The sequence below is a fragment of the Bos indicus genome, chromosome 6 (genome assembly GCF_029378745.1).
Source record: "Bos indicus isolate NIAB-ARS_2022 breed Sahiwal x Tharparkar chromosome 6, NIAB-ARS_B.indTharparkar_mat_pri_1.0, whole genome shotgun sequence".
NCBI classification, from domain to species: Eukaryota; Metazoa; Chordata; class Mammalia; order Artiodactyla; family Bovidae; genus Bos; species Bos indicus.
This window is the reverse complement of record NC_091765.1, coordinates 85,534,336-85,600,764: the sequence shown is the minus strand read 5'-3', so window position 1 is coordinate 85,600,764 and position 66,429 is coordinate 85,534,336. Positions and strand designations below refer to the sequence as shown.

General features: G+C 36.9%; 1 long non-coding RNA gene and 1 pseudogene across 1 annotated transcript; one reads left to right on the top strand and one right to left on the bottom strand.

The window, feature by feature from the left end:
- Positions 1-5,722: 5,722 nt before the first annotated feature.
- LOC109560053 (UDP-glucuronosyltransferase 2C1-like) lies at positions 5,723-35,243 on the top strand (annotated as a pseudogene).
- Positions 27,835-55,157, bottom strand: LOC109560540 (uncharacterized). The gene is made up of 3 exons (XR_002180939.2): positions 54,722-55,157; positions 41,154-41,273; positions 27,835-31,745 (listed from the first exon to the last, which is right to left on the bottom strand). It is a non-coding gene; the product is annotated as an uncharacterized lncRNA (long non-coding RNA).
- Positions 55,158-66,429: the final 11,272 nt, after the last annotated feature.

Here is a 66,429-nt window from a genome sequence, read left to right as displayed (position 1 = left end):
TTTAAAAAGCAGTACAGTTGGGGCTTAGAATAATATGTAGTCTATGGAGCAGAGAAACATCAGTTCTGCAATTCACGTTGTATTGCCATTGACCTTTTGTTTCTCAATTTTGTTTCCTCCCTAGGTTCTTTGCTTCTGATTCCCACTTCATTTCTATTAATGTTCTAGATTCTGGCTCTAAACTTGGCTGAGTAGACTGAGATCCTAAAATCACATTCTCACTTCCTGGCATTTATTTCCCTGAGAGATGTCCTTTTATACCCTTACATACAATTCTCTCGTATATAATATCAGCAAATCATATGACATGATGACATACAAGTACCTATTTTCACCCTTTTCATACTTTTAAAACTCAACATTCAGAAAACTAAGATCATGGCATCTGATCCCATCACTTCATGGCAAATAAATGGGGAAACAATGGAAACAGTGACAGATTTTATTTTTGGGGGCTACAAAATTACTGAAGATGGTGACTGCAGCCATGAAATTAAAAGACACTTGCTCCTTGGAAGAAAAGTTATGACCAACCTAGACAGCCAATTAAAAAGCAGAGACATTACTTTACCAGCAAAGGTCCATCTAGTCAAAGCTATGATTTTTCCAGTAGTTATGTATGAATGTGAGAGTTGGACTGTAAAGAAGGCTGAGTGCTGAAGAATTTATGCTTTTGAACTGCAGTGTTGGATAAAACTCTTGAGAGTCCTGTGGACAGGAAGGAGATCTAACCAGTCCTTCCTAGAGGAAATCAGTCCTAAACATTCATTGGAAGGACTGATGCTGAAGCTGAAACTGCAGTACTTTGGCCACCTGATGCAAAGAGGTGACTCATTTGAAATGACCCTGATACTGGGCAAGATTGAAGGTGGGAGGAGAAGGGGATGACAGAGAATCAGATGGTTGGATGGCATCACTGACTTGCTGGACATGACTTGGAGTAAGCTCTGGGAGTTGGTAATGGACAGGGAAGCCTGGCATGCTGCATTCCAGGGGGTCACAAAGAGTTGGACATGACTGAGTGGTTGAACTGAACTGGTTCTAACAGTGTTAGCTGATATATCAAAGTGCCTATGATTTGCATTTCTGTGAGGGTTAGAAATACAGTTCAATTTTTTTGTTGGGCATATATATATTTTCTTTGGAAAAATTATTCAATGTGTCTGATCAGTTTTAAATCAGATTATTTTACTATTAATTGTATGAGTTTTTTTTAATTAAATTTTATTGGAGTATAGTTGATTTACACAATGTTGTGTTAATTTCTGATGTCGTTGTTGTTTAGTTGCTCAGTCACGTCTCAGTCTTTGTGACCCACTGAACTGTAGCTTGCTAGGCTCCTCTGTCCTTGGAATTCTCCAGGCAAGAATACTGGAGTGGGTTGCCATGTCCTCCTCCAGGGGATTGTCCCAGTCCAGGAACTGAAACTTTGTCTCCTGCTTGGCAAGCGGATTCTTTACCACTGAGCCACCATTTCTGCAGTACAGCAAAGTAAATTGGGAGATTGGGTTTGACATATGAGTTCTTTGTATTTTGGGGCTATTAATGCCTTATTGGGTATGTGGCTTGCTGATATCATCTGTCAGTTGCCTTTTCTTTCTTTCTTTTCTTTTTTTTTTTTTTTGCTGTGCAGAACTTATTATTTTGATGTTGTCCCACTTGTTTACTTTTATTCTTATTGCTGTGCTTTGGGGGTCAATCCAAAAAACTGTTGCCAAGACCAATATCAAGGAACATGTTCCCTATTTATTCTTCTAGGAATGCTTTAGGTTTTTGTTTTTATGTCTAATTCTTTATCCATTTCATGCTAAGTTTGTGAGTGGCATTTGGTAGAGGTCCAGTTTCATTCTTCTGGACATGGTAATGTGGTTTTCCTACATTGTATTTCGAAAGGATTATCCATTCTCCATCTATTGTTATTGGAACTCATGTTGAATATTGGTTGCCCATATTTCTTACATTTTTTTTTAACTCTCAGCTCTTACATTTTTTTTAAACTCTCAACTCTGTTCCAGTGGTCTTTGCCCATATTTTTTGCCAGTGTCGTTTCAGTTCATGATTGCTATTTCTTTGTAACATAACTTGAAATCAGGAAGTGTAATATCTTCAGCTTTGTCTTTCTTTTGGGGATTGTTTTGGTGATTCAGGGTGTTTTATGGCTCTATAAAAATATTAGGAGTGTTTTTCCTATTTTTGTGAAAATGCCTTGAAAATTTTATATTAACTGTTTTAAATAGTAATAGCAGTGTAGTGTTAGTTGCTTGGTCATGTCCAACTCTTTGTGACCCCACAGATGACCTCCCAATGTCTCTTCCACATTGATTTCTCCCTCTTGTGGGGGGATTTATTTAAGTTGTGTATCTCCTTTTGATCCCACAATACCAGGCCCATGTTGAGAGTTTCCCATTTGTCTTCTTAAGGATAGAGTCCTGAAATGTTCAAGGTTGTGAGTATTCTCCCAGTACTACAGATATGGGTCAGATTTCTGCATTTGCTAACTCTTGCTGTCCATGGCAGTGCACAAAGGAGATGGTTCTGTGGGTCAGGGAGGAGGAGCAGAGTGGTGTGGGTGAGATAGATGAAGCACTGGGGAAGCCTGTGGCCACTCAGACTGGTCTGCAGATGAGGTGTCCAAGGAGATGGTGGGAAGTCCACATGATGGAGTCTGCAAATTTTTAGTAAGAAGAACCACAAAGTGGTTAGTGGTATTGCTTTGAGGAGTTCTAAGATTCAGCAATGATACCAGCCTCTTGTAACCCCTTAGCTTTGCAGATCACTCAGTAATCTTGGCAAGGTAAAAAAAAAAAAAAAAAAGGCATTCCTTATTGCTGGGACACCATGCACTGACTCATAAATTCATACAATTTCACTTTCCCCATATGGGAGAAATTCCATTTTACATGGATCTTTTGTGGCACTGAACCATGATAATTGGGAAGAAGTGACAGAAAAAGCAAAACTGTTCATCTTACCCTCTTCAATGCATACATTCTTGGGATTATTTGCTCCCATGGTGGGCTGAAACTTCTCCATTGGGCTTTCAGATTCCCAGAAAGTTATGCTCATCCTGAGGTAACTACCAAAATCATTGTTCTGTGGGGATGACAGTAGAGATCTCCTATTCTGTAGTCTTGCTGACGTCATTCCAGAGAAGAAATTCTTGCCATGAAAACCTCAAAAAAAGCTGATATCAATGGAGAAGGAATGTGGAACAACCTAAGATTAAAAATCAAGTCAGCATCTTGTAGGCCATTTCAGAGAGTATAGATTTTAATATCTATACAAGACATAGTTATCAAAACATTTGACTGAAGTAAGATAATTTGTGAAAGAGAATTAAAAAAAAAAATCAATGAAGTTTCTCTAGCTTCCCAGGTGACTCAGTGGTACAGAATTTGCCTGCTAAGCAGGAGATTCAGTAGACACTGGTTCATTCCTGGGTCAAGAAGATCCTCTGGGGAAGGAAATGGCAACCCATTCTAATATTCTTGCTGGAATAATCCCAAGGATAGAGGAATCTTGCGGGCTACAGTCCATGGGGTCCCAGAGAGTCCCAGACACAACTTAAACTGCAGCAAAATTTCTCTATGGAAAGTGAATTGCATGTGTGAAGAATTTGAAGCAGTGAGACCATAAGGGTTCTGTAGTAATTCCAGATTAGGTATGTAAATGACTATAATGGTGAAGTCTACAAATGTAAATAGATTGACTTATAATTTTGGAGTAGAATGTGTAGAAATAGTAAACAATTGGATAATTACACAATTATATTTTTGTTAAGAGACAATTATTCTTATGACAACGTTATCATTATATATTCCTATTGTTTAATTGCTTAAAGAAAATAGACTTTTTAAGCAAATGTCCATAAATATCACTGGATTCATTTATACAGAGTGTAGTGAATTCAAGTTGCAAAAATTCAAGCAAAAAATGGAATTTTATATTATAAAAATTATTTTAGAACAAGAAGGCAAAGATAGTACAATTAGATTTGCTGGATAGAAGGATAATATTATCAAGTTATGTTCTTCATGATTTCCTTTCTTCACTCTATTAATAAAGTGTCTCTTCTCAACCTAACATAAGTCTGATGAGAACTAGAGTTTGAATAGGCTTCACTAATAGTGAAAAGATATATTTATCTGTTTCTCTTAAAGGTAGATGTGATTTAGCAGGAAGAGTACTGAATTCAGCATCAGAACATTTGGATCTAAATCTCTCTGCCTTTACATATAAAAGTATGCGTTGTCACTCCATCTGGCAGTAAGTGATGGCCTCATTCTTATCTGAATATTTAGTAGATTTATCAGTAAGAAAAACACTACAGAGACTATCCTGTTCAAACAAACATTCAAATAAAAGCAGAGAAAAATATCCAAAATATTAAAAAAAAAAATCTCAGTTCAGTTCAGATGCTCAGTTGTGTCCAACTCTTAGTGATCCCATGGACTGCAGCATGCCAGGCTTCCCTGTCCATCACCAGCTCCCAGAGCTTGCTCAAACTCACGTCCAGCGAGTCGGTGACGCCATCCAATCATCTTATCCTTTGTCGTCCCCTTCTCGCCTCACCTTCAGTCTTTCCCAGCATCAGGGTCTTTTCCAATGAGTCAATTCTTTGCATCTGGTAGCCAAAGTATTGGAGTTTCAGCTTGAGCATCAGTCCTTTGAATGAATATTCAGGACTGATTTCCTTTAGGATGGACTGGTTGGATCTCCTTGCAGTCCAAGGGACTCTCAAGAGTTTTCTCCAACACTGCAGTTCAAAAGCATCAATTCTTCAGCACTCAGACTTCTTATAGTCCAACTCTCACATCCATACATGACTACTGGAAAAACCATAGCTTTGATTAGATGGACCTTTGTTGTCTAAAGTAATGTTGACCAAAGTATTGTCTCTGCTTTTTAATATGCTGTCTGTGTTGTCATAGCTTTTCTTCCAAGGAGCAAGTGTATTTTAATTTCATGGCAGCAGTCACCATCTTTAGTGATTTTGAAGCCCCCAAAAATAAAGTCTCTTCCTATTTCCATTATTTCCCCATCTATTCACCATTTATTTATTTATTTGCCAAACAAATTTAGTCTTCATTGAATACACATGAGATGATGATGGCTTTTCTTAACATTATTTGGAAATTATTATGAATTTATGTTTAACTTCACATGCCCTTTTTTGATACCAACTAAAGACTCATTGGAAAAGACCTTGATGCGAGAAAGATTGAGGGCAGGAGGAGAAGGGGACGATAGAGGATGAGATGGTTGTATGGCATCATCGACTCGATGGACATGGGTTTGGGTGGATTCCGGGAGTTGGTGATGGACAGAGAGCCTTGGTGTGCTGCAATTCATGGGGTCACAAAGAGTCAGACACGACTGAGCATCTGAACTGAACTGAAAATAAGTTTGGAAACTCTCACTCTGAGGGGTTTCTTTGTAACTCATTTTATTGACTTTAGTGATATTTTTCTTTCCGTCAAAGCAGTTGCATTTCCTTTTAATCTTTAATGCAAAGTACACAACTCAAATTAAAAGATGCTTACTCCTTGGAAGGAAAGTTATGACCAAGCTAGATAGCATATTGAAAAGAAGAGACATTACTTTGCCAACACAGGTCCATCTAGTCAAGGCTATGGTTCTTCCAGTGGTCATGTATGGATGTGAGAGTTGGACTGTGAAGAAAGCTGAGCACCGAAGAATTGATGCTTTTGAACTGTGGTGTTGGAGAAGACTCTTGAGAGTCCCTTGGACTGCAAGGAGATCCAACCAGTCCATTCTGAAGGAGATCAGCCCTGGGATTTCTTTGGAAGGAATGATGCTAAAGCTGAAACTCCAGTACTTTGGCCACCTCATGTGAAGAGTTGACTCATTGGAAAAGACTCTGATGCTGGGAGGGATTGGGGGCAGGAGGAGAAGGGGATGATAGAGGATGAGATGGCTGGATGGCATCACTGACTCGATGGACGTGAGTCTGAGTGAACTCAGGGAGTTGGTGATGGACAGAGAGGCCTGGTGTGCTGGGATTCATGGGGTCGCAGAGAGTCGAACATGACTGAGCAAATGAACTGAATTGAACTGAACTCAACTTAAAGTTTAGTCCAACCTTCTAGAAATTGACTGTGAATCTTTGGATTGTGAGTTTCATGCACTTGGTTTAAACCCAGATTTTGTTTGAGCACAGTTAATGTCGTGAAAACTGTAAAAGGCTTCTGTGTCCTTTTCATGTTACGTATATTGTTTTTTGACCCTGAAAAGAAGGACTACTGGGAAGGTACTTGTATGGCCCGTGGATTTTAGTCACTGGATTAATTTAAAAGTTATTCTGGATGAACTCCATTTTCATGGGCATGAGCTAACTATCCTGGTACCTTCAACAAGTTTTTTGTTTGATGATCCAAGATTCCCTTTAATGTGGAGATTCTTCAACTTCCAGTAAGCAAGGAAAATTTCATGGGATAATTCAGTGCTGGTCTCTACACACTTTCTTTTGAACTGCCAAAACTTTCATGATGGGACAGGCAAGTAAAACTGATAAAAATGATCAAAATTTTTTTTTTAGCAACAGCCAAAAGAGTATGTGATAGTGCTGTCACAAAGGAGTTACTCAGCAGGCTACAGACAGCTAAGTTTGATATCTGTATGCTGACCCTTTAAGCCTTTGTGGAGAATTAGTGGTTGAACTCATCAATATTCCATTTATATATTCTTTGCAATTTTCCTATGAAAAAGTCATTGAGAGATTGTGTGCTGGGCTTCTTATGTTTTCTTCACATATTCCTGATGTTACATCAAGACTGACAGATAGTATGACTTTTATACAGAGGCTGGAGAACTGGTTATTGTATACCATGAGTGATGTGATATCTGCACATTATTCATTTCCAGAATGGAATGAATATTACAGCAAATTTTTAGGTAAGAGAAATTTGCATGCAATAATCATTCTTATTTCATATGTATAATGTGAGTGTCTATTTGACTGTATGAAACCTTTGAAAAGTTTTCTTTTAAGTGAGATACAAGATTCTGTTGCTTAACTGTTTTGAGTGAAAATAATAACTTTTTCTTTAATTTTTCCTTTTTTTAAGCTTTTTTTTTTGTTTGTTTTGTTTCAGATCACTGTGTATTAAAAATATGTATCAAAGAAGAAATATTCTCTTTATTTCTCCATATATCCTGTTTGATGTTACTTATTTTTTCAAGTATCTGGAAAACTCAAATCTGACAGTGTAACTATTTCTGACAGTGGATTATTTCTCTCTTTTTTACTTCTTTTTTTATATACTCTGTTTTCTTTCTGATTAATCTTCTCTTTTTTCAAGCTTTCTATTTGTATCCTATCAACACTTGGTTGGCTGATTCCCGGGCTTGGAATGTGGTGAGCATGAAACTGGAAAAGAAATAGTTTCTCTACTCTTGTCTCCCAAAGGAGAAACATGGAAGATGTTTCTCTAAAGGACCATGTTTCTAGATGTTTAAACTTATCTCATGGTCATCCTGTTGTTATTGTTCTGTTCATAACTACATTAAAGTCAATTAGTGAGCTTTGACCCCAACAAAAAGATTTTCTCTATTTCAGTAAGTCTGTGGGCCCCTTTGTTTTTCATTTTTCATAACTGATTTTTTAAAAGCTGCATTTATTTAATTTATTTAATTGTGCTAAGGATGATTTTGCACAATATACTAATTATCTTAGAGGAGGCAGTACCCTACTTGCATTATTTAGATTTTTAAAAAATATAATTAACATATAATATTGTATTAGTTTCAGGTGTGGATGAAGAAATTAGCCAATAGTTAACCTAAGAAACAAGTGGAAAATTTTATTTGAGTCAATGTGATTATAACCCAGGAGAGAGTCTTTCAGAAAGCTCTGGAGAGTATTTCACCAATTAGAAGTCAAAGAACAGTTATACGTTTTTGAGATAAAGGGTTTTACATCAGAGTAATATACTGACAGTTTACAGAGGCCAATAAAGTGAGTGGTGGGTCACTGTGACCTCTTGAGAGATTAAGGAAGGAATGTTATCTCCTAAGGAGTTACTTTGCTGGTGCCAGGAGGAAATCGTAATTTTTGTTTGTTTTTGTTTTATTGTGAGTAGACATTCCTGTATCTTCTAAGGAGATCTTGATAATGTACAATGGAGATGAAAAATGTATATTAAAGGAAAGCAGGGTGTTGGCTCAAATGGCAGAGAACTTTTTATGTTAAATTTTTCTTGTCCTGATTTAAAACCATATTGTTTCATCGCAGGTATACAACATAATGATTTTATATTTGTACATATTGTGAAACGATCACTAAGGTAACTTTAGTTAACATTCATCACTACACGTAGTTAAAATTCTCTTCTCCTGTGAGACAAGAACTTTAGACTTATTCTCTTAGCATGTTTCAAATATACAATACAGTATTAACAACGATGGGCTTCCCTGTTGGCTCAGTAGTAAAGAATCTACCCGCCAGTACATTTGATGCCTAGGTCAGAAAGATCCTCTGGAAAAGGAAATGGCAACCCACTTCAGTATTCTTGCCTAGAAAATCCCATGAAGAGAGGAGACTAACAGGATACACTCCATGGGTGGCAAAAGAGTCAGACAGTACTTAGTGACTAAAAAACAACAATTATTAACTGTAGTCACCAAGCTGTACATCAGATCCCCAGAACTTGCTTATCTTTTGTCCACCTTCACCTTTGTGTCTATCTTTTATCCCTAGGATATGGCAACCACCAGTCTGTTCTCTGTGACTTTGTTTTCTTTTTTGTTTCACTTTCTTTTCAGATTTCATATTTAAATAACATCAAACAATATTTGTCTTTCTCTGAGTTACTTCACTTACCATATTTCTTTCAAGTTCCATTCTTGTTTAAGCAAGTGGCAGATTGTTCCTTTTTCTCATGACTTAATAATATTATTTTTTTAAATATATATAACCATATTTTCTTTGTCCATTCACTCACTGAAAAACAGATTGTTTCCATGTTATGGGTATTGTCAATAATGATGCAACTGACATGGGAGTGCCGTAGTAGTTTTATTTAGAAGTTTTTGAGGAACAACCATACTGTTTTCCATTGTAGCTTTACCAATTTACATTCCCACTAACAGAGCACAAGAGTTCTCTTTTCTCCACATCCCCACCAGTATTTGTTATCTGTTCTCTTTTCAATGATAGCTATCCTAATAGGTGAAAGTTGATATCTCATTGTGGTTTTGAGCTACATTTCTCTGGTAATTAGTGATGTTGAGAACATTTTTATGTAGTTGTTGATTATTTGAGTATCCTCTTTGGAAAGATGTCTATTCATGTCCTTTCTTCATTTTTTAATTGAATTATTTGTTTTTTCCATTGTTGAATTCTTTGTCTTCCTTAGACATTTTATATAGTAACAACAAATGAGATACATGGTTTGCAAATATTTTCTCTCATTTCATAGGTTGCTTTTTCATCTTGTTAATCATTTCTTTTGCTGTTCAAAAGCTTTATAATGTGAATTAGTCTGTACTTTTTAATTTTATCACTTATGATTTTGTTATTGTATTTAAAAAATCATTGCCAAGATCCATGTTAGGTTTTCCACTATATTTCCTCCTAAGAATTTTATGGTTTCAGGACTTCCATTTATATTCTTCTTAATCCATTGCAAGTTAATTTTTGTAGTGAAGTAAAATTGGTGTCTAGTTTCATTCTTTTGTATGTAAATATCCAGTTTTTTCAGCAAGAATTATTTAAGACTGTCTTCCTCCTCTGAATATTTTTGGCTGTTTTGTGAAATGTTAGTTGGCTATATATGCATGGGCTTATTTATGGGCTCTTGAGTTTGTTCCATTGATCAGTGGGTCTGCTTTTATGCCAGTATCATATCATTTTGATTGGTACAGCTCTGAAGTATTGCTTAAAATCAGAAACTATGATGCCTCCATCTTTGTTCTTCTTTATCATGATTGCTTTGACTATTTGAAGTCTTGTAGTTCCACATGAATTTTAAAAGTGTTTTCTTTGTTGCTATTTTTTAAACAGAAGTATCAATATCTCTAAAACCCTATCATTACTAAAAATTAAGCTTATTCCTAAATAATTAACAGTTTTCTTTACACTTTTGATCTCTCGTTTTATGCAGCCACTTCATTTTTCTCAAGATATCTGTTCAAAATTTCCTCTGAGAAATTATTTCTTCTACAACTCACAAACCATATGAGTGCTTCTACTGAAGTATGCTGCCCAGAAATATGCCACAGATTCACAAAAGGTATATGACCTGCTGCTGCTGCTAAATCGCTTCAGTCGTGTCTGACTCTTTGCGACCCGTGGACTGTAGCCCACCAAGCTCCTCCATCCATGGGATTCTCCAGGCAAGAATACTGGAGTGGTTTGCCATTCTGTATATCTCTAGAATCAACCCTAAAAAATGTGGACAAAACTGCTGCAAAGTGAGAGTCCAAGCTGCAAAAGGCAAAGTGAAAAAAGAAAACAAAATCTTTTGGTGACATTTTCTGAGTCATGGATCAAGCAGTGACTGATCTACAGCTGGACTGAAGCTATTTGTTTACTTCTGGTTCCAGCAACTTTGTACTCAGTTTTGAAAACTCTTTTATAGTAAGGAATAGTGATAGGATATAACTCTGTCTCTGATTTATTCCTAACTCTTGGCACACTAGAATATTCTTTTGGGGAGTATATCGATAATCTAAGAAAGAATAATAAAGGCTTGGTAAATAGAAGAAAAACATTTCTTTGACTCTCATAAATTTTAAAATGCTATTACATATAGATTGCTATTCAGGATCCATTGAGGATCTTCATTATAAAGTATATTTCAAGTATGTTTTTCAGATTGTAAAAGGATAACATAAATTATACAATTATAAACTGAATCACGTCATAGATATGTTCAACTAATTGACAAGGAAATGAGTAAAGTGGTATCTGTTTCAAAACGTATATTGAGGAAATATTTATAAACATTTTGGGAGGAAAAGAACTGTTAGGTTAGACACAAAAATGGTCAATGTCTAAAAGGGTAGCAGAATCATAATTTAATGGATGATTTTTTCAGAAATACATAACTCAAGTTTTTAACTTCACAGTATCAGAACACAGAAGTCCACAACAAATCAATAATAAATAACACAACAAAGCATAGGCTCACTCTCCTATGCTTTTCTTAAAGGATATAAATAATTCTTTAATCATTAAAAATTCAGAATGCCCCAGCATTATATCAAATGTAGCATTGCTTTTGGAAATTTGGAAATGCTTTTCCAAATTTGAGATATTGTCTCACAATCTTCTTATTCAGATAAACTGCTTTTTTATTTCTCCTACAATATCAGATTCATTTCAGTAAGATGCATTAAGTGTGTGCATGCATTCTAAGTTGCTTCAGTCGTGTCTGACTCTGTGGGACCATAAGGAATGCAGCCTGCTAGGCTGCTCTGTCCATGGCATTCACCAGGCAAGAATACTGGAGTGGGTTTCCAGTGCTTTCCTCCAGGGGATCTTCCTGACCCAGGGATTGAACCCGCGTCTCTAAACATCTAATCTGTATTGGAAGGTGGGTTCTTTACCACTCTAGATTACTAAATCAGGAGTGGAGAATTAACAGGAAAAAGATGTCATCTGATAATATGAAGGTTAGTGAAACAATCATATGATCCTGCAATTCTACTCCTAGGTTTAAAATCAAGAAAAATGATGACACATGTATACAGAAAACATATACATGAATGCTCATATCAGCATTATTCATAGTAGACAAACGTGAAAACAGCCCAAAAGTTCACCAACCAATGAATGAATAAACAAAATGAAGTATATCTCAACAAAAATCTTTCAGCAACAAAAAGTAATGAAATACCAATACATACTACCATGCAGGTGAACCTTGAAAAACACTAAGTGAAAGAAGGCAATGAAAGAGACATAATAATGTATGAATTCATTTATATTAAGGGAAATAAAATTATTTTGGAATAGGCAAACAAATAAAAAAATAGGTTAGGTTTAGAAATGGAGAATGATGGCCAATGGATACAGGATTTCTTTTGCGAGTAATAAATTTGCTTTTGAATTTAATAGTGGTGTATATGCATGCACATGTGTGCTCAGTCATGTCCCACTCTTTGTGACCCCATGGACTGTAGTCCACCAGGCTCCTCTGTCTATGGAATTTTCCAGTCAAAAATACTGGAGTGGGTTGCCATTTCCTACTCCAGGGGATCTTCCTGATTCAGGGATGGAACCCATATCTCTTGAGTCTCTTGCATTGGTAGCCAGATTCTTTTATCACTGAGCCAGTGGTGATGTTTTCATAATGTTACAAATGTACTAAAAACTACTCAATTATTTATTTAAAAAGAAGAATTGTATGGCATATAAAATACATCTCAGTAAAACTGTCATTAAAATAAAGCATGAGACAGAAACTTCACACAAAGTGAATAAGATTATACCCCTGGTTAACACCAGAAAGGCTCCAGTATGGGGTTTTTCTTGGATCTAAAGCTGGATTTTTAATACCTGTGTCATTAACAGAGTGAGCCTCTAAATTACTGAGATTTGTTTGTGATCTTTTACATAAAAAGGTTGTTCTGGTCAGATAAAAAATCCTTATATTTTTTGATCAAAACTTCATCACACTTAGAACATCAAGAAAATATTCAAAAACCCGTGTGGTGAGAAAACAGATAGATACGGGTTCCTCCTATCAGTGATACGGAGCACATATTTCAAAAGGACACCAAACTCTGGGTAAGGTTCTTGCTGCTGCTGCTGCTGCTGCTAAGTTGCTTCAGTCGTGTCTGACTCTGTGCGACCCCATAGATGGCAGCCCACCAGGCTCCCCCATCCCTGGGATTCTCCAGGCAAGAACACTGGAGTGGGTTGCCATTTCCTTCTCCAATGCATGAAAGTGAAAAGTGAAAGTGAAGCTTCTCAGTTGTGCCGACTCTTAGCAACTCCATGGACTGCAGCCTAGTAGGCTCCTCTGTCCATGGGATTTTCCAGGCAAGAGTACTTGAGTGGGTTGCCATTGCCTTCTCTGGGGTAAGGTCCTTATGCCACAGTAATTAAATATAATTCAGAAATGAAGCTCTATTTCCAAACTAAGGCTGATAACTCAATGCAGAGTCACTAATTTGAGTTCTTATTCTGTTCATGTTCACTTGGTCTCCACTTCAGTTCAAAAGTTACCCTTTGGTAATGTTTATCAGCTAAATATGTCAAAATGGCAAATATTACACCATCAAATTATTATGCAGTGCTCTATCTTCACCAAAGAGAACAAAGTCTTGTGAGACAGGAGTTATAATTTTGTATAGAAAAGGTCATTACTTTCAAATTTTTATTAATGGATTTTCATTCCTGATAGGATGTATTTAGTTATGGAGGAACAGTACAAAACACCAGAAGAAAAGATGGATAAATTACAAATGCTGTTTTTAAAAGATATCAGCCACTTTTGCAGCAGTGAGGATGAGATAAATTGGAATTCCAGAAGAGGAGGAGACTACCATAGTAGGTTGAGGACCTCTGGATGAATTTTTGTTCATTGCTAGGAGCACATGCTGAGTCTGAGCATGCAGCTGGGCTTAGGCTTAGCTCAAACAGAAAGACTCTGTTGGGAAAGAGAAAGAAACAGGCTTTTGGCTTTATTCCATACCTAAATCCATGTTTAGTTATCATAATTTCAGTATTGTGTATTCTTTAGGGGGGAAGGTTTATTGATTTCTCATGGGTTGCATAGAACTAATATTGGTTCTTTAAATATTTTTCTTAGAAAATTCTTTGGCAAAACATGCCCCACTTAACATATGAGATTGCTTTTCCTCTCTTTCACTTTGTCCAGGAAAACCTACCACATTATGTAAGATTATGGGAAAAGCTGAAATGTGGTTGATTTGAACTTACCAGGATTGTGAATTTCCATATCCTTACTTACCTAATGTTGAATTTGTTGCAGGACTGCATTGGAAGCCTGCAAATCCCCTGCCTAAGGTAAATTAAATGTGCTTCTTTATACTTCTCTGAGTATTTACCTCCTGGAATGATTTCAAGTCTATCGTTTTCAGTATTTGACTCTCAAACTGAAAAACTAGACACAAGAATTAATGGGAATTATCCACCTTAGACTATTAATATTATGCTACCATTAACTATTTGCCATGTTATCATGGTAACCCTTACTGATGCTTATCAAATATACCAGATATATGCCAAGAATAATGGTCCTAGCCTCTGAGTCTAGTGGAATTGTCCAATACTCTCTGGGCAATGACAGTGAACGGAAGTTGCATGAATCACTTCCAGGTCCAGCACTCAATTGTCAGGAGCACTTACCCCAGAGTTCTCCTTTCCTCTGTGATTTCATAGGGGTGTGTTCCAGAGTGGCTACTCTGTCGACCTGACTCCTGATTAAAAAATATAGCAACAGGTGCAGCTCAATAGATGGACATATGACATGAGAAAGAAACAATGGTTATTTTAGGCTACCGAGATTTTGAAGTTGAAAGTTATTTTGCATATCTTAGTCTAAAAATGGACATAATAGGGATAGTATAATAATTATAGGAAAGAGCAAATAGAGATGGAATGATTCACTCAAAATCCTGGCAGAAATTCAGGAATGATGACTTGTTGGGTTTGAACAGAGAGAAATTAGCCTCGAGAGGTGATTAGAGGATAGGTTATAAAAAAATCAAATGAGCAATACTAAGTATTCTTTACTTAAAATCTAAGGTCAGTGAAGGATCAATGTACAATTTTTAAGCAGCAACATGATACAACTTACTCTTGCATAAATATGGCCTACTGAATTATTCAGAATGGAGCAAGATTTAAATCAAGGGGATGAGCTGAGAATCAGTTCAGTTCAGTTCACTCAGTAGTGTCTGACTCTTTGCGATCCCATGGACTGCAGCTTGCCAGGCTTCCCTGTCCATCATCAACTCCCAGAGTTTACTCAAAACTCCATAGTGTTGGTGGTTCATATGGTAAAGAATCTGCCTGCAATGCAGGAGACCTGGGTTTGATCCCTGTCATCCCCTTCTCCTCCTGCCTTCAATCCCTCCCAGCATCAGGGTCTTTTCCAATGAGTCAGTTCTTCACATCCGGTGGCCAAAGTATTGGAGTTTCAGCTTCAACATCAGTCCTTCCAGTGAACACCCAGGACTGATCTCCTTTAGGATGGACTGGTTGGATCTCTTTGCAGTCCAAGGGACTCTCAAGAGTCTTCTCCAACACCACAGTTCAAAAGCATCAATTCTTTGGCGCTCAGCTTTCTTTACAGTCTAACTTTCACATCCATACATGACTACTGGAAAAACCATAGCTTTGACTAGATGGACCTTTGTTGGCAAAGTAACATCTCTACATTTGTGCCTTAATCCCTATGCAGTTCTCTTTGGTAAATTAGCCTGGAATATTTGGTTAAATTCAACTGTTACAACTCTTTATTCCCTTGAGCCAAAATCTTACCAATAGTCAGGCGGCTATGTTACATTAATGCTCCTTCATGCTCAGAGTCTCAGTGGTGTCTGACTCTTTACGACCCCATGAACTATACCCCACCAGTTTCCTCTGTCCATGGGATTCTCCAGGCAAGAATGCTGGAGTGGGTTGCATTCCCTTCAACTGAACCAGAGTCACCTGCTTGGGACGCAAATTCTGTATCACTGAGCCACCAGGGAAGCTATTAATGAGATCTCTGTAAACAGTAAAAGGAAAAAGAAAAAAAGAAAGAAAGAAACTAAGTCTCAGGATCTTTTCTTCTTAACCTTTGGGTCCATCTATTGAAGAAGTAGTGGGACAGCCACACTTACCCAAGTACGTGTGTTCTTAAAGCACTACAACAATCTTTTAGGGAAGGTGACCCAACTAGGGATCCACAGCAAAACTCATCTCTTCCTGGTAAGAAAGACATATGAAAAGGTTGGAGAGAGGACTTAAAAATATCCCTCCCATGACAACATCATGTGTGTTAGTTGCTCAGTTGTGCCCAGCTCTTTGCCACTCCATGGACTGTAGCCCACCAGGCTTCTCTGTCCATGGGATTCTCCAGGCAAGAATATTGGAGTGGGTAGCCATCCCCTTCTCCAGGGAATCTTCCCAAACCAGGGATCAAACCCAGGTCTCCTGCATTGCAGGCAGATTCTTTTTTTTTTTTTTGCAGGCAGATTCTTTACTATATGAACCACCAGGAAAGCCATCATAAAAAATGTCAATTTGATTTTGGATGCCAAAGCATAAGTTTGTGGAATTAGAGAATTTGTTTCTCTTTGCTTTTCATGGTTCTCAGACCAATAGGATGTATTAATCATATTCTCAAGTCATTCTACTCCATAATTAAGCCCATGGCAGACATCTCTTTTGATTTACATTTCTTGTATTTGTTATCTTCTCTTCTTCCATTACCCTACAACCAGTGAGCACCCAGTCAAATGTAGTTAATATTTATATTATTGCAATTTATATAGATAACTATGGATCCTCAAACTATCTGTAGAAATTTTTTGAATTTTTAAATTATATAAATGATAGTGAAGTGAAAGTCCCTCAGTCGTGTCCTACTCTTTGTGACTCCATGGACTATCCAGTCCATGGAATTCCCCAGGTGTGAATACTGGAGTGGGTAGCCTTTCCCTTCTTCAGGGGATCTTCCCAACCCAGGGATTGAACCCATGTCTCCCACACTGCAGGCAGATTTTTTACCAGCTGAGCCACAAGGTAGCTATAATTCACATTTTTCTCAATCTTATTAGTCTATGGAATTTTTTTCATATGTATCCAAGTTTCTATTTGTAAATCTATTTCATTATTTCTGACTGTTGCAGAGATACTTGGTATATATGTTTACCATATTTTATTTATTCCCCACAAAGGACAATTAGGTGTCCCCCATCTCTATGATACAGCAAGGAATATTGGGAGGAAAAATTGCAAACCTATGCATATATCTGAGATTTATATCCAATAGTGAAATGGTAGTATCATGGGTCACAGGTATACTTAATTTTGTTGTGCATTTAACTTCACTGGATATCTATAAAATTTTATTTTTTCATCAGGATTACTTAGGGGACTACATCTTCCAGATCTTGTCTAAACCTTGACTATTATTCTATTTTCTAATACAGGTCAGTTCCATAGAGGTAAAGTGATATTACATTGCTGAATTTACAGATTATGTCAATCCATCTATAAATATAGTGTAATGGTTAATTTTATATGTCAACTTGCCTGGGCCAGGTCCCCAGGTATTTAGCCAAACATGACTTTGGAAGTTTCCGTGAGGGTATTTTTGGATGACATTAACATTTAAATATGCGGACCTTGAGTAACAGATTGCCCTACATTATATGGCCTGAGGCTCGTCCAATTAGTTGAAGACCTGAATGGAATGAAAGACTGAACTCCCCCAAGCAAAAAAGAATTCTGCCAGTAGGCAGCCTTCAGACCCGAACTGCAGCAGTGGCTCTTCTCTGAGTCTCCTGCTGTGATGGGCTGTTCTGCAGATTAAACTTGCTAGCCTCCACAGTCATGTGAGTCAACCCTTTGAAATAAATCTCTTCCCTGTCTTTCCATTTCAAGTTTTACACATTTTTTTTTCCATCTCTTAATTGACTGAATTAGTTTTGTCAGCAGTTCAACAAAGGATAGAAAGATTTCTTTTTACTTCAGCATGACTAGATATGCTATTTCTATTTTGAATGTAAAGTCATATATTTCTGTTATATTATTGTTATCCTCAGAGTATTTCTACGTCACAGGTATTTCTACATCTCTACATCTGGCCAGGAAGTTTATATGACTACCTCATTTCTAAATGTATTCTTGGAAGCTTATACAAAGAAAATACAGCTAAAAGAAAACTGCTAATTAAAACAAACAAACAGAGCAAGATGAATGTACCAAAATAATGTCATTTTGCTGACTGTTTCAGCAGAAAAATGAATGAAAATGGTATTCGCATCCAAGGCTAAATATGAAGTAAAGCACCAGAACTATTTAACTTAAAGCAAGAATCAAACACTCTTCATTTGGAGCATTGAGGAGAGGGTGCTGGAAGAGAATAGAGAATATTAAATATAATAATTGTCTTTACAATTAACAAGCTTAGTGAGAAATTTGGCTCAGTCAGCTAGAGCTGTATAAACTTAGGAAATTACTTACTTTACTGAAATAAATTCAGTTCAGTTCAGTTCAGTCACTCAGTCGTGTCCGACTCTTTGTGACTCCATGAATTGCAGCACACCAGGCCTCCCTGTCCATCATCAACTCCCTGAGTTCACTCAGACTCACGTCCATCGAGTCAGTGATGACATCCAGCCATCTCATCCTCTGTCGTCCCCTTCTCCTCCTGCCCCCAATCCCTTCCAGCATCAGAGTCTTTTCCAATGAGTCAACTCTTCGCATGAGGTGGCCAAAGTACTGGACTTTCAGCTTTAGCATCATTCCTTCCAAAGAAATCCCGGGGCTGATCTCCTTCAGAATGGACTGGTTGGATCTCCTTGCAGTCCAAGGGACTCTCAAGAGTCTTCTCCAACACCACAGTTCAAAAGCATCAATTCTTCGGCGCTCAGCCTTCTTCACAGTCCAACTCTCACATCCATACATGACCACTAGAAAAACCATAGCCTTGATTAGACGGACCTTTGTTGGCAAAGTAATGTCTCTGCTTTTGAATATGCTATCTAGGTTGGTCATAACTCTCCTTCCAAGGAGTAAGCGTCTTTTAATTTCATTGCTGCAGTCACCATCTGCAGTGAAATTACTTGTCTATAAATATATACATTTCTCTTAGATTTAAATGATACATGTAAAGAGCTCAACACATGGCAGAAAACACATAATCAGTAATCGGTAAACACACACACACACACACATATAAATAGGAGAAGGAACCTCCAATTTAAATCATTTTTAATTTGTTTAATAGCCAATGATTTCAGGTCAAACTTTATATGCTGAAATGGTTAACATATGAAGAGACAGAATTGTTCTAATAATTCAGAAACATTAAGAAAAGTGTGCAACTATCTTATTCTTGTACCTGTAAACTTTCATATTACAAAGACTCTTCTCCTCACAGGAGTCATGATGTTTACTCTGAAATCAATGGTCAAAAACCTCTCAGAAGAAAAGTTTAATATAGTTGCATCAGTCTTTGCCCAGATTCCACAGAAGGTCAGATAATTTTATTTTTTGAGGGGCAGCTATTTTAAAATTCATGAAGATCTCCTTAAATTGTACTTAAAAGTGTAGGAAATTTTATTGGTATTATTAATATCAATTTAAGTGAACTGTAGAGAAAAAAATATTAAGGATATTTGATTCTTTTCTTGCTTTAAGCCTGGCATCACTTACAGGAAAATACATTGCAAAATTTTCTTTAAATAATCAGGTAAAAATTATAATTCATTGCTATTGAAGAAACAGTCAGCTTTGTGCCTGGGTGTAAGGCTTCCATGTAATCTAGCCTTGTTTTTTGGTGTTTATTGTTTGTTGTGTTTTGTTCTGAATTTTTGGCATATACACAAGTTACAACTACCATGATGTCTCCATAAGGGAATAGATATTCAAAAATACAGCATTGATTCACAGGATACCTTGGATTCTATTTCCTTATAGTTAATGAATTTGCATCAGGCTATGGTTTAGCCTGAAACTGACAACTTGGATTCCTGGAGTACTTCTAAATAGTGACTCTTCATTTTAAGCAGTGAAAATCTTTAATAATACAGTGTAAGATTTAAGTTCACTTTCTGATGTTTCCCCAAATTATAATTTTTTAGTGATACCTTTCTAAATTATAACTGAATCATGTCATTTTTAAACTACCATGAATACTCCCCCACTACTTTTAGTTAAAATAGAGAATAAAATATAATTTTAAGTTATAAATGCTCACAATAATTATTGTATTCATAACCAAATTACTCTCAAAAAATGTTTTGTGGGAACAGTACCCATTTAAATATTTAATCTAAATACCATCTTCATAAAAACACTGAATTTTCAACTGCATTAAAATACAACGCTTAAGGGTGAAATCAGGACACACTAGAAAGCACCAAGACCTGTCTCTCTACCTAAACAAAATTGTTCTAGCAAAAACTGTCTGAAGTAACTGTATTGGAACTCTGGAATCTAACTGAGCACTTACAACTCACAGTGGAAAGACTGAGTAGAAACTATGGCTAATTTTAGTCAATTTCAGCCCTTAAGAATAGCAGCAGCTTCAAAGTCTTTATCACTCTGTACCATGACAACCCACATACCTGTATTTCTGATGGAATTTGGTGAAACCATGCTGGGCAATAAAGACCTTATCCTCAAAGTACTGTGGTTCTGCATTCTGATTGCCGATTACTGCCCATGATCATTGAGGTGTAGGTATAGAAGTTGGCCACATTTGTTTCAACCAGATGGACAGGGAGGCCTGGCATGCTGCGGTTCATGGGGTCGCAAAGAGTCGGACAAGACTGAGGGGTGGAACTGAATTGAATTGATCGCTATACGAAGCAACTTCCATGGGTTTAAAAGGATAGGTCTCTTGTTTTTCCTTTTTCCTTTTTCCTCTGTTTGGGAACCAGGCATTAACTAATCAGGCTATTAAAAAAAAAAACTCATAGTGAATTTTAGAAAGTTATGTGCATGTCCCAGGGAAAAACAGTGGCTCATAAAAATATCCAAGAAGACCCAAATCTTTACCCTCAGCCTGATTTCTGGCAAAGAGAAACACTTCAACAACAGCCATAACAAAAATCAAACTGTTAACAAAGCAGCAAGTATGATTTCTGAAGTTAGAATACTACAAAAATCAAATGTACAGTGATCAACAAATATGAACTATACAAAGGTAGATGAAAGTATGGTCAAGTCAAAGAAACTAAATAAACTTAGAGAAGCCATTCCTGAGGGAGCCTGGATTTTGGAATTACTAGAAAAAAATTCCTTTAAAACCACTGCCTTAAAGATGCACAAAGAACTAAAGGAAGACAATGGTAAAGAGAAGAAAATGATGTAGGAAGAAAATGAAATATGGATAATGAGAAAGGAATTATTTTTAAAAGAAACCAAAAAAGAATTCTGGATATAAAAATTGCAGTAACTGAAATGAAAAGTTCACCACAGGAGTTTAAAATCAGACATGAGCAGGCAAAAGCATCAACAAACTTAAAGAAAGAGTATTTGAAATTATCAACTTCAAGGAACAGAAAGAAAAATAAATGAAGAAAAATGAATAAAGGTTAAGAAACTTGTGAAACACCATCTTGTAAATGTGCATACACATTGTGTGGGTCCCAGAAGGGAGAAATGGGCAGAAAGAATACTTAAAGAAATAATAGTTTAACATATCCCTAATTTAATAAAACACATAAATCTACAAATCCAAGTATCTTAGTGAATTTCAAGTAGGATAAATTCAAAGAGACCTACACCAAGACTCACTGTACTCATGTCTTTGAAAAACTAAAGATAATGAGTGGCTAACGAAAGAAATAAGGTAAGAAATTAATCACTTAAAAGATATCTTCAATGAAGTGATCTGCAAATTTCTCATCAGAAACCTTGGAGGCCAAAGGCAGTGGACTGATAAATTAAAAGTGATGAAAGACAAAATTGTTAACTGAGAATTTTATATCAGGCAAAATGTCCTTCAAAAATGAATAGAAAATAAGACATTTCCAGGTAAACACAAGTTGAAGGATATCATTAACACTAGACCTTCCTGTAAAAAAAAATGCAAAAGGTAATCCTTGTTGAAAGGAAATGCTTCTAAACAGTAAAACCATGTAAAGAAATAAAGATCTGCAATAAGGCAAAATTACAGTAAAGGAAATTATAAAAGCTATAAAAATTATAAAAATCAATTACTGCAATTTTTTGCTTGTAAATCCACTAAAAAGTTTCTCAATGATTAAAATAAAAAATAATAAAAACTTATTATTGATCTATGTAATTATTAACATAATGTATAAATATTAATTTGTGTCATCAATACAGAGAGAGTTGGATGGATCTGTAAAGGAGCACATTTTTTATGCTTTTGAAGCTAACAATCAATAGGTCAAAGAATAAGTCATACAAGTAATTTGAAAATATTTGTTTAAATGAATGAAACATGAGAGACCAAAGCAAGAGATGCAGAGAAAGCAGAGGTTACAGATAAATTAATAATAGCTGTCCTGTGTGAGGTGGTATGTCTTTGTTCTTTGATTTGCATTTCCCTAATGAGTAATGGGGCTTCCCTTGTGGCTCAGCTGGTAAAGTGCCTACATTGAAAAAGAAGAATGATCTAAAATCAATTACCAAATCTTATACTTTAAAGAACTATGAAAAGAAGACAAACCAAACCAAAAGCTAGCAGAAGGAGAAAAATGATGAAGATTAGAGCAGAGATAAAATTTAAAAAAGAAAACAGAAAATCAATAAAACCAAAATCGAGTTCTTCAAAAAGGTTAGCAAAATTATCAAAGCTTTAACTAGATTAGTTAAAAGGAAAACAAAAAATTGTATGCAAATAATTTAAATCAGAAATGAACTTAATGGCTTACAGAGATAAAAATTATAAGAGGATATGATTGGAGGTACGGCCAAGATGGAACAGTAGGAAGACCCTCAGCTCAGCTTTTCCCTTAGGCAAAACAAAATAGCTCCTATTTGCAGAGCAACTATTGATGAGGACAAATAGAATAACAGCAATAAAGATTTTCTACACCTAAATAAAAAAGAACCTCAGTGAGACAGATAGGAGGGATGGAGAAGTGGTACAATCAAGACTCATAGTCCCAACTGAGTCAATTAGCAGAGATGGCCCCCTAGATGTGAAAAGTTTGAGACCAATATTGGGTTCCCAAGCCCAGGGATCCTGCACTGGGAAGTCAAGTTCCAGAGCACTGGATTTGAAGGCCAGTGACTTTCAGAAGAATCAGGACTCATGGTAGTCAACACACAAACACAGAAAGTCCCATGCAACCTAAAATGGGGCTCCCCTAGAGCATATGGCTTTCATTATTAGAGCAATTCAAAGCAATTTACATATTCAATGCATCTTACAGGTTTAATGCAATACCTATCAAAACTCTAACAGCCTTTTTGTAGAAATGAAAAATCCAGTCCTCAACTCCATATGTGACAGCAAGAATTACGAGACAAAAAAATTTGAAAAACAACAAAACAAAAGGACTTATATTTTCAAATACTGTAATTAGAAATATGCTATAAAACCTATAGGAAATTAACACTGTGGTGCTGGAGGAAAGGCAGACATACTACCCAATGGAATAAAGAAAAAGTAGAAATTTATCCTCACATATATGGTCAGTTGATTTTCAACAAGGACGAAATACTATTCACTAAGAGAAGGAACAGTCTCTTCTCAACAAATAGTGCTGGCAAAGTCTTGATATCTGTGTGCAAACTACTAAAGATAGATCCTTTTCTTACAGCATATACAAACATTAACTCAAAATGAATCAGAGACTTAAACTTTAGAAGTAAAACTACAATACTTGTATAAGAAAATTTTGTTCATAGGTATGACACCAAAAGCACATCAATAAAAGTTAAAAATAAATTGGACTACATCAAATGCAGAACTTCTTTACATCAAAAGATAGTACCAAGAAAATAAAATACAATGTACAGATTGGGAGAAAATCTTTGCAAATAGTACCACTGATAAGAAATTAAGATACATGATACATAAGAATATCTATAACTCAACAACAGCAACAAAAACACAATTGAAAAATGGGAGAGTAATTAAAAGATATCTTTCCAAAGAAGATTATTGAATGGTCAAAAATTACATGAAAGGATGCTCAGCATCATTAATCATTACCAGCGGGATTCTTTACCAGCTGAACCACAAGGGAAGCCCCATTAATCATTAGAGAAATACAAATCAAAGAACAAAGACATATCACCTCACACAGAACAGCTGTTAAAGAAAGAAAAAAAGAAAAGACAAATGTTGATGGAGAAAGAAGACTTCTTCCATTGCTGATAGGAGAGAAAAGTTATGCATCTCCTCTGAAAAACATTTTTGTGGTTCCTCTGAAGGTTATGACCAGTGTATTCTCTTGGCAAAACTCGATGGAGAAGGATAAGAGGCTTATGGAAGCTTGATGATGGGAGAGACTGACTAAGAGGGAAGGAAAGTCTTGTTCTAATGGGAGGGGCCGTACTCAGTAAATCTTTAATCCAATTTTCTGTTGAAAGGTGGGGCTGTATTTTCCCATTATCTGACCTAAGGCCAAACTATGGTGGAGATAATGAAGATAATGGTGATGCCTTCAAAAGGTCCCATGCAAGCACTGTTACACTCAGTTCCCCCAACCCTGGACTATAAAGAAAGCTGAGCACTGAAGAATTGATGCTTTTGAACTGTGCTGCTGGAGAAGACTATTGAGAATCCCTTGGACTGCAAGGAGATCCAACCAGTCCATCCTAAAGGAAATCAGCCCTGAATTTTCATTGGAAGGACTGATGCTGAAGCTGAAATTCCAGTTCTTTGGCCACCTGATGTGAAGAGCTGACTTGTTCGAAAAGACCCTGATGCTGAGAAAGATTGAAGGTGGAAGGAGAAGTGGACGATAGAGGATGAGATGGTTGGATGGCATCACCGCCTCAATGGACATGAGTTTGAGTAATCTCCGGGAGTTGGTGATGGACAGGGAGGTCTGGCGTGCTGCAGTCCATTGGGTCACAAAGAGTTGGACACGACTGAGCAACAGAACTGAACTGAACTGAAAGTTAAAGATGGAGCAATCATATAGCCCAGGAATTCTAATCCTAGTTATGTAGACAAAGGGATTGAAATCAGGAACTAAAACAAATACTTCCACACCAATGGTCACAGCAACATTATACACAATAGCAAAATGAATGGATAAAAAAATGTGATAAACACACAAAATGCAATATTATTCAGGCTTAAAAAGAAAGAAAATTCTGGCATGTTACAACATGTATGAACCATGGAAACATAAAGCTAAGTGACATAATGCCTAGAGAGAAATAGACAAATACAGTATGATTCCACTTAAATGTCTAGAGTAGTCAAATTCATAAAAACAGAGTGGAATATACATTACTGGGGCTAGAGAATGGAGGGAATAGGGAGTTTCTGCCTAAAAATACAGTTTATGTAGGAAAGATGAAAATATTTGGGGTATAGAGAGCAATGATTTTTTCACAATACTGTGGATGGAGTTATGCCACCAAATTCTATACTTGCAATACTTCAAAGTGATAAATATCATTATATATATTTTACTATAATAAAAGAGGCAATTCATTATTCTATGTTACTGCCAAGTATGCTTATAACAAAGTCAAAGAAACACCAATTTCTTAGTATCTCTTCCCTTTGCCTCTGAAAACTTTGTTTCAAAAATCTCCTTTGCCAGAATGGTCTAGTAACACCAATATGAAATTGTTTCTGGTACAGATTATTTTTTCTCTTCATCTCCTAAATGAGAATCATCCTGAAGATGATAGCCTATTGACTGGGATTATTGCAAGCATTTGAAAATATGGTTGCAGTGTCAATGGTTTAAAACATTAATTACTTAATCACTCACAACCTCAGTTTTCCTGTGTATTTCCAGGAGGTACTGAGCCAGATTAATTGCAAGTCAATTGCCTCCTTCTGACGAGATGTGATTTTAAAATCTTCAAATATATAAAGGCATTTATCTGAGCTTCCCTGGTGACTCAAATGGTAAAAAATCTGCCTGCAATGTGGGAGACCTGGATTTGATTCCTAGGTTAGGAAGATCCCTTGTAGAAGGGAATGACTACTCACTCCAGTATTCTTGCCTGGAGAATCCCATGGACAGAAAAGAGCCTGGCAGGCTGCAGTCCAGGGGTTCACAAAGAGTTGGACAGGACTGAGTGACTATTTTTTTTTTTTTTTAATCTTAATAGGTTCTGTGGAGATACACAGGGAAGAAATCAGAAACATTAGGAGCCAATACCTAGCTGTATGAATGGATTCAATAGAATGATCGTGGTAAGACCAGAGAAGCAAAATTAAGTGGAACTGAATAAGGGATAACCTGAAGGATTACTCAGTAACAAATAAATTCAACAAATTTGTATTCAAAATAAGTTAAAAACAAAACAAACAAACAAACAAAAAATCCCTTGATTTACTCTTTACATTTCTTCTGGAGCTTGTTAAAGAAAAAATTATGCATGACACTTGATAAGATTATAAGGCACACTTTATTCAAGACCATCATGATAAATATAGTTACTACTGCAATGGACTTTTACAGTAATACAGAGAGATTGGGCTAAACTCTGAATGCAAAGAGGAAACCTGGGAAATTTATAACTGAACTGCTGAGTGCAGGGTGGGGGCTGGGGGAGGAGATAGTAAATGGAAAGTTACTAAGAGGAAACATCAGGGGCATAGAAGAACCCTGACAAACTGACTTAATTGGATTCTAGCTAAAGGTAGGCTAGGTTCATCAGACATCATATGAGGGATGATAAAGTATGAGGCAACAGCTACATAGTGTGATCAGATATCAAAGTTGGAAGAGTCTAGCTAAACTTACTTAATAGGGTGCTTGGTAAAATTGGGCAATGCAGAAATAAACAAATAAACCCTCTAATCAGGTCCTAGTTGAGAAAGATTTTAGAGGAGCTTAACTAGACTTTGGTCAAGGATAGAATCTTTGTGAAGCTATAATGTAAATATGAAGTCTGTAATTTTCCTTTTTATGACACAATCTCTCCTTCAGAATCAGAGTCAGGGAAAGTACCTTTAGATCAGGCTCTCATTAACTTTTGCATAAAATATTTCAGCACCCTCCTGACTCTCTGCATGTATTTTCTCCACCTTTCTTCTCTTCCCCTAACTACAATTATTTGAAAAAAAAAATCTGATAAACCATTTCACCAGCTATAATATTAAGTGGCTCCATACTACTTAAAATAAAGGGCAGAGTTCCATTTTTTAAAACAGAAATCTCACAGTCTTGCCCGGGTCTATTTTTCTAGCCTGTAATGCCAGCATTCTCACATTGAAACCCTGAACATATCACCTCCATTCCCCATCCACAGTTGTTTTTTTTTTTCTTATATCCCTCAGTCTTGTTTATTGAAGTCATTTCACCCCAACAACTTGTCCAATGTAAGTACTCTACATCATTTAACTCTGCACAAACCTTTCAGAGCTTTTTGGAATGACTTAATTGCTGGAATAACTAATTTCTGCTTTCTTAGAGCCTATAGAAATTTATATATGACCTCATGGCACAGAATTATACAGATGTTACCTAATTGAATTAATGATTTATAAACATGTCACAATTTTCTGTTTGTGAAACTCTTACAACTTAGAATAATGCTTTTTTTTTTTTTTAGGTCATCCCCAAACCAGAGCTTTTATTACTTACTGTGAAATTAATGGTATCTCTGAAGCTATTCACCACGGGGTCCCTATGGTGGGAATTCCCAAGTTTGGTGATCAACATGATAATATTGCTTGTGTAAAAGTCAGAGGGGCAGTTGTTGAATTAGACTTGCACAGAACGATGAGTTCTGATCTGCTTAATGCTTTGAAAGCATTTAACAACCCTTTGTGAGTATAGAATATATACTCTTCTGAGAAGCATCAGTATTTTATTATTATTATTTTTTTAAATTTTATTTTATTTTTAAACTTTACATAATTGTATTAGTTTTGCCAAACATCAAAATGAATCCATCACAGGTATACATGTGCTCCCCCTCCTGAACCCTCCTCCCTCCTCCCTCCCCATACCATCCCTCCAGGTCGTCCCAGTGCACCAGCCCCAAGCATCCAGTATCGTGCATTGAACCTGGACTGGCATCTCGTTTCATACATGATATTTTACATGTTTCAATGCCATTCTCCCAAATCTTCCCACCCTCTCCCTCTCCCACAGAGTCCATAAGCCTGTTCCATACATCAGCGTCACTTTTGCTGTCTCGTACACAGGGTTATTGTTATCATCTTTCTAAATTCCATATATATGCGTTAGTATACTATATTGGTGTTTTTCTTTCTGGCTTACTTCACTCTGTATAATAGGCTCCAGTTTCATCCACCTTATTAGAACTGCTTCAAATGTATTCTTTTTAATGGCTGAGTAATACTCCATTGTGTATATGTACCACAGCTTTCTTATCCATTCATCTGCTGATGGACATCTAGGTTGCTTCCATGTCCTGGCTATTATAAACAGTGCTGCGATGAACATTGGGGTACACGTGTCTCTTTCCCTTCTGGTTTCTTCAGTGTGTATGCCCAGCAGTGGGATTGCTGGATCATAAGGCAGTTCTATTTCCAGTTTTTTAAGGAATCTCCACACTGTTCTCCATAGTGGCTGTACTAGTTTGCATCAGTATTTTAAAATGAGTAAGTCGTTTCATTCAACTAAATCAATTACTTTTTTCTAGGATGTGGCTAACATAAAATATGATTGTCTTATACATCTCAGATTCTGTAAATGTGTTCGATTCACCTGGGCAATAGATTACTGGGCAATAAACTCCAACCGAAAAACAAATACTAAATATATTTAAAGAAACTAAGCTATTACTAAATATTCTTATTTCAATTAATAGTATTTATTGTTTGTTTCTTTAACATTGCAGATATTATCACTATAAAGAATTTAGGTGATATGACAGAAGCAGAGAACTAAAAATGAAAATTCACTTAACCCTCCTCATGTAGCTATAACCAACTACTAGAAGAAATAAGACCTCTATTATTTCCTTGTGCTAATTTATAAATAGGAAAATAAAAATAATTTTATAAAAATGTGATGGTGCTACTTTTTAAAGTATTTCAAGAGAAAGTCAATGAAGTAAAATTGAGAGATCCAAATGGAGGCATAGATGAACCAGCCTCCCTGTCCCCTGGTAAAGATAAACAATTAGACACTGTTCGTAAACAAAAATATCTCTGTGAGAGCTCTAAAGTCTATGTAAGAAATTTGAGCAACATGGTGAAACAAGCAAACAAACAGAAAGACCTTAGAATAATCACAGGGGAACAATGAATACAGCTTTATTATGCCTGCATGATCCTCTCCAAGGCCATGATTGTTCACCTCCAAAAGATAACTTCCCAGCTAGAAAGAGTTCCTTATGGGAAAGGAGGAGGAAGTTGAGTGACTAGCTTCTAAAGCCATTTGGGATACAGAAATAGAAAAGAAACAAACAAAGTTGTTACAAACCCACAAAAGATCTCAAATAGCCAAAGAAGTCCTAAGAAAGAAGAATGAAGCTGAAGGCATCTCACTTCCTATTTCAAATTATTCTACAAAGCTATAGTGATTCCAAAAGTATGGTACTAGCATAAAAACAGACACATCTACCAATGGAGAGGAACGAGAGCACTGAAATAAACCCTCACATCAGTTCAGTTCAGTTCAGTCGCTCAGTCGTGTCCGACTCTTTGCGACCCCATGAATCCCAGCACGCCAGGCCTCCCTGTCCATCACCAATTCCCGGAGTTCACTCAGACTCACGTCCATCGAGGCAGTGATGCCATCCAGCCATCTCATCCTCTGTTGTCTCCTTATCCTCCTGCCCCCAATCCCTTCCAGCATCAGAGTCTTTTCCAATGAGTCAACTCTTCGCATGAGATGGCCAAAGTACTGGACTTTCAGCTTTAGCATAATTCCTTCCAAAGAAATCCCAGGGCTGATCTCCTTCAGAATGGACTGACTGGATCTCCTTGCAGTCCAAGGGACTCTCAAGAGTCTTCTCCAACACCACAGTTCAAAAGCATCAATTCTTTGGCACTCAGCCTTCTTCACAGTCCAACTCTCACATCCATACATGACCACAGGAAAAACCATAGCCTTGACTAGACGGACCTTTGTTGGCAAAGTAATGTCTCTGCTTTCTAATATGCTGTCTATGTTGGTCATAACTTTTCTTCCAAGAAACAAGCATCTTTCAATTTCATGGCTGCAGTCACCTTCTGCAGTGATTTTGGAGCCCCTAAAAATAACACCTGTCACTGTTTCCATTGTTTCCCCAATTATTTGCCATCAAGTGATGGGACTGGATGCCATGATCTTAGTTTTCTGAATGTTGAGCTTTAAGCCAACTTTTTTCTCTCCTCTTTCACTTTCATCAAGAGGCTTTTGAGTTCTTCTTCACTTTCTGCCATAAGGGCAGTGTCATCTGTGTATCTGAGGTTATTGATATTTCTCCCAGAAATCTTGATTCCAGCTTGTGCTTCATCCAGTACAGCATTTCTCATGATGTATATAAGTTAAATAAGCAGGGTGACAATATACAGCCTTGATGTACTCCTTTCCCGATTTGGAACTGGTCTGTTGTTCCATGCCCAGTTCTAACTGTTGCTCCCTGACCTGTATACAGATTTCTCAGTAGGCAGGTCAGGTGGGCTGGTATCCTCATTTCTTGAAGAATTTTCCACAGTTTGTGGTGACCCACACAGTCAAAGGCTTTGGCATAGTCAATAAAGCAGAAGTGAATGTGTTTCTGGAACTCTCTTGCTTTTCTGATGATCCAATGGATGTTGACAATTTGATCTCTGGTTCCTCTGCCTTTTCTAAATCCAGTTTGAACATCTGGAAGTTCACAGTTCACATACTGTTGAAATCTAGTTTGGAGAATTTCAAGCATTACTTTGCTAGCGTGTGAGATGAGTGCAATTTTGTGGTAGTTTGAGCATTCTTTGACATTGCCTTTCTTTGGGATTGGAATGAAAACTGATCTTCTCCAGTCCTATGGCCACAGCTGATTTTTTCAAATTTGCTGGCATATTGAGTGCAGTACTTTCACAGCATCATCTTTCAGAATTTGAAATAGCTCCACTGGAATTCCATCACCTCCACTAGCTTTTGTTTGTAGTGATGCTTTCTAAGGCCCACTTGACAACATTCCAGGATGTCTGGCTCTAGATGAGTGATCACATCATCATGGTTATCTGGGTCCTGAAGATCTTTTTTGATTAGTCTTCGGTGTATTCTTGCCACCTCTTCTTAATATCTTGTTTCTGTTAGGTCCGTACCATTTCTGTCCTTTATTGAGCCCATCTTTGCATGAAAATTTCTCTTAGTATCTCTAATTTTCTTGAAGAGATCTCCAGTCTTCCCCATTCTATTGTTTTCCTCTGTTTCTTTGCATTGATCCCTGAGGAAGGCTTTCTTATCTCTCCTTGCTATTCTTTGGAATTCTGCATTCACATGGGTATATCTTTCCTTTTGTCCTTTGCCTTTTGCTTCTCTTCTTTTCATAGCTATTTGTAAGGACTCCTCAGACAACCAATTTGCCTTTTTGCCTCCCGCCCCACCATGGGGATGGTCTTGATCACTGCCTCCTGTACAGTGTCACAAACCTCCATCCATAGTTCTTCAGGTACTCTGTCTATCAGATCTAATCCCTTGAATCTATTTGTTACTTCCACTGTACAATCGCAAGGGATTTGGTTTAGATCATACCTAAATGGTCTAGTGGTTTTCACTACTTTCTTCAATTTAAGTCTGAATTTGGCAATAAGGAGTTCATGATCTGAGCCACAGTCAGCTCCCAATCTTGTTTTTGATGATGTTTAGAGCTTCTCCATCTTTGGCTGCAAAGGATATGATCAATCTGTTTTCAGTATTGACAATCTGGTGATGTCCATGTGTAGAGTCTTTTCTTGTGTTGTTGCATCAGGAAATGCAGATCAAGTTTCTAATAAGGCATGGCCTCACACCTGTTAGAATGGCTGGCATCAAAAGACAAAATAGAACAAGTGTTGGTAAGAATGTGAGGAAAGGGGACCTCTAGTTCACTCTTGATTGGAACACAGTAGACTATGGAAAACAGTATGGATTCGCCTCAAAAATTAAAAATAGAACTACTGCTTAAAAACAGAACTACTATACTATCCAGGAAGCCTACTTCTGCCTATATGTCTAAGCCAGCCAGCCAGGATGCATGCTTATTCATGTCTGACTCTTTACAATCCCATGGACTGTAGCCCACCAGGCTTCTCGTCCATGGAATTTTCCATGCTAGAATACTGGAATGGGTTGCCATTTCCTACTCCAGAGGCTCTTACCGACCCAGAGATTGAACCCACATCTCTTGCATCTCCTGCACTGGAAGATGGATTCTTTACCCCTGCACCACCTGGGAAGCCTATTTTTATCTAAAGGAAACAAAAAAGATATGAAAGGGATATTCACACCCCCGTGTTCATCAACATTGTTCACAATAGCCAGGATATGAAAACAACCTAAATATCTGTCAGTGAATAAAAGGATAGAGGATATGTGGTTTATGTACATAAAAGGATATTATTAGCAACAAAAAAAATAGGAAGTCTCGCCATTTGTGATCACATGGCATCATGCTAAATGAAATAAATCAAAGAAGAAAAAATATTGCAAGATATCACTATATTTGTGTATAAAAAGTCTAACACAGAGAAACACTAGTGTGGTGGTTCCTAGAATCTAGGAGTTGGACAGGTGAAGAGATATTAGATGAAATTACAAATTTTCAATAAATTGAAACTTGCTTCAATGAATAACTTGTGGGGCACTTTGTACAACAAAGAAGTTTAGCTGTGATCATAAGTGAGTAAATAAATTAGGAATTTAACTATGAATAATTATATTTATTATGTTATTCTTTTTCAAAAAATCAAATAAATTCTGTGGGGAAAAACATTAAAATTAAAAGAATTTACAGGCATTGGAAGAATATTTTTTGAATATCAGATAAATTATTACTAAAAATTTAGTATAAATCTATGAACAAATTTTGACAATAGGGATTAGAATAATTATCTTGCAAATGCTTCCAAAGTTTGGTCAGTATAGAAGGGCTTTTTACTTGAGGTCAATTCTCAACTTCCAGTTTGTATTTCTTAAACACCACATATTAATTTCTACAAGCTATATTATCAATACAACATTATCAATGTTTACAACATGCACATCTTGTCCATGACCACATATTTAATATTGATTAGCATTAGTTTAGTATTTATATGGTTATAATGATGAAATTTGTGTTTTATTTATTTATTAATTTGTATCTTTCTATTCTTGAAAGATTCTGTTTTTATTACTTTTTAATCTGACAAATATTTTGCTTCTTTGTCTTGGAACTTTTGTTGCTGTTGTTTCCTTGTTTTCCTGAGATATATCAAAGTTACTTATTCCTTAAATTCTTGTGAATTAAGAAAGGCCTGTCTGTATGTATATTTTTTTAATCAAAGGGCAACAGTTCAGTTCAGTTCAGTTGCTCAGTTGTCTCTGACTCTTTGAGACCCCATGGGCTGCAGCACACCAGGCTTCCCTATCCATCACCAACACCTGGAGGTTGCTCAAATTCATGTCCATCAAGTTGGTGATGCCATCCAACCATCTCATCCTCTGTTGTCACCTTCTTCACCTGCCTTCAATCTTTCCCAGCATCAGGGTCTTTTCCAGTGGGTCTGTTCTTCACATCAGGTGGCCAAAGTATTAGAGTTTCAGCTTCAGCATCAGTCCTTCCAATGAATATTCAGGACTGATTTCCTTTAGGATGGACTGGTTTGATCTCCTTGAAGTTCAAGGGACTCTCAAGAGTATTCTTCAACAACACAGTTCAAAAACACAGTTCAAAGGGCAACAGAACTCTGTATAATTTTTCTTTTGGTTCAAAAGTCTCATTCTCAGAACTTTCTACATGCTGTTCCACTATATTTTATACTTTAATATTCTATAATCTCCATCAGTAGTGACTGCACTTCAGTGTGGGAGAATAGCTTCCCTTCTTCATCTCCTTCACAGATCCAAGGAAATAGTTTGTCTAAGTCAGCCATTAAAAAAACCTAAAGCTAAACTTCTGGTCTTCGGTTTCTTGACAGAAGTTGAACCGGTTAGTGTTCTCACCATTGTTCCATCTCATCATTGTACTTGTAGCTCTTGGTTACTTGAAGCCAAGATTCCAGCATCTACCTCACTCTCAGGCCCTACTTCTTGCCCATAGGGTGTTTTTTAGTATCTGGCATTCAGGGCCACAAAGATCACAGACTGAAACCATTTCCTGATACTGTTAAAGATTTGCTTCTTCTTAACACTAACACTCCATATGGAACCTAGAGAAGGATGGAGTGGCAGGGGGAAAGATTTCTTTCTCATAGACCTGCCCTTGATGTGGCTTCCTGCTACTATCATGTTCCCAATATCACAGTCAGCAAACAAGATCAAAGTTCTGTATTTTCAAACTACATATTCTACATTCCTGTTTCTGAACTATCAAAATTCTATTTCTGTTTAAAAATTATTATTTTCTCCCTTACCTCCAATCATTACTAAGACTATGAAACATCCAACAAATTCTAGTTGATGGACCACCACATCTAAAATACCTCCTGAGGAAAGAAACTCTCAAATGCATTCTGCATTCTGGGCTTCCCAGGTGGCACAGTGGTAAAAGAATCTGACTGCTAATGCAAAAGATGCAGGAGGCAGGGGTTTGAACTCTGGGTCCAGAAGATTCACTGGAGAAGGAAATGGCAACCCACTCCAGTATTCTTGCCTGGCAAACTCCATGGACAGAAGAATCTGGTGGGTTACAGTCCATGGGGTTGCAAAGAGTCAGACATGCCTAAGCACACAATCCTTGATGATTTTTTTATGACATAATGTATTAAGAACTATGTAATGTACTTTTAATAATATATAACAATTTTAGATATGTCTACCTAAATATATAATATATTTAGATATATCTAGATATATATTTGGATATATTGTGTTCTTAAGAAATTTTTCAAGTGACTACATATTCATTCCTTAGCTATAAAGAAAACACTATGACGTTATCAGGAATTCACCACAATCAGCCTATGAAGCCCTTGGAATGAGCAGTCTTCTGGATTAAGTTTATCAGGCATCACAAAGGAGCCAAACACCTTCGGCCAGCGGTCCATGACCTCACCCGGTACCAGCACCATTGTTTGGATGCGATTGGCTTCCTGTTAGCATGTGTGGCAACTATTATATTTCTGGTCACTAAATGTTGCCTGTTTTGCTGCTGGAAGTTTGGTAAAACTGCAAAGTAGAAACAGAGTAGTCTTTTTTTTTTTTTTTTTAACAATTGAGTGGGAAACCCTGACAGGGCTCATCTGAATTAATTCAGCCACTGTTTTGAATAGATCCCTTTCTTACTCTCCCGGGTTCTTATTCATTCCTTAACTTATCATGTCAAAGATCAAAGGCTTCACTCAAATATGTGACACATGATTTACAATTAAGATTTAAAATAATAAATTTACAAAGAGAGGATAAACAAATGCATGGAAGTTGTAATCATTAAAGACACTGTTTTACTTCATTCATTTACTTCATTGATTGTTTTCAGTTCAATGATTTGAGAGGCCTTTTGAGGCTTTGGGAACATAGTGATTAACTCTATTTTCAGTACTAATCATATTGCATATTTCCTAAATATCTCACATGATTTTGGGTCCAGTGGGTAATCATTATTTCTTATTCTCTAAAGGAACTACATTAGGAGTTGTGCAGAGCACTCTAGTCAGAGCTTCCCTTTTAATCAAGAATATCAGGAAACTGTTAGGGTTTCTGGGTTTGTTTAGTGGCTCAGTCATGTCTAACTCTTTGTGACCACATGGACTATAGCCTGCCAAGTTCATGGAATTCTCCAGGCAAGATTACTGGAGTGGATTGCCATTCCCTACTCAAGGGTCATCTCTACCCAGAGATCAAACCTGGGTCTCCTGCATTGCAGACATATTCTTTACCATCTGAGCCACCGATGCCATAAAGCATATTTTTTACTGTCAATTTCTTTTAATATGACACATCAAACTTTGTCCTTCTTGTATTACAAAACACTAATTTTTGTCTTTGATTTAAAATTTGCCTTTCATTTAGATATTAATGGAGAAGCTCTATACAGTCAGCAGAAACAAGACAAGGAGCTGACTGTGGCTCAGGTCATGAACTCCTTATTGCCAAATTTAGACTGAAATTGAAGAAAGTAGGGAAAACCACTAGACCATTCAGGTATAACCTAAATCAAATCCCTTATGATTATACAGTGGAAGTGAGAAATAGATTTAAGGGCCTAGATCTGATAGACAGAGTGCCTGAAGAACTATGGAATGAAGTTCATGACATTGTACAAGAGACAGGGATCAAGACCATTCCCATGGAAAAGAAATGCAAAAAACCAAAATGGCTGTCTGGGGAGGCCTTACAAATAGCTGTGGAAAGAAGAGAAGCGAAAAGCAAAGGAGAAAAGGAAAGATATAAGCATCTGAATGCAGAGTTCCAAAGAATAGCAAGGAGAGATAAGAAAGCCTTCTTCAGTGATCAATGCAAAGAAATAGAGGAAAACAACACAATGGGAAAGACTAGGGATCTCTTCAAGAAAATTAGAGATACCAAGCAAACATTTCATGCAAAGATGGGCTCGATAAAGGACAGAAATGGTATGGACCTAACAGAAGCAGAAGATATTAAGAAGAAATGGCAAGAATACACAGAAGAACTGTACAAAAAAGATCTTCATGACCCAGATAATCACGATGGTGTGATCATTGACCTAGAGCCGGACATCCTGGAATATGAAGTCAAGTGGGCCTTGGAAAGCATCACTACGAACAAAACTAGTGGAGGTGATAGAATTCCAGTTGAGCTCTTTCAAATCCTAAAAGAGGATGCTGTGAAAATGCTGCACTCAATATGCCAGCACATTTGGAAAACTCAGCGGTGGCCACAGGACTGGAAAAGGTCAGTTTTCATTCCAATCCCAAAGAAAGGCAATGCCAAAGAATGCTCAAACTACCACACAATTGCACTCATCTCCCACGCTAGTAAAGTAATGCTCAAAATTCTCCAAGCCAGGCTTCAGCAATATGTGAACTGTGAACTTCCTGATGTTCAAGCTGGTTTTAGAAAAGGCAGAGGAACCAGAGATCAAATTGCCAACATCTGCTGGATCATGGAAAAAGCAAGAGAGTTCCAGAAAAACATCTATTTTTGATTTATTGACTATGCCAAAGCCTTTGACTGTGTGGATCACAATAAACTGTGGAAAAGTCTGAAAGAGGTGGGAATACCAGACCACCTGACCTACCTCTTGAGAAATCTGAATGCAGGTCAGGAAGCAACAGTTAGAACTGGACATGGAACAACAGACTGGTTCCAAATAGGAAAAGGAGTATGTCAAGGCTGTATATTGTCACCCTGCTTATTTAAATTTTATGCAGAGTACATCATGAGAAATGCTGGACTGGAAGAAACACAAGCTGGAATCAAGATTGCTGGGAGAAATATCAATAACCTCAGATATGCAGATGACACCACCCTATGGAAGAAAGTGAAGAGGAACTCAAAAGCCTCTTGATGAAAGTGAAAGTGAAGAGTGAAAAAGTTGGCTTAAAGCTCAACATTCAGAAAATGAAGATCATGGCATCCGGTCCCATCACTTCATGGGAAATAGATGGGTAAATAGTGGAAACAGTGTCAGACTTTATTTTTCTGGGCTCCAAAATCACTGCAGATGGTGATCGCAGCCATGAAATTAAAAGACGCTTACTCCTTGGAAGGAAAGTTATGACCAAGCTAGATAGCATATTCAAAAGCAGAGACATTACTTTGCCAACAAAGGTCTGTCTAGTCAAGGCTATGGTTTTTCCTGTGGTCATGTATGGATGTGAGAGTTGGACTGTGAAGAAGACTGAGCGCCGAAGAATTGATGCTTTTGAACTGTGGTGTTGGAGAAGACTCTTGAGAGTCCCTTGGACTGCAAGGAGATCCAACCAGTCCATTCTGAAGGAGATCAGCCCTGGGATTTCTTTGGAAGGAATGATGCTAAAGCTGAAACTCCAGTACTTTGGCCACATCATGTGAAGAGTTGACTCATTGGAAAAGACTCTGACGCTGGGAGGGATTGGGGGCAGGAGGAGAAGGGGATGATAGAGGATGAGATGGCTGGATGGCATCACTTACTTGATGGACGTGAGTCTGAGTGAACTCCGGGAGTTGATGATGGACAGGGAGGCCTGGCGTGTTGTAATTCATGGGGTCGCAAAGAGACGGACACAACTGAGCGACTGAACTGAACTAAACTGAATGATAGTACTTAATCTGTATTGCAAAACTTCATGTTTTCTGAGAACTAGTTGACTCTTTTATGTTAGCATGGTTGATGCCATGATGAAGCAAAAGTAAATGACTGGAATTTAATAACTACTCTTTTAAAATAGCTTAATTTAAAAAGTCTGCTCTACATTAATTTTGCTTACAATAAACACATTCAGAAATAAGCAAATGTCTTAGAGCCACACTGCAGATTCTTTGAAGGAAAATGCGTTTCTTTGAAATACTATTTGCCAAGGGAATAATTTCTCTGTCTAATCAGAAATTCCATCTAATCAGAAATGATTTTACATTTCTTCCTTTTCTTTAATCCCATCACTTTCCCTGGTCTTCTCATAAACTGCACTGTGATCCTTATACCAGGCACAAGTACTAGGCTTCTTATTAACTAGTGTCATCCTGACATATGCAGTAAACATGAAGAGACATGTTAAATTTTAATAAAAGTATATATCTTAAAAAAAAGAAAAGCATCTAAGTCTTTCGTCTCTTACCATACAAGGTCAATTTTAGGGAGTCTGACAATGATTTTGTTTTGAAATTCCACCAAATTCTCCATTAAAAAATTTATCTTTCTTTCATTTCCAAAAAGACTATCTTCAGTATGCTAGCCAATAGTTTGCTAATGAGGTAAAAAATTATTCAATGTAGTATATATTAACAAAGTGTTAGTCGCTTAGTCGTGTCCAGCTCTTTGCAACCCCATGGACTGTGGCCTGCCAAACCCCTCTGTCCATGAGGTCTCCAGGCAAGAATACTGGAGTGGATTGCCATTCCCTTCTCCAATATTAACCAAAGTCAGTAATAATTTACTATGAACTTTGATGTTTATAACTTAGGCAAGATAAACCTAAAATTACTTTCATAGAGCAAATATAAATCTATCAAAAATATAATTATTTTAGAAAAAATATAAAACTATCTTAGGACAAATGTAAGTCATTTGGGCATTTGTTTTTTTTTTGTTTTTTGCTTTTTAGCAGGAGTAGTGGCACAAGTAAGTACAAGGTAAATATACATTTTTTCCTTAGATGAGACGTTAATTATAAAAAAAAATCTAGCAGAAAAAAATTAATTTTGTGAAATTTGAAATAGTTAAGTAGTTATTATACTTTAAGATATAAAATGTAAAAAATGAAAGCACTAATGCCTTTTGTCTTAAAATCTGATTCATGTAATCAAAGTGATAACTTACCATACTGTTAAATGATTTATTCTGGCAATAAGATAATGTCTTTTGATGTCATAATCTTTGCTATTCAGTCGGTAAGTCATGTCTAACTCTGCGACCCCATGGACTGCAGCATGCCAGGCTTCCCTGTCCTTCATTATTTCCAAGAGTTTGCTCAAGTTCATGTCCACTGAGTCAGTGACGCTATCTAAATAACATCCTTTCTGCCCTCTTTGCCTTTTGCCTTCAATCTTTCCCAGCATCAGGGTCTTTTCTAATGAGTCAGTTCTTCACATCAGATGGCCAGAGTATTGGAGTTTCAGCTTCAGCATCAGTCCTTCCAATGAATACTCAGAACTGATTTCCTTTAGGATGGACTGGTTGGGTCTCCTTGCAGTCCAAGGGACTCTCAAGTGTCTTCTCCAACACCACAGTTCAAAAGCATCAATTCTTCGGTGCTCAGCTCTCTTTATAGTCCAATTCTCACATCCATCTATCCACAACTACTGGAAAAACCATAGCTTTGTCTATACAGACCGTTGATGGCAAACTAATCTATACATAATCTGATAATAATTTTAGGTATGCAAAGGCTAAACCTTTGTAACATGTTATATTTTTCCACTTGAAGTTTTAATAAGAAGAACTTTTTTCTGGAGTTTGATGACCTCTGGCTTTCCTAGTCAGTTTAAAACAGTATGTATAAAAATATCTTATTTTTAAAACTATGAATACTTATAATTTATATGTGGCTATGTTAGGAAATCCTGCTCAGTTTTTTTTTTTTCCTGTATCATGACTTATTTGAAAATAATAATAGGTACAAGTATTTTTATACATGTGTACATGCACATATGTGGACGAGGAAATGGCAACCCACTCCAATATTCTTGCCTGGAGAATCCCGTGGACAGAGGAGCCTGGGGTGCTACAGTCCATGGGGTCGCAAAGAGTCGGACATGACTGAGCGACTTCACTCACTCACGTGCACATATGTATGAACACAAAGTCAAGTTCTATATATTATAAATAAAAAGTGATTCGTATGGTTTCATGATTTTATTTTTAAACTTGCTTCCTTTTTATGTGAAGGAAATATTTTTTTCTGTAATGTTCTACCTACTTTACTAAAAATAATGATTTCACCTGCAGATTCAGATCTACCATACTCCTTAAATTTATGGTAATATTAACTGTGGTATTTTGAATAGCAATACAGTTGGGACTTAGAAGAGTCTGCTGCCTATGGAGTAGAAAATCATCAGTTCTGCAATGCACTTTGAATATCTACTGACTTTTTGCTTCTCAATTTCATTTCCTCCACAGTTCTTTGATTCTGAATCTCATCCCAATTTTGCCATGGTTCTAGATTCTGGCTGTAAATGTGGCCAGAGATGTGGAGATCTTAATGTTTCACTCTCAGTTCCTCCATAATTATTCTCAGAGATGATCTTTTTATATCCTCATATATGTAATCCCCTCATATATGATGTCAGCAGTCAGTATGACACCATGCAATGCAGGCATCTACCTTTCATACTTTAAAGCAATTGTCAGTTGGTAAATTATGATTCTTCCATGGAGGGAATCTTACTCACATCTTAGATCTTTTGCCTGATTAACATACTTCATTTTAGATCTTGTCTATTTTCCAGGACTCCTAGACATAAAATCTCATCATGTAGGTAGTGTTAGGGATGATCTTCAAACTCATGGAGAGTTTGGAACACACACTAGATCTTCCTTCCTTTACTAATATAAAGCTGCTATCTTATCAATAATTATTAGTAACTGCGGGAGGATTCACTGTCTAGGTGTCATAATGGTACCATACTACCTGTGTGAGAGATAGAAGAAATCACTTCCATTACTATTACTCCTTGTCCATTCCTTTGTCAATTGTGTCTAGCTTCCATTTCAGTCTTCACAAAACAAAATGCCATTTCTCTGGAGAATCCTAAAATAGAAATATTAATTCACACTTTATTTTTACATAATTACAAAGACAATGCTGTTCCACAATTTTTACTCTTAAATACTTAGAAATTCATATATGGGAGAATAGTATCTGCCAACGTTTATTACAAAGAAATGGCTCCATTACTCGATTATGCTCATTTCAGAATCATGAATGCAAACTTGATCATGGATACACCCATCATTTCTGTGTCCATACCATAATTTTATATGAAATGATACTCATTTTTTTTTCTTCTTACTGGAAAATATGATGCAATCTGACCTGCTGTTCCATGTTCTTCCTATGAGTATTTCTTAGGACATCCCTCTCTAATTAGTCACTTTGTGTTGAAGCAATCTTTTTCCACAAATCAGAAATTGATTCCAATTGCAATTCCAAATAAGATCTCATTATTGGAGTAAATTACACAGAATATATTTACCAATGTGTAAATAATCCAGAATGAAGTATTTAGATGTCTTCTGCTGATAAGTGCTCAGTTGTGTCCAACTCTTTGCAACCCTATGGACTGTAGCATGCCAGGCTCCTCTGTCCATGGGATTTTTCCAGGCAAGAATACTGGGGTGCATTGACATTTCCCTCTCCAAGGGATTTTTCCCAACCCAGGGTTCAAACCCAGGTCTCTTATATCTGATGCATTACCAGGTAGATTCTCTACCACTAGTGCCACCTGGGAATTAAAATTATTTTGAACTGGCATTAATCTCTGGAGACACCAAGCACCACTATAGCACAAAAGGATAAGTGGGAGTTAATACAGGTCAAGTGTTAAGCTGATTTACTTTTAGTTCTTACAATGAATCTACCAGGGTCATGAAATTATCTTAGGTTGGTAAGAATAAGTGAGGAAATTCATAATTTTGACAGTTTCTTATCAGGTACATTCTAGCTTTTCCCATCAACTCACATTGTGTAGTGTATATTCCAGAAAAATAAAATAGAAAAAGAAAATTTGTAACTGTATGAATATTATTCACTGTATACAGATTTTTCCAGAGGATATGAAAATAAAGCTTCAGGATTATGGAGTTCAAGATGTTCAAAACATTCAAGTAGTTTTAAAATTTAAGTAAACATACAAAAAAAAAAAAAAAAACAAAGATAAAAAGCCAGGTATGTGCAAGGGTTACCTATCTACTAAGATAACCTTACCTCTGCAGTCACTCAACCATCAATTATTCATTAGATGAATACATTTTTCATGTATTACAAACTCAAAGTAACTGATACATTTCTAGGCCAATATTTTTGTATAATTGATTAATTATATGATGAATATTACATTCTAAATGGTCATTTTCTCTTTTTCCATCTTCATATTATTAGGTTTGTATCTCTTTTATGATATTTTTGACATATTTACTCCAATTTATGGCTTTTTAATGTGTTATTTCTTTACTAATTGATGAACCTCACCCTCCAGGAAAGACTCAGGTGAAAGGGCTTCATACACAAAATGTGTCCAGTTCAGAATCCACTTTGTTGCTCATGGAGAATGAAGAAATGCCTGCTGGTTTATGTGAAGAGTTGAATAAGAAATAGTTTTCCAAAGATTATAATGATCTTTCACATTAAATATGGACATGCCACATAAATAATTTGCATTGTTCACATGTGTCTCAATCTGGTCTCTAGTAGCACTCAGCCAGCTGCCAGAGAAATAAGCAGGCTATACATTTGCTGTTGTTCAGACACTCAGTCATGTCTGACTCTTTGAGACCTCATGGACCACAGCACACCACCCTTCCCTGTCCTTTACTATCTCTTTAAGTTTGCTCAAACTCATGTCCATTGATTCCATGGTGCCATCCAACCATCTCATCCTCTGTCCTCCCCTTCGGCCCCTACCCTCAATCTTTCCCAGCATCAGGGTCTTTTTCAATGAGTTGGCTTTTTGCATCAGGTGGCCAAAATATTGGAGTTTCAGCTTCAGCTTCAGTCCTTTCAATAAACATTTAGGACTGGTTTTCTTTAGGATGGACTGGTTGATTTCCTTGCAGTCCAAGGGACTCTCAAGAGTTTTATCCAACACTACAGCATCAATTCTTCAGTGCTCAGCTTTCTTAATGGTCCAACTTTCACATCCATACATGACTACTGGAAAAACCATAATTTTTACTAGATGGACATTTATTGGCAAAGTAATGTCTCTGCTTTTTAACACACTGTCTAGGTTTGTCCCAGCTTTTCTTCTAAGGAGCAAGCATTTTTTAATTTCATGGCTGCAGTCATCATTTGCAGTGATTCTGGAGCCCAAGAAAAGAAAATCTGCCACTGTTTCCAATGTTTCCCCATCTATTTGCCATGCAGTGATGGGACTGGATGCCATAATCTTAGTGTTTTAGATGTTGATTTCCAGGTCAGCTTTTTCACTCTCCTCTTTCACTTTCATCAAGAGGCTCCTTAGTTTCTTTTCACTTTGCGCCATAAAGGTGGTGTCATCTGCATATCTGAGGTTACTCATATTTCTCATACAAACTTGATTTCAGCTTGTGTTCATCCAGCCTGTTCATCACGTTCATCCAACATGATATGTCCTCTGCATATAAGTTAAAGTAAGCAGGGTGGCAATATATAGCCTTGGCATACTCCTTTCTCAATTTTGAACCAACTCATTGTTCCATGTCTAGCTCTAACTGTTGCTTCTTGACTTGCATAAAGGTTTCTCAGGAGGCAAGTAAGGTGGTCTGGTATGTCCATCTCTTTAAGAATTTTCCAGTTTGTTCTAATCCACAGTCAAAGGCTCTAGTGTAGCAATGAAGTAGAAGTAGATGTTTTTCTGGAATTCTCTTGTGTTTTTTCTATGACCCAACAGATGTTAGCAATTTGATCTCTGGTTCCTCTGCTTTTTTTAAATCTAGTTTGTATGTCTAAAATTTCTTGGTTCACATACAGTTGAAACCTGCCTTAAAGATTTCAAGTATTATTTTGCTACTGTGTGAGATGAGTGCAACTGTGTGGTAGTTTTGAACATTCTTTGGTATTGCCCTTCTTTGGGATTGGGATGAAAACTGACCTGTTCCAGTCCTGTGGCCACTACTGAGCTTTCAAGATTTGCTGGCATATTTACTGAAGCACTTTAGAAGAGTCATCTCTTAGGATTTGAAATAGCTCAGCTGAAATTCCGTCACTTCCACTACCTTTATTCCTGGTAGTGCTCCCTAAGGCCCACTTGTCTTTGCATTCTAGGATGTCTGGCTTTAAGTGAACATACCATTGTGGTTATCTGGGTCTTTAGGCCTTTTTTTTTACTACAGCTCTTCTGTGTATTCTTGCCATGTCTTCTTAGTATCTGCTGCTTCTATTAGGTCTATATCATTTCTGTCCTCAATTGTGCCTATCTTTGCATGAAATGTTCCCTTGGTATCTCTTATTTTCTTGAAGACATCTCTAGTCTTTCCCATTCTATTGTTTTTCTCTGTTTCTTTGCATTGTTCACTTAAGAAAGCTTTCTTATTTTTCCTTGCTCTTCTTTGGAACTCTCTATTCAGATGGGTATATCTTTCCTTTTCTCCTTTGCCTTTTGCTTCTTTTCTCAGCTATTTTACAGCCTCCTGAGACAACCATTTCACTTTCTTGCATTTCTTTTTCTTAGGGATGGTTTTGATCACCACCTCTTGTACAATGTTAAGAATATCCATCCATAACTTTTCAGGCACTCTGTCTATCAGACAAGCACGCACGCACACACACACACACACACACACACACACACACACACGTATGTATATCCATATAACCTTTATTTAATTTTCACTGGTTTTCCTCTTGGCATAAGATATTTCTAACTCTTAGGCAGCTAGAATATTCCTTGAAAGCATATTTTGTTCTGAGGGGCTAAACTCTGAAAAATCGCTTTATCACAGGAGGATGGAAGCCTTAACATAACTCCTTCCTATTGGAATAAACTGGAAGAATTCCATCTATGGACCATACCTGCTTCAGGACCCAGATACAGTTACTCTCTATTCCCTTTCTTTCTATTTTTAGCAAATTTTCTGCAACAACAACAAAAAAAATCATTTTTGTGGTGACAAAGCAGTGATTAAAGTGTGGAAGTGAATTGCATTGGTTTGAATCTTGAATCTGATACTTATCTTGCTGTCTGCTTTTTTATTTTCCCTTCCTCAGATTTTCATTGTTAAATGAAATGCATAGCAATAGTATCTTATATGACTATCTAGAGGGATAATATATTGATTCTTAGATGCATTCCTAGTATATATCAGTAAATGTTTCCATATATTGTTACTGTTTTTCTTGTTAGTCATATTAGAATACAGAGTGTACTCAAAATTTCACTTGCAAGCTTTGGAGTTACATCTGTTTTTACTTTTCAAATGATTATGGACTAACAGACAAGAGGAAGGATAAATAAAGATGTATAGTTCATGGATTCTGATTCACAAAAATGTAGTAACGTTACACTGTAGCGATAACAAAAGAGGTAATTTTCCTTTTCTGTAAAAAATGGGTTGCCATACCCTCCTCTAGGGAATCTTCCTGAACCAGGGATCAACCAAATGTTTCTTATGTTGCCTGCATTGGCAGGTGGGTTCTTTATGGCTAGCACGATCTGGGAAGCCCAAATATTCAATATGTATTAACTTAAAATTTATCTTCTTTTTTTTTTTGCAATTCACACTACATTTTATTGTAATTATAAATTCAGATAAAATATGACTATTTTCATATAATGTGATTTATTTTTATCTTTTCATATTAATTTCCACGTGTATAGTTTGCTAGAGTTGCTATAAAAAAATATCACAGACTGGATGGCTTAAACAATGGAAATTAATTTTCTTACAGTTCTGGAGGCTAGAAGTCCAATATTAAGGTGTTAGATCATTTGATTTCTTCTGAGGCCTCTCTCTGTGGCTTGCAGATGGCCACCTCCTTGCTATATCCTCATATAGGCCTTTCTCTGTGTGCATACATCTATGGTTTCTCTTTTTTGTGTTCAAATTCCCTCTTCTTTTCTAATATAAATTTATTTATTTTAATTGGAGACTAATTACTTTACAATATTGTAAAATTGATGAATGGTTTTGCCATTCATCAATATGAATCCACCATGGATGTACACGTGTTCCCCATCCTGAACCCCCCTCCAACCTCCCTCCCCATACCATCCTTCTGGGTCATCCCAGGGCACCAGCCCCGAACATCCTGTGTCATGCATCAAACCTGGACTGGTGATTCGTTTCACATATGATATTATACATGTTTCAATGCCATTCTTCCAAATCACCCACCCTCGCCCTCTTCTACAGAGTCCAAAAGACTGTACTATACATCTGTGTCTCTTTTGCTGTCTCGCATACAGGGTTATCGTTACCATCTTTCTAAATTCCATATATATGTGTTAGTATACTATATTGGTGTTTTTCTTTCTGACTTACTTCACTCTGTATAATAAGCTCCAGTTTCATCCACCTCATTTGAACTGATTCAAATGCATTCTTTTTAATGGCTGAGTAATACTCCATTGTGTATATGTACCATAGCTTTCTTATCTATTCGTCTGCTGATGGACATCTAGGTTGCTTCCATGACCTGGCTATTATAAACAGTGCTGCAATGAACATTGGGGTACATGTGTCTCTTTAAATTCTGGTTTCCTCAGTGTGTATGCCCAGCAGTGGGATTGCTGGGTCATATGCCAGTTCTATTTCCAGTTTTTTAAGGAATCTCCACACTGTTCTCCATAGTGGCTGTACTAGTTTGCATCCCCACCAACAGTGCAAGAGGGTTCCCTTTTCTCCACACCCCCTCCAGCATTTATTGCTTGTAGACTTTTGGATCGCAGCCATTCTGACAGGCGTGAAATGGTACCTCATTGTGGTTTTGATTTGCATTTCTCTGATAATGAGTGATGTTGAGCATCTTTTCATGTGTTTGTTAGCCATTTGGATGTCTTCTTTGGAGAAACGTCTGTTTAGTTCTTTGGCCCACTTTTTGATTGGGTCATTTATTTTTCTGGAATATAGCTGCAGGAGTTGCTTGTATAGTTTTGAGATTAATTCTTTGTCATTTGAATCATTTGCTATTATTTTCTACCATTCTGAAGGCTGTCTTTTCACCTTGCTTATAGTTTCCTTTGCTGTGCAGAAGCTTTTAAGTTTAATTAAGTCCCATTTGTTTATTTTTACTTTTATTTCCAATATTCTTAGAGGTGAGTCATAGAGGATCCTGCTGTGATTTATGTTGGAAAGTGTTTTGTCTATGTTCTCCTATAGGAGTTTTATAGTTTCTGGTGTTACGTTTAGATCTTTAATTCATTTTGAGTTTATTTTTGTGTATGGTGTTAGAAAGTGTTCTAGTTTCATTCTTTTACAAGTGGTTGACCAGTTCTTCCAGCACCACTTGTTAAAGAGATTGTCTTTAATCCATTGTATATTCTTGCCTCCTTTGTCAAAGATAAGGTGTCCATAGGTGTGTGGATTCATCTCTGGGCTTTCTATTTTGTTCCATTTATCTATATTTCTGTCTTTGTGCAAGTACCATACTGTCTTGATGACTGTGGCTTTGTAGTAGAGCCTGAAGTCAGGCAGGTTGATTCCTCCAGTTCCATTCTTCTTTCTCAAGATTGCTTTGGCTATTCGAGGTTTTTTGTATTTCCATACAAACTGTGAAATTATTTGTTCTAGCTCTGTGAAAAATACCATTGGTAGTTTGATAGGGATTGCACTGAATCTATAGATTGCTTTGGGAAAATTTATCTTCATTTTTTAACACCAGCTTTCAGTTAGTTCAGTTCAGTTGCTAAGTTGTGCTCAACTCTGCAACTCCATGGACTGCAGCATACAAGCCTTCCCTGTCCATCACCAATTCCCAAAGCCTGCTCAAACTCATGTCCATTGAGTCCGTGATGCCATCCAACCTCATCCTCTGTCATCCCCTTCTCCTCCTGCTTTCAATGTTTCCCAGCATCAGCTTTAGATTATTAAAAATTTAAAAAAATATAAAAGGATATTAGAGAAATGTACTTTTACATAAAACTACCAAGTGAAACATATTTTGTTTAAAAAGTAAGAAAATATTCTTCTTATGGTGTTCATTTACTGTAAAATTTGTGCAAAAGTTTAAAAATACCACTTTTAAAACCACGTATGGGGACTATGTTATTATCACCAATATATTTTCAAGACGTTTTCTTTCCAAAGTCATTATGAAACAAAAGGGGGAAAATATATACATCATAGCTATGATATTATTAGTAATCCATGTCTCCTGCATTGCAGACAGATTCTTGACTATCTGGAACACTAGTGAAGCCCTTAACAGTATCAGTTCAGTCAGTGAGTTGTGTCTGACATAGCAACCTCACAGACTGCAGCACGCCAAGCTTATCTATCACCAGGTTGTCAATCACCAACTCCTAGAGTTTGCTCAAATTCATGTCCATTGAGTCGGTGATGCCATCCAACCATTTCAACCTCTGTTGTCCCCTTCTCCTCCTACTTTCAATATTTCCCAGCACCAGGGGCTTTTCCAGTGAGTCAGTCCTTCACATCAGGTATCCAATGTATTGGAGTTTCAGCATCAGCATCAGTCCTTCCGATGAATAATCAAGACTGATTTCCTTTAGGATGGACTGGTTGGATCTCCTTGCAGTCCAAGGGACTCTCTAGAGTCTTCTACAACACCACAGTTCAAAAACATCAGTTCTTCAATGCTCAGCTTTCTCTATGGTCCAACTCTCACATCCACATATGACTACTGGAAAAACCATATCTTTGACTAGAAGAATCTTTGTTGGCAAACCAACGTCTCTGCTTTTTAACATGCTGTCTAAGCTGGTCATAGTTTTTCTTCCAAGGAGCAAGCATCTTTTAATTTCATGGCTGCAGTCACCATCTGCAGTGATTTTGGAACTCAAGAAGAGAAAATCTGTCACTGTTTCCATTGTTTCCCTATCTATTTGCCATGAAGTGATGGGTCCGGAGGCCATGATCTTCATTCTTTGAATGTTGAGTCTTAAGCCAATTTTTTTCACTCTCTTTTTTCACTTTCATCGAGGGACTTTTTAATTCTTCTTCACTTTCTATCATTAGGTTGGTGTCATCTATGTAATTGAGGTTATTGATATTTCTCCTGGCATTCTTGATTCCAGCATGTGCTTCATCCAGCCTTGCATTTCACATGAAATACTCTGCATAGAAGTTAAATAAACAGGGTGACAATATACAGCCCTGACCTACTCTTTTCCCAATTTGGAAGCAGCCCATTGTTCCATGCCCAGTTCTAACTGTTGCTTGTTGACCTGCATACAAATTTTTCAGGAGGCAGGTCAAGTGGTCTGGAATTCCCATCTCTTTAAGAATTTTCCACAGTTTATTGTGATCCACAAAATCAAAGGCTTTGGTGTAGTCAAGCACTAATAGTAGTAATGAAATTAATTAATTAAACAGTAATAGTTATTACTTTACAGTAATCAGATCAGATCAGTTGCTCAGTTGTGTCCGACTCTTTGCGACCCCATGAATTGCAGCACGCCAGGCCTCCATGTCCATCACCAACTCCCAGAGTTCACTCAGACTCACGTCCATCGAGTCAGTGATGACATCCAGCCATCTCATCCTCTGTCATCCCCTTCTCCTCCTGTCCCCAATCCCTCCCAACATCAGAGTCTTTTCCAATGAGTCAACTCTTTGTATGAGGTGGCCAAAGTACTGGAGTTTCAGCTTTAGCATCAGTCCTTCCAAAGAAATCCCAGGGCTGATCTCCTTCAGAATGGACTGATTGGATCTCCTTGCAGTCCAAGGGACTCTCAAGAGTCTTCTCCAACACCACAGTTCAAAAGCATCAACTCTTCAGTGCTCAGCCTTCTTCACAGTCTAACTCTCACATCCATACATGACCACTGGAAAAACCATAGCCTTGACTAGACGAACCTTTGTCGGCAAAGTAAGGTCTCTGCTTTTGAACATGCTACCTAGGTTGGTCATAACTTTCCTTCCAAGGAGTAAGCGTCTTTTAATTTCATGGCTGCAGTCACCATCTGTAGTGATTTTGGAGCCCAGAAAAATAAAGTCTGACACTGTTTCCACTGTTTGCCCATCTATTTCCCATGAAGTGGTGGGACCGGATGCCATGATCTTCGTTTTCTGAATGTTGAGCTTTAAGCCAACTTTTTCACTCTCCACTTTCACTTTCATGAAGATGCTTTTTAGTTCCTCTTCACTTTCTTCCATAAGGGTGGTGTCATCTGCATATCTGAGGTTATTGATATTTCTCCCGGCAATCTTGATTCCAGCTTATGTTTCTTCCAGTCCAGCGTTTCTCATGATGTACTCTGCATAGAAGTTAAATAAGCAGGGTGACAATATACAGCCTTGACAAACTACTATTCCTATTTGGAACCAGTCTGTTGTTCCACGTCCAGTTCTAACTGTGGCTTCCTGACCTGCATACAAATTTCTCAAGAGGCAGATCAGGTGGTCTGGTATTCCCATCTCTTTCAGAATTCTCCACAGTTTATTGTGATCCACACATCAAAGGCTTTGGCATAGTCAATAAAGCAGAAATAGATGTTTTTCTGGAACTCTCTTGCTTTTTCTATGATCCATCAGATGTTGGTAATTTGATCTCTGGTTCCTCTGCCTTTTCTAAAACCAGCTTGAACATCTGGAAGTTCACGGTTCTCATATTGCTGAAGCCTGGCTTGGAGAATTTTGAGCATTACTTTACTAGCATGTGAGATGAGTGCAATTGTGCGGTAGTTTGAGCATTCTTTGGCATTGCCTTTCTTTGGGATTGGAATGAAAACTGACCTTTTCCAGTCCTGTGGCCAGTGATGAGTTTTCCAAATGTGCTGGCATATTGAGTGCAGCACTTTCACAGCATCGTCTTTTAGGATTTGGAATAGCTCAACTGGAATTCCATCACCTCCACTAGCTTTGTTCGTAGTGATGCTTTCTAAGGCCCACTTGACTTCACATTCCAGGATGTCTGGCTTTAGGTTAGTGATCACACCATCGTGACTATCTGGGTTGTGAAGATCTTTTTTGTACAGTTCTTCTGTGTATTCTTGCCATCTCTCTTAATATCTTCTGCTTCTGTTAGGTCCATACCATTTCTGTCCTTTATCGAGCTCATCTTTGCATGAAATGTTCCTTTGGTATCTCTGGTTTTCTTGAAGAGATCCCTAGTCTTTCCCATTTTGTTGTTTTCCCCTATTTCTTTGCATCGATCACTGAAGAAGGCTTTCTTATCTCTTCTTGCTATTCTTTGAAACTCTGCATTCAGATGTTTGTATCTTTCCTTTTCTCCTTTGCTTTTCGCTTCTCTTCTTTTCACAGCTATTTGTAAGGCCTCCCCAGACAGCCATTTTGCTTTTTTACATTTCTTTTCCATGGGAATGGTCTTGATCCCTGTCTCCTGTACAATGTCATGAACCTCTGTCCATAGTTCATCAGGCACTCTATCTATCAGATCTAGGCCCTTAAATCTGTTTCTCACTTCCACTGTATAATCATAAGGGATTTGATTTAGGTCATACCTGAATGGTCTAGTGGTTTTCCCTACTTTCTTCAATTTCAGTCTGAATTTGGCAATAAGGAGTTCATGGTCTGAGCCACAGTCAGCTCCTGGTCTTGTTTTTGCTGACTGTTTAGAGCTTCTCCATCTTTGGCTGCAAAGAATATAATCAATCTGATTTCGGTGTTGACCATCTGGTGATGTCTATGTATAGAGTCTTCTCTTGTGTTGTTTGAAGAGGGTGTTTGTTATGACCAGTGCATTTTCTTGCAAAACTCTATTAGTCTTTGCCCTGCTTCATTCCGTATTCCAAGGCCAAATTTGCCTGTTACTCCAGGTGTTTCTTGACTTCCTACTTTTGCATTCCAGTCCCCTATAATGAAAAGGACATCTTTTTTGGGTGTTAGTTCTAAAAGGTCTTGTAGGTCTTCATAGAACCGTTCAACTTCAGCTTCTTCAGCGTTACTAGTTGGGGCATAGACTTGGATTACTGTGATATTGAATGGTTTGCCTTGGAAACGAACAGAGATCATTCTGTCGTTTTTGAAATTGCATCCAAGTACTGCATTTCGGACTCTTTTGTTGACCATGACGGCCACTCCATTTCTTCTGAGGGATTCCTGCCTGCAGATATAATGGTCATCTGAGTTGAATTCACCCATTCCAGTCCATATCAGTTTGCTGATTCCTAGAATGTCAACATTCACTCTTGCCATCTCTTTTTTGACCACTTCCAATTTGCCTTGATTCATAGTAATAGTATTAATAAAATAAAATCATGAAGTGATTTGGAAAAAAATGTTTCTGGCTTCATAAAATTTAGCATTTGTATAGGAATATCGCAACATGTCTCTTCAAGTCAATTGCTTAAAAAAAAAAAAAAAAAAAGCCTTTGTTGGAATGTAGTTGATTTAAGAATTCTGTGTTAGCTTCAGATGTACAGCAAAGCGAATCAGTTAGCACATATACATATTTTCACTCTTTTTTAGATTCTTTTCCATATAATCAATTATAAGAGTATAAGAATATTGAATAGACTTCCCTTTGCTATACAGTATGTCCTTATTAGTTATTTATTTTATATATAATGATGTGTATATGTCAATCTCAATCTTCCAATTTATCCTTCCTCGCCCTACTGCTTGATAACTATAAGTTTGCTTTGTACATCTATAACGTCTGTTATTCTATTTCTGTTGTGTAAATAACTCGTTTATATTCTATTTTTAGACCCCACAAATAAGCAATGTCATATGAAATCCATCTTTCTCTGTCTGGCTTTACTTAGTATGACAATCTCTAGGTCTATATCTATGCTACTCAAGTTACTTTCTGATTTTACAATATTCTAAATAAGACAAAAACAAGCACCACCTAAAGAACTAAGAATGTACCCCACATTCTTAGTAAGTATTATCTACATAGTTGTAATTGGGTAAATAAGAAAATTCTAAGTGTTTACTTTTTATCACTAATTGGATTAAAATATTAGCACAGAAAATTTGGGAAGTTTTAAATGTAATGAGTATTTGAGATGGATTTTTTTCATGGTGACTTACTAAAAATAAATCAACTTAGAAAGAATTTAAAACATTTGAGGAGTTCACACACTGAAAGAAAGTTGTAAGTGTGCAGATGAGTGTTCATAGGGTTCGTGGTTTCCTACTTTAACTTTGTTCTTAATGTATGCATGCATGCTACTTCACTTCAGTAAGGTCTGACTCTTTTTGACCCCATGGATTGCAGCATGCTAGGCTTCCCTGTCCTTCACCATCTCCCAGAATTTGCTCAAACTCATGTTCATTGAGTCAGTGATGACCATATTAATGAGTTTATTTAAATATGACACCCTTTGCCCTATCCTCATATTGTATAACTGATTTCACAGTAAGATGTTACATGTGTTATAACTGCTGTGAGGAACCATCATCATCACCTCACTGAGTTTCCCAGACAGCACCTGCCCCACAGTGGGAGCAGTGCCCCAGGGCTTTCTGCAGCAGGGATCTGGTCACCTTTCATGTAGTTCACTTCAAATTTATCAGAGCTCCTGGTGAAGCTGTGTTTGCCTGAAACTATTTCAGAATTATTCTATCCAGTAGTCCCAGATTCTTGCCAATTAAAAATAATTTTATTGCTTCCTAGAGTAGAATAAGCCCACATTGCTCAATTTACTCCCCTACAAAAAATAGTTTTTCAGTGATTGTTTCAGAATTATTGTGTCTTGTAGTCCTTCACATTTTCTAATGTAACATTTTTGTTACATTATAATAATTACACTATCATAATTCAACATACTATAATATTAATTAAATAACATACTAATTCAACAACTATAACAATTCAACATTGCTCAGTGTACTCTATTACCAAAATAATAATAATAATAAAGAGGAAAATTTTTTCTGATTATCTAGTCAAAACCATGTTCTTACCTTTTAAATTTCTTTTTTGTTTTAAATATATTATTCTTTTCTCCCTGTAAAATAATAACCCTGCTCTTCCATCATAAAATGTATACTTTCTGATCCTACTTATTGTCATGAAACTATCTTGAGGACTTTTTTTTTAACAGAAAAAGTAAAAGAGGAATTTTCTCAAATTTTAACCTTGCAGACTACACAATATAGCATATTTTTCAAAGCATAATTTCACCCTGATGATATCAATCTCAGTATTAACTTTACTGAACTTTCCTATGACTCACATAGTACATCCAGATATTGTATGTATTTCCAGTTACCTGTAGCAGCCTTTAAAGTTACTTATCTTCAGTATTTTGTCTCATCATTTTGCTATTCAAACCTAGTTCATCTCTACTCTGGAAGACACGTCCTTATCATATTATGATAATGCATCCTTTCTTTAAAAATTTTGGACATACAGGGGAAAGAGAGGGTAAGATGAATTGAGAGAGTAGCAAGGAAAGATATGCTTACCATGTGTAAAATAGGCTTCCCAGGTGGCAGTAGTAAAGAATCCACCTGCCAGTGCAGGAGATGCAGGAGACGTGGGTTCAATCCCTGGGTTGGGAAGACCCACTGAAGTAGGAAGTGGCAATTTGCCGGTGTCCAGCCACAGCAGGATCCAGGGGTATCCTCAGGATGATGGCATCAGCGATAAGGAAAGTAAAAAAAGGGGAGAGAAAGAGGCTTGATCTTCCTTGGTTTACACAGAAAGCCAATAAAGCTCCTGGCATGGAACTTGCTCTGTTCACGGAGGCTGCAGGCGCCTTCTCAGTGGGGTGAGGACGCAGGACGCCCCCTACCTGGTGAAGACACAGGGCGCCTTCCCAATTGGGTCTTAGAAGCCCAGGAAAAAAAGTGAATTCAGAGAGCCCCTGTGCCCCAAGGAGTCATCCTGAAAGAAGAACAGAGAGAGAAAAAGAGAAAAGCAAAAAAAGAATGACACGGGGAGACCAAGCTTTGGTGAGCAAGGCCCATAACTTTATTTTCAAAAGGAACTTTTATACCTTGACTTGTACATAGAGGGAAATGAAAGATGCAAAGTCATACAAAGTCAGCCCAAACATTACATCTGTTTTGTCTTTATCAAAACCAGGATTTTTTCTGCATACCTTTCCCAAAAAGAATGTTGTGTATATTATCTTCTGGCCTTGGAGGCCTGTGGACATTTTATGACCCTTTTTTGATAAAGGCTACTCAACCAGAAAACTTATTTTCCCTTGAAGTGTTTTTTCTTTATATTTCTAATCTATGTCAGCCTCAGAAAGTGATAAACAGAGTTACATTCTCACGGAGCAAAGGTGCAGTGAGTTACAACAAAGAAAGAACCAATTAGCTCAAAGGTCTGATGTGGTTAATTTCAAGTCTACTACTTGTTTTTATTACATTCCAACTATATTAACTACTGCACTCCCAGGTGCACAATGGATAAGGGATATGGGAACTTGGCAGCAAGCATTGGCTCAACAATGAAATCTTACACCAGCACTACTCTAATAGTTTTTAACTCTTCGAAAGGCTCTATATTTTTAGAATGTTTTAGGCTTCCCATGTCTCTCACGGTTGGGAGGCTGTGAACAATCACATGCGTAGCTGCAAGAGTCTGGATAAACCTGTCAGGCAAGCTAGAAAGCCATCAGAGGGGTTTGAATTGAAACACTCCTATCATGCCCAGGAGACTTATTAACTAAAGCCGTAAGTTGACTTTTTCCAGAGAAAGGTGGTCGGGGATAGCCCCCTGTTAATGTCAGAAGAGTTGGTGAAAGGCACAAAATAGTAAGACAGACAGATTCTGGTTTGGGGGTACATGCTCGAGCAGATTCAGGGAATCCCTTGAGGCCTGATCTGCCTTTGCCTGTCAGGTTCTCTCTGCATGACCTTTGTCATGGGTGGGATCTCCCGTGGTGGCTCCTGGCAGCAATTCACTCTAGTATTCTTTCCTGGAAAATCCTATGAACAGAGGAGCCTGGTGGGCTATATAGTCCATGGGGTTGCAAGAAGTTGAACACAACTGAGTGACTGAGCACCAAGTACATGTATAAAATAGATAGCTAGTGGGAATTTTCTGTATAACACAGGGAGCTCAGCCTAGTGCTCTGTGAGGACCTAGAGGGGTGGGATGAGGGGGGAGAAAGGTTCAAGGGAGAGGAAATATATGCATACTTATGGCTGATTCACACTGGTTGTATGGCAGAAATAAACACAACATTATAAAACAATTATCTTCTGATAAAAAATTATTCATACACCACAGAAAGGTTTAAAAAAAATCACTGATATAGATTGGTTATTCTCATTCACTGACATCTTTATGAAAATAATTTGAGCTCATGGCAACAAAACATGCAAAGTATGAAAAATTATAAAAATAAAATAAGATATACTCTCCATCTAGGGATCTTCTCAGTTTAAAATTCATATACTTTTTTTTTTGAAGGATGATATATGTTTAACATAAAACATTATTTAAGTGGTACAACGGATTGATTTGATACATTTAAATATTGTAGTTGCTCTTGCTGCTTTAGTCTCTCAGTCGTGTCTGACTGTTTGTGACCCCATGGCCTGTCTATGGAATTCTATAGGCAAGAATACTGGAATGGGTTGCCATGCCCTTCTCCAAAGGATCTTCCCAACCCAGGGATCAAACCCAGGTGTCCTGCATTGCAGGCAGATTCTTTACCATCTAAGCCACCAGGGAAGCCCTTCCATTTTAATGATAGTTTTCACCTCTATTCTGTCACATAATTATTATTTCTTTTTTTGTGGATGGAATAATCAAGATTTAGTTTGATAGCACCCTTGATAATTATAATACAATATTGTTGTCTATACTCACTATTTTATTATACCTTAGCTCTCTATGATTTCTTCACAATGACATGCAAGTTTGTATCCTTAGAAGCCTCATTTATTCTCCCAGTCCTCAGATTCTGGTCACCACCATATTACTTCTTATTTTTGCAAGTCTGACTTTTTTAGGTTCCACATACAAACAATATCATACAGTATTTGTGTTTCTCTCTCTTTTCACAAAGATAAACAAAAATGGCAATCCATAGCTAGACTAACAAAGGAAAGAAGAGGACTTATATAAATAAAATCAGAAATGAAAGAGGAGACATTACAACTGATACAATAGAAATACATAGTGTCATAAGAAACTACTGTATAGAATTATATGCCAACAAATTACACACCAAGAAGAAAAGGAAAAATTCCAAGAAACACACAATCTAACACACAAACTGAATCAGGAGGAATAGAAAATCTGAACAGTCATAATGAGTAAAGAGACTGACTCAGTAATCAAAAATTTGCCAACACAGAAAACCTTAGGATCAGATGCCTTCACTAATGAGTTTTATGAAATATTTAAAAATAATTAATGCAAGTCCTTCATAATTCCAAAAAAGTTAAAGAGGAGAGAGGGAACACTTCCAAACTCAATTTACAAGACCAATATTACTTTGACACAAAATAGATAATGACACTTTAAAGTAAAGAAAGCTATAAGCCAGTATTCAGAATAAATATAGATGCAAAAATTCTCATCCAAATATCAAGAAGCCAAATTCCAGAACACACTAAAAGAATTATATACAATGACCAAGTGGAATTTATCCTTGAGATGCAACATACCCAAATCAATAAATGCAGTGCATTGGTTTACCTGGCAGCTAAGACAGTAAAGAATCCACCTGCAATGTAGGAGACCCAGATTCAGTCTCTGGAATGGGAAGATCCCCTGGAGAATAGAATGGCTACCCACTCCAGTGTTCTTGCCTGGAGAATTCCATGGTCAGAGGAGCCTGGTGGACTGCTATCCATGTAATAACAAAGAGTCAGACATGACTGAGAAAATATCACTTCTCCATTTAGGTAGTTAGGCTTTTGATAGAATGAAATACAAAATAACATGATCAAATCAATAGTTGTAGAATAACATTTGACAACATGTTACATCCTTTCCTGATAAAAATCCTGTACATATTGCATATAGAAGGAACATACTCCAGCATAATAAAGATTATATATGACAAATCCAAAGTTAACATGCTCAATAGTAAAAATTTGAAAGTTTTTTTTTCTCTAAGAACAAGAAAAAGACAAGGATGTTCACTCTCACATTCATTTCAACATAGTACTAGATGTCCTAGATAGACCAACAAGGCAAGACAAAGAAAAGACTTTCAAATCAGAAACAAAGAAATAAAATTGTCATTTTTTGCAGATGACACGATTTTTTGTGCAACCTTGAATATTTATTCAAAGGACTGATGCTGAAGCTGAAACTCCAATACTTTGGCCACCTGATCTGAAGAGTTGACTCGTTGGAAAAGACCCTGATGCTGGGAAAGATTGAAGGCAAAGGAGAAGAGAGTGGCAGAGGATGAAATAATTATATAGTAGCAGAGACATTACTTTGCCAACAAAGGTTCATCTAGTCAAGGCTATGGTTTTTCCTGTGGTCATGTATGGATGTGAGAGTTGGACTGTGAAGAAGACTGAGCACCAAAGAATTGATGCTTTTGAACTGTGGTGTTGGAGAAGACTCTTGAGAGTCCCTTGGACTGCAAGGAGATCCAACCAGCCCATTCTGAAGGAGATCAGCCCTGGGATTTCTGTGGAAGGAATGATGCTAAAGCTGAAAGTCCAATACTTTGGCCACCTCATGTGAAGAGTCGACTCATTGGAAAAGACTCTGATGCTGGGAGGGATTGGGGGCAGGAGGAAAAAGGGACGACAGAGGATGAGATGGCTGGATGGCATCACTGACTCGATGGACGTGAGCCTGAGTGAACTCTGGGAGTTGGTGATGGACAGGGAGTCCTGGCATGCTGCGATTCATGCAGTCGCAAAGAGTCAGACACAACTGAGTGACTGATCTGATCTGATCACCTACTCAATGGGCATGAATTTGAACAAACTCCAAGAAATAGTGGAAGATAGAGGATCCTGGTGCGCTGCAATTCACGAGGTCACAAAGAGTCAGACACAACTTAGTGACTGAGCAACCACAACAAAATCCCAGAGATTCAACCCCAAACCTGATGAAGTAAAGTAAATTCGATAAGATATAAAATCGACATGCTTCCCAGGTGGCTCAGTGGTAAAGAATCTGCCTGCCAATGCAGAAGATTCAGGAGATGCATCTTGGGTCAGGAAGATCCCCTGGAGTAGGAAATGGCAACCCACTCCAGTATTCTTGCCTGGAAAATCCTATGGACAGAGGATCCTCGTGGTATACAGTCTGTGGGATTGCAAAGAGTTAGACACAACTGAGTGACTGAGAACCAGGCATGTATGTATGCCATGCCAAAATCAACATACAGAAATGAGTTGAATTTCACTATACTAATAATAAAACATCTGAAAAAAATTTCATTTATAATTGCATAAAAAGTAAGAAAATAATAGATATAAATTTAACCAATGAAGTGAAACATTGGCATATTACAACTGCAAAACTTTGTTGAAGGAAATAGAAGAAAACACAAATGAATGGGAAAATATCCTGTTTTCACAGATCATAAGAATTAATATTGCTAAAATATCCACACTAACAAAAGCAAAAGCATTACACCTCCCAATTTCAAATTATACTTCCAAAGTTGTGATATTTAAAACAATATGGTATTGGCCTAAATATGAATAAATAGAATAGCAGAAGACTATGCAGGGTCCAGAATTAAAACTTTGCATTAATAGTCAACTAATAACTGACAATGAAGGCAAGAACAACCAATGGGGAAATATTCATCTGTTTTTTTCTCTTCTAAGAAAAATAGATAAACAAAAGCAAAAATAGTGGAGAGCCATATTTTACACCTTTCACAAAAATTAATTCAAAATGTATCAAAGACTTAAACATAAGATAGATACCATAACACTCTTTAAAAAAAAAAAAAAAGGTAGGGAAAAAGCTACTTGATGTTTGTCTTGAAAACAATTTTCTTGAATATAACGCCAAAATCACAACAAGGGAAACATCAACAGTAAGACTACATCAAACTTTAGAGCTTCTGCACAGCAAAAGAAGCCTTCAACAAGATGAAAACACAACCAACAGAATGGGAGACGTTTGCAAATCACATATTGAATGGGAAGTTGATATAAAAATACTGACATATTTTGTCAAATGTCTTAATTCTTTAAAAAGTACTGAAATTTTCTGAGAACCTAATAATTAATGGAAAAGTTAATGGTTTGAAACAGTGGTTTCTTTACATAATTAAATCTTCACAACCATTGACTTGGATTCAGATCTTGTTTTGCAATGTAATAACAATAGCTACTACTATTAATAGTTACAAATTATTATGATTATGCTACTATCCATTTTTCCTTGTCATTCTCTCTTTTCTCCAAACCTCTCCTACTAACACCATCACTTTCCTGAAATGAGAATGATGAAAATTTTCAAAATATAGAATTAGATAGCACAGAAATTTTGCTAATCTTATTTCAGCCTTTGGAGAGTGTGAAAATTACCATAGATAACCCTAACAATTTGCAATCCATTGAGGTATTTAATTTTACTCTTGAAAAAGATGTCAGCTTCATTTTTCCACAAATAAGGAGGAGATAAAATGATCTTTTAGAGAACACAAGATATTTTGCTAAAGATTGTTTGCTTCCTATCTGTGTCTTCAGTTCAGTTCAGTTCAGTCTCTCAGCCGTGCCTGACTCTTTGAGACCCTGTGAATCACAGCATGCCAGGCCTCCCTGTCATCATCATGAACATCTGGAAGTTCACGGTTCACATATTGCTGAAGCCTGACTTGGAGAATTTTGAGCATTACTTTGCTAGCATGTGAGATGCGTGCAGTCATGCTGTAGTTTGAACATTCTTTGACATTGCCTTTCTTTGGGATTGGAATGAAAATTGGCCTTTTCCAGTTCTGTGGCCTCTGCTTTAGACAATATAGCAAAAGCATAGAGAAATAGTAAAGAAACATCACTTCGTTCTCCACAGGTAGCTATAACCAACTCTCAGTAAAAAAGCATTATTTCAGATATTTACTTATGCTAATTTAAAAAAAGAAAAAAAAAAGTAAAAATGGAATCATTTTACTTGTTAATTAAAAACATCCTATTTTGGTATATTTTAATTGAAAAATTAGAGAAAATTGGTGAAGAAAGGAGAGTGAGAGAGTGAGATCCAAATGGATACATAGAAGACCCAGCCTCCCTGTCACCTGACAGAGATCAACAATTAGTCACTATCCATAAATAAAAACATCTCCAGGACAGCTCTAAAGTCCACTAAAGGAATTTTAGCAACACTGTGGAACAAGAATAACAACAACAAAAGAGCTTCAGAGTAACCACTTAGGAACAGAATGAAGACAGCTTCATTTTACTCGCATGATTGCCCTTCCAAGTCATCATTACTCAGCACCAACAGAGAGCTTCGCAGCTATAAAGAGTTTCTCATTAAGAAAGGAAAAGTGAGTTGAGTGACCAGCTTCTAAAATCTCTGGAGGCACAGAGATAGAAGAACCAATCCCAAATTGTAGCTACTAAGAGAGTTAACTAAGGCAGGTTGATAAGGAGTCCAAGCCTAAGACCCCTTTAAGGAGGACGTGAACGTTCTTTCTATTTCACATTCTTTTGCTTTAGACACATTGACCTCATAGGCAGCAGTATCTCTTCTTCAAGGACATGCTTTTTTTGAGCTCAGAATGTACATTATGGGAGAAGGTCTGGGTTAAACTTCCACAGCCTTGAGTTTTGGGTTAACACGTTCCTTCTGGCTAAACTTGTGCTGATACCATCCTAGAATGTATGTTATGGGAAAGAGTCTGGGCAAAATTTTCACAGCCTTGAGGTATTTTTTACTATTTTCAGTAGCTAGCAGAAAAGTATATAATGCCTTGCTTAAACTAGCAAGTTAGGTAAACTTTCTACCACCTTCTGATGTCTATGTCAGAGCTTTTTTTTTTTTTTTTCTTGGTCACTATCACTTTAACAACACAAAACTCTAAGTGTCTGAGACTGTCTTTGGTCCCAGACTTAAATCTTTTCCTTCACAGACCATGAACCCAGCAGAACACCATAAGCTTTCATCAATCATTACTATAAAACAATAGTTCTTTTAAAAGTATTGTCAGTTCAGTTCAGCCACTCAGTCATGTCCGACTTTGTGACCCCATGGACTGCAGGCACCCCAGGCCTCTCTATCCATCATGAACTTCTGGAGATTGCTCAAACTCATGTCCATCAAGTCGGTGATGCCATCCAACCATCTTATCCTCTTCATCCTCTTCTCTTCCTGCCTTCAATCTTGCCCAGCATCAGGGTCTTTTTGAATGAGTCAATTCTTCGCAACAGGTAGCCAGAGTATTGGAGTTTCAGCTTCAGCATCAGTCCTTTCAATGAATATTCAGGACTGATTTCCTTGAGGATGCCATCCAAGGGACTCTCAAAAGTCTTCTCCAACACCACAGTTCAAAAGCATCAATTCTTTGGTGCTCCAGCTTTCTTTATAGTCCAACTTTCACATCCATACATGACCACTGGAAAAACTATAGCCTTGACTAGATGGACCTTTGTTGACAAAGTAATGTCTCTGTTTTTTAATATGCTGTCTAGGTTGGTCATAACTTTCTTTCCAAGGAGCAAGCATCTTTTAATTTCATGGCTGCAATCACCATCTGCAGTGATTTTGGAGCCCAGAAAAATAAAGTCAGACACTGTTTCCCCATTTATTTGCCATAAAGTGATGGGACTGGATGCCATGATCTTAGTTTTCTGAATGTTGTTTTAAGCCAATTTTTTTCTTTCACTTTCATCAAGAAGCTCTTTAGTTCTTCTTTGCTTTCTGCCATAAGGGTGGTGTCATCTGCATATCTGAGGCTATTGATATTTCTCCTGGCAATCTTGATTCCAACTTGTGCTTCATGACAAAACATGGTCCACTGGAGAAGGCAATGACAAAGCACTTCAATATTCTTGCCTTGAGAACCCCATGAGCAGTATGAAAAGGCAAAAAATATGGTACTGGCACAAAAATAGACACATAGACCAATGGACATGTTTGAAATCCACTGAAACTAACTTTTACATACAAAATAATCTCTCATATATAAGGATAAATAATATTTGACAAAACAGCCAAGAGCACTCAATAAGAAAAAGGTAGTCCCTTCAAAAAACGGTGCTGGGAAACCTAAAAAAAATTATACAGGGGAGAATGACCCCTATTTTACATCACTTATAAAAATTAACTAGAAATGTATCTAAAACATAAACATAAGACCTGAAACCATACAACTTCTAGAAGAAAGCATAGGAGGAAAAACTTCTTTAGAAGGGTCTTGCTAACAACTTTTTGAATGTGACACCAACAATACAAGGAATAAATGCAAAAATCAATAAGTGGGCTACCTCAAACTTGAAAGCTTCTGCATAGCGAAATAAATGGTCTACAAAATGAAAGGAAACCTACAAAACAGGAGAAAATATTTTCAATTTAAATACCTGATAAAGTTAATACACAAAATATGTTTTTAAATAACATATAACTTGAGTAAAATAAAGTTAAATGAGTGGAGTTACCAAAAATATTTTTTTCCAAAGGACACTTACAAATAGCCAACAGATATATGTAAGGGGGCTTGACAACATTAAGGATCAGGAAATGCAAATCAAAATCACATGAGATATCACCTCAGACCTGTTAGAATGGCCATCTTCAAAACAAAAGGTATAACAGGAGTTGGTGAGCACGTGAAGAAAGGGAGTTGGTGGGAATGTAAATTTCTATCACCAGTGTAGAAAACAGTAGGGAAGTTACTTCAAAACTTTAAAATAGAACTACTACATATTCAGCAATCCCACATTGGGGTATACATCTGAAGGAAATGAAAAAAAGAGTATGGAAGATACATCTTGCACATGTTCACTATAGTATTATTCACAACAGCAAAGATAGGAAAACATCCTAAGTGTCTATCAATGAATGAAAGAATAAAGAGGATATGGTATGTGTATGTAAAGGAATTCAGCAAAGAGAAAGAATGAAATTTTTCCATTTGCATCAACATGGCATTGTGCTAAGTGAAATAAGTCAACCAGAAAAAAGGGTTTATGTCTCATAGACCTGCCCCTCAATGCTGCCTCCTGTCACTATCATGTTCCCAATACAACACTCTACAAAAGATAAATTCAATATACTCAATCTACATATTCTGCATTTCTATTTCTAAACTATAAAATACTATTTCCAAGTATAAATTGCTTTCTCCCAGGCCTCCAGTCATTACTGAGATTATGAAACATCCAACAGATTCTAGCTGATAGACTACCATATCTAAAATATCTCAAGAGGAAACAAACTTTTAAATGCATTCTGCTCTTAGTGATATATTTGTGACATGAGATATTGATAATTTTGCAATATAATTTTATAATATATAACAGTACTAGGTATATCGCATCCTTAACAAATTGTTCAAGTTGGTATTTATATATTCAATTTTAGTTATAAAGAAAATGCTATGAAGTTATCAAGAATGTACCATGATCAGCCCTTGAAGTCCCTGGACTGAATAGTTTTCTGGAATGAGTTTGCATGCACCACAAAGGAGCCAAACATGTTTGGACAGCCATCCATAGCCTCACCTGGTACCAGTACCACTCTCTGGATGGGACTGGCTTTCTGCTATCATGTGTAGCAACTATTGTATTCCTGGTCACTAACTGTTTACTGTTCTGTTTCCAGAAGTTTGGTAAGACTGCAAAGAAAAAGAGAGAGTAGTCTTTTTTTTTTTTTTTTTTTAAAGGCTGGACTTTTAAAAGATAGGGTCCATCTGGGTAAATCCAGCTGCTGATTTGAAAAAAATTTCTCTCCTGTTCTTCTGGGTTCTTGTCCATTCCTCAATAAATCAAGTCAAAGATCAAAGACTCACTCCAAAAATGTGCCACATGATTCAGAATTAAGGTTTAAAGTAATCTATTCTTTAAAAAGAGAAGATAAATATGCACATGGAAATTGTTACCAATAAAGACATAAGGCTTTACTTTCTTCATTGCTTTAAGTTCAATCAGTTGAGATACTGCTTGAGGCCTTAGGAATATAATGATTAATCCTATTTCCATAGTGATGAGGTTGAATATTCCCTAAATACCTAACATAATTTTGCATTCAATATGTAATAGCTATTTCATATTCTTTAAAGGAAGTAGACAAGAAGTAATGCAGAATAAACTCTAGCCAGAGCTTCTTTGCCAGTCAGGAATATCAGAATTCTGTTAGGGTTTCTATTCTGTTGTAAAGCACATTTTAAACCATCAATTTCCTTTCACGTCACACATTAGACTTTGTCCCCCTTAGAACACTATTTTTTTTGTCTTTCATTTGAAGATTATCCTCCATTTGAATATTAGTGATGAAAGAAGACTCTTGGACTGCAAGGAGATCAAACCAGTCAATTCTAAAGGAAATCACTCCTGAATATTCATTGGAGGGACTGAGGCTGAGGCTGAGGCTGAAGCACACATCTTGAAGATGTTCAAGCTGGATTTATAAAAGGCCGAGGAACCAACAAGAGATTAAATTGCTAACATCAGCTGGATCCTAGGAAAAGCAAGAGAATTCCAGAAAAACATCTACCTCTGCTTCATTGACTATGCTAAGTCTTTGACAGTGTAGATCACAACAAGCTGTGGAAAACTGTTCAAGAGATGGGAACACCAGACCACCTTTCTTACCTCCTGAGAAACCTTTATGCAGGTTAAGAAGCAAGTTAGGACCAGACATGGAACAATGGCTGGTTCCAAATTGGGAATGGAGTAGGTCAAGGCTGTATGTTGTTATCCTGCTTATTTAACTTATATGCAGAGTACATCATGCAAAATGCCAGGATGGATAAAGCACAAGCTGGAATCAAGATTGTTGGCAGAAATATCAATAACCTCAGATATGAAGATGATTCCCCCGCCCCATGGCAGAAAGCAAAGAGGAACTGAAGAGCCTCTTGATGAAAGTGAAAGAAGAGAGTAAAAAAGCTGGCTTACAACTCAACATTTAAAAAATGAAGATCATGGCATCGGGTCTCATTACATAATGGAAATAGATGGGAAAACAATTAAAACAGGGAGAGACTTTATTTTATTTTATTTTTTAAATTTTTTTTGCATTTTTTTTCTTTTTTTTAATTTAATTTTATTTTTAA